We start from the raw sequence: 72,089 nt of genomic DNA on the forward strand, positions 1-72,089 counted from the left end.
GTGCCCAGGATGCCCTCCTTGTGGGCGGGCTTTCTGCCAGCGGCAGGGGGAACAGTAGATAAGCAAGTGTCCAATATTCAAATTCCACACGTGTGCCCTACACGGTAGATGAGTCAGCTGTGATCCAAGCCCTTTGAAGGGGACAGCGGGACCCCGACAGCCCTTCTCAGGACCTGTTACAACTACCGACCGGGCGAGGCTGGCAAAGCAACTGGGAAGGACAGAGAATCAAAACACACACTGCCTCTCGGTAAGGCGCCTGGAAGTCTGTGCCCTCTTATTTGTGGCTTGTTCTCAGGTGTTTGTGTTCTTCCAGGGAAACAATAAGCTCATTAGAGCACAAGTGAAGAAGTTACTTAATAGGTTCGTAAGTCACCCCGTTCTTACAAGACAACAGCCACGCAGGGCTGCAGATGAGTGAGAATCACTGATGAAGCTTTAAATTGATACACTCACTGAAGCGTGAGCTATCAATACTGACCTTGTTTGCGGCTTCTCAATCAGGCAAGTGGAGTTCTCTGGAACCTTTGAGTAGTGAGCCGTGCATTTAAGCTCATTTCAAAGAACTGCATTTAACTTAACCAAATAGCTTCATTTAATTGTTTCTGGGTTTCTAAGGATTAAACTCTTATTATAATAGTGGCTTTTAACTTTTATTTTCGTCATCTAGCTTTTTTAAAGATCCAGCTCTGGCGAAAGAGTCTAAGCCTGAGTCTTCTAAATGTATCTTTCTAGAATGAAAATGTATTCGGAAGGTTTGAGGAGATGGCCGCTGGAGCAAACCCAAAGCTCTCTGGTGATAATAGCCAATGCTAATCTACTCCTTGCTGCTTACGAAGCCCCAGGATATGTACCCTCACATGTGTCGTGCCATTAATCCTCACCGTGACCTTGGGAGGAACAGCCAAGGAAATTAAGGCTTAAAGAGGTAAAATGAGCTACCCAAGATCTCAGAGCTAATTAAGAATTTACAGTGAAATGTGGAGCCTGAGCTCTCAGCCACTACCCTAGATTGGCTCCAATGTGAGTGCACACATCTATAATCCAGGACTTTTTCTTAATTAAGAATATGTCCCAAGAAATCAAAGCTGACCATCAGCATTATCTCTCCTGCTGCCTGTCACACAAATGGCACTTTGTCTGCACAGGTACACAGCTTTCTCTACCTTCCCAAATCCAAAATCCAACCTCTCCAACACCCCTCTTAGCCCATCCCTCCTCGAGCACTGTTGTACGTTGGCTCTCCTTCTCCTTTCCAACCCAGTTTCCACACTGTGGCCCGAGTTCTTAAGCTAAAACACAAAGCATCTCTCCACTTCTTAACACCAGCCGTAGCCTCCTATTGTCCACTGTCCTTCAAGCCCAGATTCCCCAGCACGGCACCTGAAGCCTGTCATGGTGCAGCCCCAGCCTCCTTTGTACGTTCATGTTTTGCCTCTTATCCTTATGTGTCTACTTCAGTGATCACATCACTCTTTATTTGCCAAGCTCAGGTCAGTAAAGTTAAGTAGCTTACCTATCAGCATTATCTAGAAACCCCGCTCACAGATGAGCAGAATTGGGTATATCTTCTGGGAGAGGCAGACATCACAGTTTGGGGAGGGGAAGACGACTTCGTGATGATCTGTTGTGCATTTTCCCTGTTGTCCAGTGATATTTGACAGTCCAAAGTCAGTGAGTACCCTGCCTAAGATCAAATAGTCACTTAGGGTGTCTTAGCCCACGCGTACAAAGCTTCTCCAAAACCCCAAATTTCTGTCCTGTGATCTCTAAATTTAGTGAATAGAGGCATCCTTGTGCCTTTGATTTTAAGCCTCAAAATTTCTCATTGAATTGCATCACGAGCTTGCACCTTGAAGGGGTAAAGTAATTGCCACACTTCGAAGGCTTTCACACGGTAAACAAACAAACCAACAAAATAAAACAAAACTTAGAGGCACCTCAACCTTGCAGTTTTCTGGCCTATTATTCCTTCTCTAATTCAGCAAATATTTACTGATACTCCTACATTTCCTATATTCCACGTACCGGGCACTGTGAGACAAAGATGAGAAACTTTTCCTTCCGGGAGCTCACCATCTAGCATGTGCAAAAATGTACACAATTTTTTTTTTTAATTCAGCATAAGCCTTAAAGGAGGGAGGTACAATGTTCTACGAAAGCAGGAAGAAGTAAACAACTCAAGGCAAGTATAGCAGGAAAAATGCTGCCATTTGCACTGGCCTAATGAATGAGTGGGTGCTGGCCCAGAGAGACAGTGGGGACAGGGAGCCGGAGCAGACACATCACCCACTGCTCTGAGGGAGGCATCCTTCTCTCGTCCTCCGAACCGTGAGATTTCAAAAATAATAATGGCTGATATGCGCATAGTGCCGGCAACACGCAAAGCACTCTTCAAAGTGGTTTCGGTGTCAAAACTCGTATAATCCTTAACACGATCCCACTGTGTAGGTAAGGAAGCAGTGACACAAGAAAAATTCAGTAGTTTGACTAAGGTCACACAACTGGCAAGTCGTCGAACCGGATTTGGATCCAGGCAGCCTGGTTCCTGGGTCTATGAGTTCCACCACCCCGGGGCTCTGCCTCCAATGCACTGCAGAATATAACGTTTAAAACCTCATTTAGGCCTTGGAAGGCAATTATAATCTCATCTCAGCGAGGCTTGGTGTATATGCCTTGAGTTAGATCATCGGACCTCCTAACCCCTCTCAGCAACAGCCGGACAGAATCGATCTTGGGACCAGACAGGGGGAGGCAAACTTTATCATAAAGGGTCAGGTAGTAAATAATTTAGGCTTGGTGGCCACATGGTCTTTGATACAATTAGTCATTGCTGCTGCTCTAGGGCAAAAGCACCAACAGACAATATGTATGACTCTGTTACAGTAAAACTTCATTTACAGAGACTGACGCAAATTTCACGTAATTTTCATGTGTCACAAAACACTATTCTTCTTTTGAACGGCTTTCGACCGTTTAAAAACACAAAAGCCCGTCTTAGGTCACAGGCCATACGAAAACGGGTAGCAGTCTGATTTGGCCCACAGTTTGCCAACCCTTGGTTTAGAGTCTAGAGCATAACTTCCTTTTTCTAAGGGAACTCTATAGGAATCAGCCCAGTGCTGTGCACCCACTGGGTACTCAATAAATGTTAGCTAACACTCCGGGGTGCCTCATAGGTACGTGGTGAAGGGAAAACTGTGATCTGGAGAGAGCATGAGACGAGGGATTAGAAGACCAACCTGGAGTCCCAAATCATTACTTACTAACAGTCACCCGAAGACAGTCATTAATCTCCAACTGGGCCACGGTTTCCGGATCATTTGTCATTGCCAACAACAGGATGGTATCCTCATTATAGCCACATTGTATTATGCTCATAAGCATGGCACTTTGCATATGCTAAATTACTTAATCCTTACAACAGCCCCGTGACGTATATCCTAACAATATCCCCATTTTACAGATGAGGAATGAAGAGATTAGGTAATGTGCCCAAGGTCACTCAGTTGAGTAAATAGCAGGGGCAAAACCTGAACTCATCCTGGATTCTGAATCCGACTCTTAACCTTTAGGTTATAATACATTCTCTCTCTCTCTTTTTTTAAATTTTTTTTTTAACGTTTATTTATTTTTGAGACAGAGAGAGACAGAGCATGAACGGGGGAGGGTCACAGAGAGAGGGAGACACAGGATCTGAAGCAGGCTCCAGGCTCTGAGCTGTCAGCACAGAGCCCGATGCGGGGCTCGAACCCACAGACCGTGAGATCATGACCTGAGCCGAAGTCGGACACTTAACCGACTGAGCCACCCAGGCGCCCCTCTCTCTCTTTTTTTCAATGTTTATTTATTTATTTTTGAGAGTGAGAACACATGCATGTGCACACAAGTGGGGGAGGTGCAGAGAGAGAGAGAGGAGAGAGAGAGAGAATCCCAAGCAGGCTCCGTCCTGTCAAGCGCAGAGCCTGACCTGAGTCTCGATCCCACAAACTGTGGGATCATGACCTGAGCCAAAATCAAGAGTTGGACACTTAACCGACCGAGCTATCCAGGCGCCCCATATAATACCTTCTCTTAAACAAATGAGAAAGATCCCTTCTTGAACAAAGAAATGCACATACGCGCAACTCTCTTCATATCGTTGGAATGGGGCGTGAGGAATGTTAGCCATGAACTTGAGAAACGTGAGCTCAAAATGATGTCAATGATTCCATTATTCCTACCTGGCACTTATTGGGCACTTACTATATATCTGGTCGGGTATTTTACTCTCTGTCTTATCCCATTTAATCCTTCTAACACAATTTTGTGAAGTAAGTACTGTCGGCAGCCCCTTTCACAGATGAGAAAATGGAGGCTTAGGTAGCTTGTGGAGGGCCCCAGGATGGCAAGTAGCAGGGTTGATAGTTGGATTAAGCCACCTGATCTCAGAGCCCAACTGTGACCTTTCGTGCAGTGCACTTTTTCAGCCATATCTGCATGTGTACTATTATTAATAATGCAGTCAGCTATGTTATAAGTGACACGGGGCTTTAACAGCTGGCCCGGGCACCTAACCGCCAGTTAGAAGTCAGCTTCCAGTGGGAAAATGGGTCGTGAGTTTGAAACAACTGATTTGCAAGCAGCTTTTGGAAAACAGCTAGTTGGTGAATTAATTGGTGTCTGCATACGTGTCTCGACACAGTCAGAATGAGGTTCGTGCTTTTTGGTTTGTTTGCTTCCATGCAACTCTGTCTTTCCTGTAGCTGAGTGTTAGGCGCTGTGGCCTTTGGGTACGGACTTCTGTCGCTCCGCTTGGCTCCCTGAAGGGCCCGCTATTTTGCTTTGCCCACAGTGGGCAGCCAGTGATCCGCTGGTTAACTCCTGAGCCCTGGAGCACAGGGCTGGACAATGACGGCTCTCATCAGCCTCCCCAAATTTTGCCTCCAAATGTACCGGAGGACGCAAAATAATCTACGCTCGTGTCTACAGGCACTTGCAGCACTGTTATTGAGTTACACTGAATTGAAAGGCTACAGATCAAGGTCCACGTGAGCGCCAAAGAGAAGTATAAAGAGACCAAGGAGTGGTCCTTGTAATCTCGGAAACGTGGCTCCTTGACAAGGACCTCCGTATGAACCGTGCGGATGCCGGGTAGCTTGCCCGGTGGTAACAACAGTCCTGATTAAGCTTGTCTTGTTCATTTGCTTTTAAGGCATGTGCCATGTTTATTAGCAATGCTTATGAAGGAGTCTCCTTAATGTTGGATTAGCAACACCTCTCCCTGGAGTATTTTCTGTGTCTGAGGCTGTGGAGAGGGGTGAGAAGGAGTTCAAGGCAGAGCTCCGGGACCAGCTTGCAGTGTGACCTTGTACGAGTCACTTCGTCACCGCCCTTCCATTTCCACCTCTGTAAAAATAACATGCTAATGCCTGCCCTCTTTCCAACTCTCAAAGATAAATCAATGTCTGAAAAGTGCTTTGAGCTTGTCGATGTAAAGGCAGGCACTCCTTACCATCATTAATTAACATGTATTAATAGAACGAATAGCACAGAAAACCCAAAGGTGAGCCAAAATCGTGATGAACAAACCTGTCATATTATATTAGCAACTGTCACAGAGCCAGCAGTGGAAATGAACAGCCTCTCTCCCTAATACTGCAGAGTTTTTCTTCCTACAAACTGATTCATGTGAAATTCAATTTAGGGAAAAAAAAAAAACTTGTATGCCAAGTTTCATTCGCTTGGAAATTTCTTAGCAAGTAACGTAGTTTTCTGAAAAGGGGTGTGGGAGGAAAATCTCACCTCTCTCTTCCTGATTTAATGACATGACCCTATAATAGGGCAGGGAACATCCACTGGCCACCGTTACAACCGGGGTTTAAATATGAGGGCAAGAGAGTGGGTTTTTTCAATGTATTACCTCTTTTCTCCTTCATCAGGCTATTTTGGCTAAAATAATTTGACAGGAAAGTAACCTTTGGTCTTGTCTGAGAGGTTTTGCTGGCTCTGTCTATGCACCTGTGTCTGTCTGTGCAGTAAACCTGACTGTAGGACTCTCGTCACAAATGAACTGTCAGATCATTACCACAGTTGATACGGTATAATCTGTCTTGAAATTAGAATCAGTCTGGCCAGGCTAGGCACTCACTTGCCACGGAGGCTAATTCACTTCTTGAATATGCATTCATGGAGATGTGCCTCGATTTGGAATCCGCGGGGAGTACACGTTAAGAGCAGATTTTCTGAATTAGCATGGCGCGAGGGAAGGGTCCTTCATTTAGATGGCTGCAGATGCCGCTCCCTCTTGTTCATTACAATTGCATTTCATCAGCTTTATGATGTCCACATGTCAATTGAGCGTGAGGATTTTTCACACAAAAGAGCCTCAGGGAAAACGACTCCACTAGCTAATCAGCTGATTATCATACCTCAAATGGGCTGCAGTGCTTGCTGCTCCCAACCTGTACGGGCAAGAGCAGAATCGAAGATTAAGACTGAAAGAAAGAGGGCTCTTCAGCCAGTTTAGGAAAATTAAAGAGGAATTTGTCAGCGAGAGGAAGAAAGAACTGCAGGAGCTGGAGGGAAAGCCTTTAAAGTAGATGGGCGTTGGAAATAAAATGACGAATGCTTTTCTTTAAAAGGGGGTTGGTGGGAGAGGGTGAAAGGTTAATTAACTATATTATCTGCCCGTTTATACCCAGCTGTGTAAAGCTCTGTCCGCCCCTACCCTGGATTTTAAAACCTAGATTCAAGAACCCAGCCCGATCTCAAGAAGAGTGACTTGGAGTAATTGAATTAGTTTCTGACAAGTTGACTATTCACAACTGCCCCTGGGCACCTCCTTACAGATTTCCTTGGATTGGTTGGGAATTAATTGATTAGTAACAAGAAAAGGACCATAAGAGAAGAAATGCGCATCCAACCCAACTCCATAAAGATTGCTAGCTTGGGGAACCATTTATGACAGTCATTAATTGGGATTTTACCATCAGAGGTGCATTTTTAATATCGTTTGAAGAGAAGAGATTAATAGGTGGTCCTTTTTCCATTTTTGTCTGAAATTTACCAAAGTTTTCTCCCAGCTCCCTGGGGTCTTCCTCAAGTCTATCTAAAATGCAGTTAGAGCAGAGGCTGTCTTTTGCTTCACGGCGCGTCTGCCTTATGCTTTCATCAGAGGAGTCTAACTCACACAGATGCACTATTTAACAATGCCATCCCCTGCTTTCATCAGAAGGGGGAAGGTTGCAGAGCCGAGCCCTGCAGAATAAGGGGGGCAGGTCCCCTGTGATCGGCGAAAGCTGAACATCGGTGCCAGTTTCCATCTGTCATGATAGCCTATCTCCGAACCTTCAATCTGTCAAAAGCTCGCTGCCTGGCTGAAGGCTCCAGGAGATTTGGTGCACTAAACACATTTGACAACAGCATTATCACTGCAAGGAGCCAGCAAAATGCCATCAATGTGTTAATTGTAACTGGCTATGTAAAGTGTCACTTCCCATATCATTTAACACCAGCTTCGCCTCTTTTGCAGTTCCTAATTTTCTACACTTTATAAACATATGGATTGCTCGTGTAACAACAATGTGATCTTCTTAGCAGAGGTTTAATTTTGCTTGGATACACTGCACCCAAGCTTCTCCCTGGGCAACAGCGACATGGAGGGGGCTTGGGAGGAGAAGTGAGGAAGAGAAAACAGAGGGCAGCTTGGGGGAGCAGAGCCGGGGGGGGGGGGGGAGATGGGAAAGGCCAGGAGGAATCAAAGCGCTTCTCACGCAGGCTGCTGTGGTATTTTTTAGATGAGGGGAATGGTGGTGCTTTTTTCAGGGTGTGTTCTTGCTAATGGGGAAATAATTCTGTTCTCCTACAGAGGATGAAAAATGCATATCCAGAATTTTTGTAGGCACTGAGATTTTTTTGCCATCATAATATGAACAGTTTTATAATGGTAAACATGAGAGCAGCACATAAATAAATGAAAAATCCCCCTTGAAGATCTGAATGGGTTTTTAGCACCCAAGTACCTAATATTCAATTTCTACTACAACCAGGGCCAGGTGTTAAATTTCTCTAGTTACTGTCACTAATGCAAATTAGATTCTTTTTCTGCTCATAAAAAATCAAATCCACATTAGAAATTAGCTATAAAATGTAATGACTTAAATGCTATAGTGTTTTACAAATCTCCCTGCATTTCTATGGTAGATAATGCTGTAAAACTGAGAGAAGATAATAAAATATGGTAGGAAGTTGAGTTATTTAAAGGTCTTTTGTGACTGCTTACTTAGAAATGTGATGTATTCTTTTGCTTTTCTCTTTCCCTGTCCCCCTTCATTGTGGGAAATGAGCACATTTATGATTCCGGTTTTTTACAAGCTCAGAAGTAATCAAAATTCATTTTTAAATGATGTTACAAGAGCTGGAGAGATCATTTGCATTATTGAAAAGAATACCCCCCAGAGAAGTTTACAATACCTTTGCATCTTTGAATCATTGGGATGGTAACCATTCTGAGGAAAGTTTGGAGTGCTTAAATAAAGAGCTTAATTAGCATTTTTTTAAAACTCTTCATTAACAGTATCACCAAATTTACCTACGGGATTGCCTCACAGCCTACACCCAGAGCCCTGCCCCATTCCCCTGTAGCAAAAGAGAAACTTTCCTTTAAAATGGAGCGTTTAAAATAAATCCTACAATACACAACAGAGCAAAATTGAACTGGGAAGCACATAGAAAGCTATGCATTTATCAAAATTTAAACCCTAGCAGCATTCCATTCAGTCAGGTGTAGAACGCGTGCATGTTTCACTCCACCTCTGCCAGGAACTCAATTTAGGTCCTGGCATTAAAATCCTAATGAAACTTCAGGCCCCAGATGACTAGGGGGTTCTTACAAAGCAAATGAAGTTATGATTAAGATTAACATTTCTGAACTCAGCTAAGGAAACTTAGATCACAGAACGGGTTCATCTGAAGAAGGAATTCAATGATCAGGGAAAGCAGGACAACAATTTTTGAGCTTATCCTGTGCGCCCAGAATGGTGGGTGCTACATGAATATTTCACTTAGTTGTTTTAGTGAAAACTCAGGGCGAGTAACTTACCCAAGGCCACACAGCTAGTCCAACTCCTCCCCATGTTCTTTTTGTGACCCCCTGGAGAGACTGTCCGAGAACCACCAGCCAAGTTTGGGGCAACCAAGCCATTTTGGGGCAACCAAAACCCAAGTTGCCCCTCGCAGCCTCCCCTGGGGGCCAGGCGAGCCCTCTTTCCTCCCACCTGGCCCCCGGGGCCATGGCACTGGCCCAGGTACACTCACTATGTAGACATTCTTCATGCTGACTGGCAGAGCTTCAGAGAAGGATTATTTCACATTCCCTTTTTGCCTTCCCAAGTAAGTACAGGTCTGCTAGGGACGCAGACCCTCCGATGGGTGCCAGGCATGAGTGGAAAGAAATAGGAAAACACGTAACACGTGGTATCTTTTCTCGGGAAACGCACGCATTTTGTGAAGACTCCTATCATCCTGCCTTAGGTCCTGAATTCTAGGGTACTCATTCCAAGTGGCTTCCTTGCTTTTTCTGTAACATTTCAGAGTCTTCCCTCTATCCCCCCTCCTGGAAAGTGATTAGCCTTGGTGCCTCTAATCAGATGCCTCTGCCAGTGACCAACAGAAAGCTCTCTTCTTTCAGCTGCCTTTTGTTCGGAGGCTATTGTCTCTTTCCTCTTTGCATGGATCCACTCAGACTTTCTGTATCTGGGAGCTCTGCCCCTCTTCTGCTTGTCCAGTGGCATTTCCCTACTTCCTTACCTTAGTCTCTGGGCTTTTTTTTTTTTTTTTTTTTTTCTTTCTCTGTCACCCAGATTGGCTCTCAGAGAGATTTATTTGCGGTTAGATATCAGTTAGCCGATAGAGTCTGCCATGTGTCACTTTCATGGGTGTTTGAAATTAAAAATCAAGCCTACGGGCTCCTGGGAGGCTCAGTCGGGTAAGTGCCTGACTCTTCGTTTCAGCTCAGGTCATGATCCCAGGGTCGTGGGATTGAGCCCCATGTCGAGCTCTGGGCTGGGTGTGGAGCCTTCTTGAGATTCTCTCTCTCTCTCTCTCTCTCTCTCTCTCTCTCATAATAAATGAATAAACATAAAAAAAAAATCAAACCTATGCCGAAAGGGGTTTGGGGCTGTTGTTTGTTGGGGGTGGGTGAGGCCATTCCCAGCCTTGACCAGGTATGCTTAGTCCTGCCTCTTCTTATGTTTAGCCCTGCAAACATCAACATATTTTACATTTATAAACCATACTGGGTTGAATTATTCCCTCTCCTCCAAATTCACTCACCTGGAACCTGTGAATGTGACTTTATTTGGAAATAGGGTCTTTGCAGATGTGAGCAAGTTATACTTGTGACCGCACAGTATGTGAGGTCATACTGGATTCAAGGTTGGCCCTGAACCCAATATGACTGGTGTGCTTCTAAAAAGAGGGAAATTCAGACACGGACACACACACAGAGGGAATACAGCCAGGGGCAGAGGTTGGAATTATGGCGCCATAAGCCACATTGTATGGCATTCTTTGGTTTGTGGAAGAGGCAAAGGAGAAGGTATGGAAGGTTCCTTCCCTAAAGTTTTTGGAGAGCGCATGGCCCTGCCAGACCCTTGATTTCAAGATTTCTAAGCCTCCAGAACCAGGGGAGGATACATTTCTGATGTTTTAAACCACCCAGACCGCGGTACTTTGTTACAGAAGTCCCAGGACACGAATATAGTATCTGTCTACCAAAAGCCCAAAGGGCCGTCTAGCATTACGTCCTCTGTCCCCTCTACGACTACTTGTAGAGGAGAACTGAATCCATGCAGCACATATGAATTGAGCTCCTACCACTTGTCAGACACTATGCTCCAGGAGAGGGATTCGATTCTTGGAACAAGATATGGGGGGGGGCGGGGCGGGTAATCTCATTGAGGGTATATTCCAGGGGGCTGGCTTTCTTTGAGACTTTCTAAGTAGTGACCGCTCACCCTTTCTTTTGGAGACCCAGCGTCCCAGCAGATGTTAGAGCAATGAGCTGAAAATCTATCACAGTTATTTGGGGGAAAACATAAAAGTGAAGATGCATGGTTTAATAGAAAGTGTTGGGCTTTGACAGATCTAAATTCCGTATCTGCATCATCCCTCGCTTATTATGCAACTTCCGGCAAATTGAGCTCTTTGTGCCTCGGTTTCATTATCTCGAAAACGGAGACAATATATACACCTACCTCGTAGGGTTTTTGTGAGGATTAAACTATTTATTATGCGTAATGTGCTTAGAACATTGCTGACATATAAACTCTCAATAATTTTCAGCTATTTTTTAATGAAAAATGTTCTATAATTAAGGGCTTGATAAAAATCATCATTATTATTATTGCTAATGATTAAGTACCATATTATTGCTGAGGTAACATGGCCAGTGGATTCCAACTGACGTCTGTGTCTATAATTTATAACCTTACCAACTACTGTGCGCCCTTGGCCAAGTTACTTAACCTCTTGGAACCTCATCTCTTTAATAAAAGATAAAACAGAATCTCCATAGGGTGGTTGCAAAGATTACATGAGCTAAAGTCCTGGCAAATAGCGAGCACTCAGTAAACACTCACCCTCTTCTACCCTAACTCTGCAACAACATGCTACATTTTGTGTGGTTCTTGCTTTGCTAAATTACTATGTCAAGATTCAGCACAAAAACAAAAATTCCAGAGCAGCATTTTAGAAAGTAACAAATGTTTACTTTCAACGAGTTTTCCTAAAAATGCTAAGAAAGGCTTAAGGGCCTCAAACAAAGGCAGGCTTTCACATCTAATGGGTATGTTTTCTCTACATTAAAACGATACACTGCATAGTCCCCATATTTGCTTGGCTTTATTCTTTAGCCTTCAGGGGCTAGAAATTTTAACTGGATTTTTTAAATATAATAAGGACATTGTGATCCAATGCCAGAACACTAGGTCCTTTTATTTTCTCTGTGTAAGATTTTAGCGGCAGGCGGCTTGACTCTCACTACCACCCACTCTCTTCTTCCTCTTCTTTCCACACTGTCAGATCGGCTGGCTGCTCACATTCTGGTGTTAATGAGCCCTGGAGAGGGGCTATTGGGAGAACAGCATTGAACTCTGTCCCTTTCGCTCGCATTCCCTATCTCTATCAGCTGCTCTCCCACGTTGAATGCCTTCTGCAGTTTCGAAGCTAACAGTAATCGTGCATAGGTGGAGTGGGGAGGGGGAGGGAGAATTGAGATCCAGATTTTCCAGTCTAGTCTTGTGGAAACAGCGCCACAACCCTGAAAAATGGTGTATCGGTTAGTTGTTGCTACATAACAAACCACCCCAAAACTTTGTAGCTTAAAACAACAGTTATTTATTAACTCACAATTCTGTGGTCCAGCAACAGAGGCGGGGCTTGCCTGGGTTTACTCATACAAACTGCAGTCGGACAGCAGGTCGCCTGGAGACTGGTTAGTCTAATGGCCTCACTGACCTGTCTACAGGCTACTGGCTGCAGTAATGAAGATAATTGGCCTACATATCCTCAGTAGCCCAGCCTATTTACATGATGGCGGTCACAGGGTTTCCAAGAACAGCGAGCGAGAATATTTCCAAGTGCCTAAGTCTCTGCTTGCATCGTATTTGAGTTGTCACATTGGCCAAAACAAGCCACATAGCCAAGTCTCGTGTGAGGGGACCATCTAAGAGCATGGATACAGAGAGGGAAATAATTTGTGGCTCTTTTTACAATTTACCGCAATTAGTATTTTTCTTCCTTCCTGTCATCTGGACAAAGCAGAGCATGTGTTCTAAAAGGACATTTTAAGGAAACCTCCATGATGTATACATATCAGAAAAAGAGAAACGGGAACTCCAGAAAGATTAAGGAGTCTCCAGCTGAACAGAGGAGATTCAGAAGAACTCTCAGAAATATGTAACAAGTCCACCTGACAGTAGATAAAATAGAGTTTTCATTTAGGCTCTGCAGAGGAGATTCTGAATGACAAGAATAATCTTTGGGCACCTATGTAAATTTTTACATGACTCATTGAAATGTCTCTCTTTCTGCAAACCAGAAATACAACCGGACGTTGAAGCAGGTGCTGAGAGTAAAGACGTCGTTCCCTGTCCTCACGATGCCTAGAGTCTAGGAGGGAATACCAACAATAAAAATTACATATTCGTATATGTCATAGTGCAGCAGAGGAGAGGTCCAGGGGTAATGACACAAGGCCCCAGCCCAGCTAAAGACATGACGAAAGTTTCCTCAGAGCCCTGAAGAATGAGCTGGGGCTGGGGCACCTGGGTGGCTCGGTCGGGTAAGCATCCGGCTTTGGCTCAGGTCATGATCTCACGGCTCGTGAGTTCAAGCCCCACACCTGTGCTGAAAGCTCAGAGCCTGGATCCTGCTTCAGATTCTTTCTGTCTCTCTCTCTCTCTCTCTCTCTGCCCCTCCCCTGCTCGCCCACTGTCTCTCTCTCCCTCCTCCCCCCCTCAAATATAAATAAACATTGTTAAACATTTTTTTAAAAAGAATGAGTTGGGTCTCCTAGATGACGAAGATCGGGAAGGAGAGCCTAGGCAAAGACCACTGTGACAGGAGGAACCTATAAAGTGGGCAGTGTAGAAAGACCTTCATCTCTGTGACCGTGTGAATTAGATGGCATAAGATGCGACAAGTGCTACTAACTGAATTAAAGTATCTGCATGTAAGCACCCTGTTGCAATCAACCATGTAGGACTTAATATCAAACAGCGTCTGTTCTCTGTGGTTCTCACTATCTATTGAATAATAATAATAATCCACTGGATACAATAAGCGTCTCCCAACCCAGCTCTCTCCCCTGAACTTGGCTAGCTCGTGCAGACTAGGAGCTTGTGGGGCCACAGGGGCTCATAACCTCGAAACATTTGGATTTTCAGGTTTTCCTGAAAAGGTAAGAGATCCGGCAAAATTAGGCTTACGTTCCCACATGGCGATACTTGGTGGAAATACTCTCATTAGTTTGGGCACACTCGTTTGTCACACCTCCACCAGCCAGCCCATTACGTTCCTGCCTGGCGCCTGGCCCCTGTAAGTATCTGAGTTTGCATCTCCTCCTAGATGTTTCCGTGACACGGGTTTTTATTTGTAACATAACTGATTAATAATCGCACCCAGGAAATGCTTTCAGATCTTCAATGGCAAATTCTTAAGTCAACACACAGAGCTGCCTTTTTCTTCTCTCTCTCTCTTTTATTTTCTTTCTTTTATGACGGTTTTTCTCCCCCTCTAGCGTTTTGGTCTCTCACTGTCACTGAGTGAGTTAGTGAGTACAACATGTGTGCCTTCCATCCACAATAATTAGTTCTAGGCTGACCATTATAAATATACATTTTTACAGTTTTATTCATAAGACAGTACTTTTATTTCATAACAATGCATCAGTATGTTTTTTTCTGCCTTTTTCTGGTTTCGCTTTTGAGTTTTCCATCTTTCAGAGAAGTCATTACAACCGAAGGCATTTTAAGAGATTATCCTTTTAACTTTAAGTTGTGTATCACATCTGTAAGGAGAGACGGAAACAGAAACAGGTGACTACATGACATGTTTTTAATATAGTTATGAAATAATTCAAAGCCCAACGTAACAGAGAAGTTCTATTATCTGCTTATAATGAGATAGGCCTCTCTCCAAGCTTTGGCTACCTGCTTTATTTTCAGACCCTCCTTTCATTTCTTCCCTAAATCCTATTCATATAAGCAGGGGTTTTAGAAGCCTGAAACCATTATTTCCTTTTGAGAAGTAACTTCCACACAAGCTCCACACTATACTAGAATTTGCCATTCTAGCTACATTTGTCATGCCTTGTCTTAGGACGGATGGCACCTTCATATGAAAGACAAGCCAGGTTTTGTAGCCTTGAAATCTTCCCTTTCTTAGACTCTTTTAAAAAGTACAGAGAAGAAATAAGAACGATTTACTTTTTTAGTAAGCTTTACTTACTAAAGATTGACAAAATAATCATTCTGATACTTTGTAGCATACTTTTGGGTCAATGTCCAGCTTCTCCAAGTAAAGTTCTAATGATTATAGGTCAAATGTGATCAGGAAATTGTGTTTAATAATTTTAGTGAATATAGGGGCACCTGGGGGGCTCAGTTGGTTAAGCGTCCGACTTCGGCTCAGGTCGTGATCTCGCGGTTTGTGAGTTCAAGCCCCGCTTGGGACCCTGTGCTGACAGCTCAGAGCCTGGAACCTGCTTCGGATTCTGTGTCTCCCTCTCTCTCTGCCCCCCCTCATTCACGCTGTGTCTCTATCAAAAAAATGAATAAACGTTAAAAATTTTTTTAAAAATAATAACTTTAGTGAATATAAAAGACAGAGAACTATTCCCTGGGGATGAGCGTAGAACCAAAGATTTATGTTTCACTTCCCTCTCTTTTTCTATAATGTGTCATCATTGTATCATTCCCCAATCCTAATGAAAAAAGAAACATAAATACATCATTTGGATGTTTTCAAAATGCAGCAAGCTTCTTTTTAAGTACAAAACACTTCAACTAACCAGCCTACAATGCGCTAAATTGTCTCACTCTAAGTTCTTTTCAAGGAGGAAGATGTGATGAGTGCCAACAGGGTACAGAATTGTTAGGCTGTGTCTAAACAATCACCACCCAGGATGTTCATCAGCCCAGAGCTCAGGGCACATACAGCGCAAACTTCTGCACCTTCCTCACCTAAACCACCCCTGTGGTCCTTGGTGAGAATGATTGAGGTGTCTCCGAAACACGGAAGACTAGCCCAAGAAATACCCAGAAGGGTGCCATGACGTTTACGTACTGCCTTCAGCAACGGGTTGAAACGAGAAGGGCTTTCTTCTTTATCTTCAGTTAAAAGGACAGTTTGGTTGAGTTAGAATTTCAGTAACCAAGGCTTCGCGTTCAGGTGGATTACGTCTTAGGTGTTATGGGTACCTGGCATGAGGTTGACAGGGAGGGGAGAAGTGGGACGCTTCATCTCACCCAAAGGGCACGTGGAGTAGAAGCACTACGGTCCCAGACTTGGTCCCAGACTTCGGCACAAGCTGACACATCCAGCTGTGCCCACCTATGCACTCCAAAACCCGAGAGCGAGAGTTCAGTCCTCCGTGAAGAGTACTGTTCCCTACCCCCCGGTGGCCCCACTGTTCCCACTGCCTCGGAAGGCTCCTGCCTCGCCTACTCTCTTAGTAATGATCCATGAGCAATGCTTCCCGACCACTGTCTTGCATTGCAGGGACCGTGGCAGAGATTCCAGAATAACAGAATAGCTTTGTTAGTCTGGTAATTAAGACAGGAGTGACATTCAAACACAGCCTGGACAGGACGTGGCAAATTACTGTATTCTTTGTGTGAAAAGCTGTTCCCAGTCTGCTTTGTCTGCCCTCCTGGGATCTCATCATCTCCACTAAAAGTCAAAATGGGATTTTGCACCCTCTATTCCCTTATCTTTTTTCCCCCTAATATATATCTGCTTTGTGGGAGCTATGTTTGTCAAAATGTGCTAATTTATGGCATTATGGGGAAAAAAATGAAACCTCAGCTTTCAATTCTTGTTCCTTCGGGCAGCTTTGCTAAGGATCCCCTCCTTTCTCCCTCCCTCTTCTCTATTTCTGGGGAGGTTATTTGCTAAACAGAACATGTTCTTTTTTCCCCCTGCAACATATGAGGTAGGCAAATGGCCACTCGTCATTCCTTTTTCAAGTATGTTATACATACAATTCTCTCACAGCTAATAGCTCCTTCTATTGTCCATAATTTATCACTGTCAAGGTTCTTTACATTGTATTTCCTCCTTATGTGTTTCCTGAGAAATCTATGCTTTCACTATTGTGGCCCTGGATTTCATTAGCATAAACTGCATGATAGCAAATAAATATATATTCTGTGTCCCGCCAGAGTCCGCGTGCTTTGCAAAGAACAGGATGTTATTTTCTCGGTGTGTTTTTTCTCATTTTCCTACAGTCTTTTTCTTCTTCCACGAAACCATTAGGAAGTGAGTACCAAAGGTATCTTGGGTAATTAGCCATTACAGTACTGTCACAGAGGGTTCCACAGTCAATACAAAGATAATTTGGGCAATGGTGAATGACAGTGCTGTCCAGACTTTTGGGATAATCAAGGACACATCCAGCTGTACCAGACATCTGTCAGACCCATGAATCATTTCAACTGGCTCGACAATAGCCAGGCAGCCCCAGCGAAGGTAAACACTGCAGCAGGCAGCACGCTCTCACAGACATCAATACTTGCTCCGGCATAAAACCTGTTTCTGCTGCGAAAGCAGAGCCTGGTGCAGAATAGGAACAGTTGTGACATTCTCGTGTTAGTTTAAAAAAAAAAAAAAAAGAGGAAAAAAGAAAATGCAGATTAGATGCTTAGGAGAAATAGTATGCATATCATGAGGACACTTGGGGTTTGTTCTTAGCTAAAAATAAAACGAACGTTCAAGAAAGCCTGACATATATTGGTCGCCATTGGTGTTCCGTAATTAACTCTACTTTCAAACCAGTCCATCCTTTTTTATGCACCGTTCCATGCTGTTAAGTAGTTCTTTATTTTGTAAGTTAACGTCGCTTTCGTGTCTTTCGCGTTAGAGGCTCCTCAGCAAAGGTGGCTGGCTATTTGTGGAGCACAGTGGGTTGGCCTTCTCTGAAGGCCAACAGACTTGGCTACAAGGCAATGGAATGGTATGGTATGGAAAACTCTCCGAAATGAGAACACAGCATTCCCATTTGGATCGGATGCAGTGTCAGTGCTTACGATGTATTTTTTAAAAAGACTGCCACTAGGAGAATGTCTGACATTCACACATGGTAGGCGGGGCACGCGGGGCAACTAGAACTTTCTTCGCAAGTCTGTAACAGTTGACCACCTGATCGTGAATTTACCATAAAAGGGTGTAAACATGACCTAGTTTGGGTTAAGTTGACATGATACTTCCTGGCTTTCCTTAGGCTACCCCCAAAAGGGCCAAGACCTTCCCAGCTGAGACCAGGAGGGAGAAACTTATCAGTTCGCCACTCCCCACCTTCCGGTTACAGGAGAAGCTATTCTTATACAAATCACTTTTATGAGTCACTTAATGGGCTGTTCATTCACAGATCCTTATAAAATTCTTTAAATGTCAGACATGTAAGTGCAGAGGGAGCAGGAATGGAGCAGCACAGGTAGGAGCTACAGGAGGGCATGGGGACCAGGGTCCCCTGTGATGTTGCACAGCTGGGATCCAGGAAAACCCCGACGCCTATCATGAAAATCAGGATAAGAGATGCATTTCTTTTCAGTCTTTCCTTATTCTACCAACTTTGTTATCACTTTTTTAAAGCAGCTATAACTGAGACACAGAAAACTGCACCATTTAAAGTATACAGTTTGAGTTTGACTTATGTACGCACCTGTGAAGCCATCTTAATCATCGAGGCCATATCTATGGCCCCCAAATTTCCTAATGCCCTTGTGTAAGCCTTTCCTCCCAACCTCCCTGCTCCTCCTTCCCAGGAAACCACTGCAATGTTTTCTGTCGCCATAGATTGGTTTCCATTTTCTAGAGTTTTATATGAATAGGTGCATTCATTGTGTATTCTTTTTTTGTGTATCTGGCTTCTTTCACAAAGTATGATGTTGAGATTCATCCATGTTTTTGCGTTTATCGGTAACTCGCTCTCTTTTATTATCAAGGAACATTCCATGGTAGGTATATACCATGGTTTATTTATCCAAGTCACCTGCTGATGGTCATTTGGCCTGTTTTCAGGTTTTGGCAAGTACAGATGAAACTGCTACAAACATTCACACATGACTTGGTATGGACATATCCGTTCTTTCTACTGGATAAACACCTAGGAATACGATGACTGGAGTACACGCCAAAGTGTTTTCCAAAGCTGTCCTATCTGTTTACACTCCTGCCAACAGTGTACGAACGTTCCAGTCCCTCCACATCCTGACCAACACCTGATATGGTCAGTGGTTTTCATTTTAGCCATTTTAATAGATGTATAGCAATATCTCTCTGGGGTTTTAATTTTCATTCCCCTAATGACTAGTGATGATATTGAGCATCTTTTCATGTGCTTATTTGCCATCCATATATCTTCTTCAGTGAGGTGTTTGTTCAAGTATTCTGCCCAGTTGTCAAAAATCTGTTCTCTATATACCGCTAGGTCTATTTCGGACTCTCTGTCCTGTTCCATTGATCCATTTGTCTACTTTACGTCAATACCACCCTGTCTGATTCCTGTAACCCTATAACTGTAGGTCTTGATAACTGACACCAATAGCCCTCCAACTCTGTTCCTTTTTCAAATGTACTTTGCCTATTCTAGGTCATTTCTAGCCCCATACAAATGTTACTCTTTTTGCCACTATCTATAAGAAAGCAAGCTGATATTTTTATTGGGGTTCTGTTGAATATATGGACCAATTTGGAAAGAAGTAACATTATAACAATATTGAGCCTTCCAACCCACGAGCAAGGTAACTTCCTTCAGTTATTTAGATCTTCTTTGTTTTCTCTCAGTAATATTTTGTAGTTTTCAGTGTACAGATCTTGCATCTTTTCATATTTATCCCTAAATATACCAGTTATAAATTGTATCCATTTAAAATGTTACTGATTTTTAAAATGTTTTCTGAAAAAGTTTATTTACTTATTTTGAGAGAGAGAGCACGCACAGAGGAGGGGCAGAGAGAGGGAGAGAGACTCTCAGGCAGGCTCCTCACTGTCAGCACAGAGCCCGATGTGGGGCTTGAACTCACAAACCGTGAGATCATGACCTGAGCTAAAACCAAGAGTTGGTTGCTCAACCAACTGAGGCACAGGCACCCAAAAACTTTACTGATTTTTAACATCAATGAATTAAATTATTGTTATTGATTTATATTTAGATTTCTGAATCTTTGTTGTTAGTATATAAAATACTACTAATTTTTATATGTTGATCTTATATCTTGCAATATTGCCAAGTTCAGTTATTAGTTCTAACAGCTTTTTGTAGATTCTACTAGATTTTCTTTGTAAACAATTACATGGCTTGTAAATGAGGGTAATTTTATTTCTTATTTTTTCAGTTGGGATGCCTTTTATCTCTTTGCCTTGACTGACTGCACTAAAACTTTGACTACAATATTGAATACAAGTGGCAAACAAAGATATTCCAGTCTTGTTTTTGACCTTAAGGGGAGAGGATTAAGTCTTTACCAGTAAATATATGTTTGCTGTAGGTTTTTTGTACATGCCTTTTATCAGGTTAAGGAAGTTCCCTTCCCTTACTAGTTTGCTTAAAGTTCTTGTGTGAAATGAAAGTTGGATTTTGTCAGATGATTTTTTTTATGTCTATTAAGATGGTCATGTGAGTTTTGTTTTTGTTTTGTTTTTGTTTCTTATATGGTGATTGGTTTTCTAATGTTAAACCAACCCTGCATTCCTGGGATAAACCCAATCATGATGTATTATCCTTTTGTATATTATTGAATTGATTTGCTAACATTTTGTTCAGAATTTTTTCATCTATGCTTGTGAGAGATAATGACCTCATGGGGTTTTCATTTCTTACATAGAATTGCTATTATTTCTTAAATATTTTTGAAACAGCTTCATCGAGATATAATTCACATACTATACACGTCACTCATTTGAAGTGCACAGCTCAATGGCTTTTAGTGTATTCATAGAGTTGTATACCCATCACCATACTCAAATTAAGACCATTTTTATTATCCCTAAGAGAAGCCTATACCCCTTAGCCATTATCCGATCCCTGCATCCCTGCCGACCCTAGGCAACCACTAATCTCCTTTCTGTCTCTGTAGATTTGCCTATTCTGGACAACTCATGAGAGTAGAATCATACACTACAGTAAAGTTTTCAAGATTCACCCTCCCAATCTTTATGCCGTTTTTGCCATGTGTTTTATTTATGCATTTGTTATAAACTGCACAGTGTATTATATTATCTCTTTCTTAAACGGTCAATTGTCTTTGAAAGAGATTTAACTAATAAGGAAAGCATCTTACCTATTTATCCGTGTAGACATCCTTTCTGGCACTCTCCATTGCTTCATCTAGGTCGATAATTCCACCTGGCATCGTTTTCTCTCTGCCTAAAGGAGTCTCTTTAACATTTCTTAATTGGTCTGCTGGTGATGAAATAGTTCAGCTTTGGTATGTCTAAAAGTTCCTCATTTTACTTTCATTTTTTAAAAGATTTTTCACTGGGTTTAGTTTTTGCTGACGTGTGTGTGTGTGTGTGTGTGTGTGTGCGTGCACATGTGTGTGAGTGTGTGTGTGTTTCAGAAATTTAAAAACACTGCACTGCTGTCTTCCTGTTTGCATTATTTCTGACAAGAAAGCTACTCTAAGTCTTGTATTTATTCCTCTATCCATAAAGTGTTTTTAAGACTTTCTGGCTGGGGCGCCTGGGTGGCTCAGTCGGTTAAGCGGCCGACTTCGGCTCAGGTCATGATCTCGCGGTCTGTGAGTTCGAGCCCCGCGTCAGGCTCTGTGCTGACAGCGCAGAGCCTGGAGCCTGTTTCGGATTCTGTGTCTCCCTCTCTCTGACCCTCCCCTGTTCATGCTCTGTCTCTCCCTGTCTCAAAAATAAATAAAACGTTAAAAAATTAAAAAAAAAAAAAAAAAAAGACTTTCTGGCTGCTTTGAAGATTTTCTCTTTATCACTAATTTCGAGCAATTTTATTGTGGTGTGACTTGGTGTGGTTTTCTTCATGTTTCTTGTGCTTGTTGTTCTTTGAGCTTCCTAGGTGTGTGAGTCTTTTTTCATCAAATCTGGAAATTTTCTAGCCATGTTTTCTTCAAATATTTTTCTTTTTCTTTCTCTCCTCCTTTCTTCTCTCCCTTGGGCACTCCACTTTTAGTAGCTTGAAGTCGTCCCACAGCTCACCGTTGCTCTTTTAATTTTTCTGGATTCTCTTTGTTCTGCAAGTTTCACTCGGGCTAGTTTTTATAGCTATGCCTTCAAGTTCGCTCCTCTTTTCTTCAACAATCTCTAATCTGCTGTTAATTGCTTCCAACATATTTTCCATTTCAGACATTTCCTCTCTAGAAGTTCAGTTTGCATCCTTTTTGTATCTACCCTGCCTCTACTTACTTTTTAAATGTCTGAAAGGCAGTTATGACTGTTTTAATGTTTTATTATGCGAATTCTAACATCTAGGTCAATTCTGGGTCCGTTTCAATGGGTTGATAATTCTTCTATTTATGTCATCCTGCTCCCTTACATTCCTGGTAATCATTGATCAGACATTACATATTGGGTTGAGATCTCCACAAGAAAGCCCTAGTCCGTGCTCTTATGTGCTCAAGGAGTGGATGTCTAGTGTGGAGTGGGGACTGGGGGGCGGGGGCGGGGGGGGGGCACGGCAGGCATGAGTGAAGTGGGCCAGGATGAAGCAGGCTTGTGCACATGTGTTGGTTCAGGGGCAACTGGGGTTCACACTGACATCAGGAGAAAATAGCACACAGTGGTTAACTGTGGCCCCTCCTTAGCTCCAAATAACTCACTTTCACCTAAACACCTGATTTAAACTGGTAAACTAGTGGTCCCCAATCCTGAATGCCCGCTGTGGGAGGCTTAGGCATAGGAAGCTATAGCAGGTCTTAAGGGAGCATCTGAATAAGATACTGCCTGTGTTACCCTGAGGAAGATAAACCATGAGGTTCTGCTAATATGTTCATTTCCTGTCAGTCATCCTGCCATACTTCACCAGGGTTTTTTGCTGCTGGGACCCAAAGTGAACCATAGTGGCACAGACTAAGCTCACACATCTCGGAACATTTTAAACACGTCCTTTATGTTCAGCTTCCATAGTTCACCCAGCACAGGTTATTTACAGATTACAGGCTTCAGAGAAAATGAACCTCCCAGGGAGAAAAGGGAAGGAGCAGAGCTGGGCCTGGGCTGGAAGGAATAAGCATTCGGTAGCCTGGGAAGTGTAAGCGTGAGGCCACCTGGTGAGAGCAGAGGAACTAGGTGGAGGCCAAGTGGACCGATAAGCCACCCATGTCCTTTTAGAAGGATGAACTTGGGTTGAACCCCCCCCCCCCCGGCATTGGCTTTATTTTGATATTCATGTGTCCTTGGGAACCTGGGAACAAAGCTACGGTTATTTGTAGATCAGTTCCACATTCTCGCTTCACCTTCTTTCAATGCCAGCAGCAATTGTGAAAACTAAAACAACTCCATCTAGGAAAGGAATTGGGGTCATGCAGACCATGCCGCTTCTGAAAGCCAAGGCTGCAGCGGCTCTGAGGAGGGCCTCTCTCACTAACCTCAGAGGATGGCATCCCAAGAGCAAGGGTGCAAGATAGCTTTTCAGCCTCCCCAAAGTCCACAGCCAACAGGTTATCCCAAGAGCTTTTGCGGGGGAAGCCCGGAAGCAGCCTCTAAAAGGATATCAAATCTAAAGTAACCAACTTGAAGCTTCCTAGTATTTATAAGACCGTAGTGGGTTCTACTGAAATAGCTTAATCATTTTGTGCACCATTAGCTACAAATCATAGGTGCTGACATTACATTATTTTCATGCACACTGAGAAGTACACTAAAAGGGTCCTCGGGGTTCAGGAGCAATGGCCGAGGCTAAATGAATGAGGAAGGCAAACCATTTGGAAAGCAGGGGGTCACTAGGGGTAGATATTAGAAGCCTCACTTGGGTCAGACTGAGATGAGTGTGCAGAGTGGTTAAATAGAGAGGCTGTAAGAAAAGAGAAAACCCGAGTTCTTATCCCAGATTTTTCATCTTGGGTCAAGGTGTAGGTTGAGGGCTGGGGATTTTCCCATCCTTAATACAGCACCTGAGTCCAGGTTCCTCAATCCTGACTGCACATTGGCATCAGCTTTAAGAAGCTTCCACTTGGTTTTTCTCTTGTCTTTTAATGCCCATGCTTGGACCTTAAACCCTGCCCCATATTTAACTGGTCTGGTGTGGGGCTAGAGCGCCGGTCATTTTTTTAAATGCTTTTGGTTTCTCACTTGTTTCTGACATACAGAGTTGAGAACCATTGGTTTAGATAATGCAGGTCCAGATCTTGAACTCTGGGCCAGGGCACAGAAGAGTTCAAGAGGGAAAGGAAGGAATCGAGAATGACTACTGGGTTCTTGACCCGAATAACTGGAAGGTCGGATCAGCCATTTCCTGAAATGGAAATGACCATGGGAGGACGGACTCAGCAGTGAGTGCATGAAGCCCTGGGCTTACAGACTTGTGTTTGAGGCCACCCCTGTCTTTCTGAAAGCCACTTAGAGGTGGGTAGAGCAGATCTCTACCAGGTAGAGAGATGTGCCAGGTACAGAGATCATGGCAGTGCAGAGAGATAAAGGCTCTAGGAGCCAGGGAAGCACAGAGGAGACACGGAAGACTAACTCTGCTTGGGCAGACTTTGCAGAAAGGTCATGTGCTCAGCAGTGTATGGGATAAACTGAGAAGACAGAAAATCGGGAGCAGAGGAGAGAATGGGCTGGAGGCCACAGGCTGGCAAGCAGTGCTGGAGAAGAGGAGTGTCGGTAGGCTGAGTGGGGCCACGTGAACCGAAATCCATCGGTGCCGTGGGTGAACCCTGCTTGCTATCTCGCTGTTTAGTGAGGCTTTCCCTTCTTCCAGAATCTCCCCTCAAAGCACCATTGCTTTGCCCGTGGCCACAGCTATGTGTAGACACTCTGCCTCTCCTGGAAGCGGCAGTCATTCTGCCCTTCACTTGCGTGGCCTTCGGAGTCCCTACTGCTGCCTGGCAAAATGGCTACGTGAAATTTGGTGGACCTTTCACCTTTTTGACCCCTGCAGTCTTCTCCAGCCGCTCAGCCCCTCTCGATGAGCAATGTCTGCCCCTTTGCTCTCCAAACCCCGATAGCCCAGAGACTGATTCACTTTTTATTTCCTTCCCCCTTGACTGCCTTCACTGAAAGACTGGCTTTCCTGCAGATATGGAAGTTACATAGCGTCAGGAAATCGGGATTTGCATGATCTTTGGGGAAAATTCCTTACACTGTGCCAAGATACTAGGACTGTAATGCGTTTTTATTATGCTGCTTAAACCCTGTTGCAGGCATTGGCCCAGATAAGTAATTCATTTTTTGCCTAGTTGTTTAGTGTTTTTGGTTTTTAGCCTCCTTGAGACTTTCTGTGAGGTTGGGAATTCGCTTTGAGTTCTAGCTCCAGAGTTAGCCACGAGCCCAACAAAAAGTATCACATTAGGGGTGGACAAGAAAGGGCTTACCAACAGCCCAGAAAACAGTACAAAGTTCCCCTTGTGATGCTGATTTCTGGAATGTGTATACACGTTGTAATTGTGCAACTGCACAATCCTCATATACCAGAAATACACACACACATAGACACGTACGTATACATATATGCACGTATATGTGTGTATATAATTTATGATGACGAGGAAGTATTAGCTGTGCTTCCGAGCCTTAACCCAATCTACAGCTTTATTTTATTCTCTCTGACAAGCCTTGAACCCTCTCCGTGGAGGAAATTTCCATGTGCAAGCATGGAGCTCAGTTTCAATCAAGCCCAAAGATTTAACTATCCAGTATTGCCTTTTCATAATCTGCTTTAATTATTATTGATTTCTATGTTTGGAAAGTGCCCGGAGATGATAAAGGGCTCCCATCTGTTTTGCTGTTGACCATTTGCTGGTTGATCTCGAGCTCACCCTTGGCTCTTCCAATTGGTCTCTCTCCAGCACTTCTGCGGGTGGTTATACCCCCTGCCCCACAGAGGTCCCTACTCCTGTAGCCAATCAAATTATCAATAAAAAACAAACTGGCAAATAACAGGCCATTAAATAAAATCAATTATTCCAAAGCAGATTTCATTTGGGAACACAATCGGAGCCGTATTCAGTAGGGAAGAGAAGTAAAAAACATATATACTTAAAGTATCAAATATTAAATATGTGAATATAATATTCTAGTACAGATAATTACTGACATACTAATATGTAATATTCAAATATATAATGTATAATGTTAATATCCTAAAATACATTATATATTAATATACTAATACACACTCTATAGAATCAAAACAGGACACTCAAGGAGAACTTTCTGCCCAGTGCTTGATTGACCAAGGTGCTGTGGAATACCCCTTCTACGCTGATCTGTGACAAGTCCTATCTCCTCCATGTTGTCTAGGCACCGGCTCTCAAATTTTCAGTAGGGGTCTAAGAATTTTTAGTTATCGTTTTGTCTCTGAGTGACTGACAGCGGCAGCAGCAAACAAGCCAATCGTAGTCCTGCTGTGGGGAAAAGGCTGATATTTTGGTGATGGATAAAGTTAAAACTTTACAGAACATTTTAAATCTACCAACGAGTTTATAATTATCATCGATAACTTTCCCTCATAGCATCAACATTTATATTTACCTATGTGGAAAAGACAGTTTCAGACTCATTTATACCCGTTCTTAGGTTGAAAATGAAAGGCCTAGTACAAGTCCTTCCCTCTACAATAGGAAGAGAATGACTCAGCTGCGGTGTGAAATGGAGAAAAATTAGAACTTGAGTTTTGTAGATCACTATGAGGTTGTAAACATAGAGAATAGCAGGACTTAAGAATATGTGACAAAATCTCTCTTTTTCAGTCAATTGTGTAGAAACCATTCCGTATCTGTGTTCTAAATCTATTCCAGTTCATTTAAATATAATTTAAAAGGTAGATTCAAGTGGGAGGGAAGGAGGGAGTAATTTCTCCTTTCAGAAATAAAGCCTCTGGGGATATGTTTACATGGTAAAATAAAAATGCTAAGAAAATTAATGAAAATTAACTTTCTATGGCTTAAGCTTTAAGGTCAGCGGGAGATCAGTGTTAGAGTCTGTGTGCCAAGGAAACCTTCCGTTGTGGAAAGGGAGATCTTGGAGCCAGGGGATGTGCGGACCTTTAGAAACATGGGATCGTCCAAATAAATGCAATTTGTTACACTGCATGTAGCAAAGAGCTTACTTCAAGGCAAAGATGATTCATTGGGGGGGAAAAAGTGGGAGGTTAGAGGTGCAAGAAGAAGTGAGCCGTTTAGGATTAAACTCAAGTTGCCCCACAACGAATACAGCAAGCACAATAAAAAAAACAAACAAGTAAGCAAATGCATGCCTTCTTTCTTCTGAGTGATAAGGGAGGGTGGTCTGCTCTGAATCCCTGCAGAACTAAAATCACGTCTGGTTCTGCCCCAGAAATGCTTTGATTCCAAAGGAAGTTCCACTATGATCTTCCATGTAAGTAGGAGAGAAACTTGCAGTTTTTAACATTTTCTCTAGATCATACGTGTATTTGGGGTTTTTATATGCAAATTCCTTTACGCTGCTCTGTCTTGAAAAAGGGAAATATCTTAATTTTTTTCCTTGATATTTAACAGTCATAGGGCACATAGGGTTTCTTTGTGTATTTACTTATAGAACCCAGGGATTTGAGATATGGGGCTCAAAGTTATTAGAAATTGCTACATTATGACTCAGCTACATTGTGATGGCCTGGGGAAACAAAACTAACAGACAAACACCAAACCAAAAAAAAAAAAAAAAAAAAAAAGCAGCTTAAGTAACTCTATGCACTACTTCTTGCTTTGGGCTCTGGGATTTGTCCGCTTTACCCTACTGGTTCTTAAAATTGAAAGGATAAACTGTAGATCCAATATAAGGACCTAAATTGACCTTTTCTTATTCTCTTTTTCTTTTATCTCCAGTCTATTTATAAATATGTAACCATGCTTGGAAACATTGGACAAGAATATCACTATTCCCTATTGCTATGCCTGGGCAGACATCACTAATTGATCACGGCACTCTCCCCAGTGAGTTTGGACAGAGTCACACAATTTTATGCAATGTTCCAAGCAGCCACTACCACTGGTTGGAATTACATGTGAAGTCAATCCTATCTGATGTCCTAGAGCCAGTATCTCAGCGGTTGAAAATTTTAAGTGCCTAAAGGAGGGTGAGGATCGTGCCAAAGTGGTATTTTCTTTCACCACTTACATATACCAGCAACTAGAAAGAAACAATAAAGGAAGTAGCAACATTCACAATCTGTTATCTATTTTGTTGCTGTTCACTGAATGGATTTGTTCAGTATTGGTTGCTATTTAAGTGCAACATAATTACATATTATGGAGTGTGTGTATATACTACTTTAATAGAGCTTATTATTTAGGCTTTGCCATAACTATTTTCGTTTCATTAGAATACATAAATACTTTAGGGAGGGAGGCTTTTTTGAGATGAAAAGATGGGTTTTAATTATTATGGCTTGCTTTGCTTGGAGCTGATTTTCATAATTAACACATATTAGAGTCAAATGCAACCATGTATTTTATGCTCACTGGAGTATACAAAATTTAACTTCTCTCAGTGGGCTGTTTGTGCAGTGGAATTTTCACAGTGGCCTCTGGTAATGGCAATACTATGTTATTGTGCCAATCTTTACCACCTATGCCATCACTGGTATTAGATCAAATGTTTGCAGAGTTTATACAGTATCACATTTGCTTGACTAAAATGTCCATAGGAAAATTCCATTTTAGCAATTCAAGACTCAGATCAGGTGAACTGATCGGGTACATCCTGGAGGGCTGGGGTCAGAACAAAAGAAGCGCGGATCTATGTTAATGACTGTTAAAACAACACAAATTGCAAGCCTGACGTTTTTGTTCTAAACTTAATTTTGCTACCGATGTTTATCGGAGGTGGACTAGCTCTTCACCAGACCCATGTTCTCTTCTTCCTGGGCACACAGCTGGAGCACATCTTCTGATTTTATGTGTACTTCAGTACAGCCATGTGGCTCAGATCCAGCCCGTGGAATATGAGTACAAGCGGTGCAAGCCATTTCCACACCTGGCTTGGAAAAAGTTCTCAGATGCATTCTGCATGCTCTTCCCCCTTTTACTTGGTGCACACAAGCCCAGTGACCTTGGAAGTCAAGACTGAGATGGTGAAGCCACAAGCTGGAGGAGCCTAAATCTCTAAATAACCACCAGCTAGGAACACCCATTTGGGCTTTACAGGGACAAAAACCCAAGCGTGTGTAATATTTGAGCCACTATGCATTATTGGATGTGTTGATTATAGCAGTGAGAATTACAATGAATGTACAGTTTTTCTAAGCAATTCTTTGGATCAGTAGTCCTCTCTCCAGGTAGAGGGTAGAGGGAAGAAAGTAGATGGGTGGACAGTGTTACAGAAAGAAAAATATGCTGGGGACGCCTGGTTGGCTCAGTAGGTTAAGTGTCTGACTCTTGATTTCAGCTCAGATCATGATCTCGCAGTTCGTGGGTATGAGCCCCATGTCTGGCTCTGTGTTGAAGATGGCGTGGAGCCTGCTTGGCATTCTCTCTCCCTCTTTCTCTATCCCTCCCCTGCTCGTGTGCTCATGCTCGCTCTCTCTCTCTCTCTCTCTCTCTCTCTCTCTCTCAAAATAAATAAACGTTTAAAATTTTTAAAAAAATTTAAAAGCAGGAAAAATATGCTGAGACAAGGACAGTTTAAGTAATTTGTTCAAAGTCACACATCTAGCAACTGGCAAAGCCAGGAATCAGACATGGATGGCCTAACTCCAGAGGCCGTATTTGTAACCATCACGTGAGCCTGTTTCCTGACTACTGCTTGTCATGGTCAGAGAACTTGGTTTTTGCTGGATTTTTTAACGTAGCGATCTGGATTGTCTATCGGTACACTGTCCACTGGGTAGTTTATCTGGAATAATATTTTCATAGCGATTTGCTATGTCACATTCAACCAACAAGTTTACAACTATTTCCCCTTAATACAAGTGAATGTTCTTGTCAGGGACGGATTTAGAAGGCAGCATGTACTGGAGAGAATAGCCCCAGCACTCCAAAGCAGTATCCACGACTTGTGAGCTATCTTGCTGTTGCTTTCTTAATTTACCTGGTTAGTTGAGAGTTAACTATACATGAAAGGGAAATGGCTTATTTTAGCACTGGAGGCATGTTGCTACAAGCGTAGGAATAGCCCGTTGGCGTGCTTTGCAGAACAATTGGACCACTGGGACTACTTGTACACCTTTAATGGGTTCTGATAGAGCACAATGGTTAAATGATGTAGGCTTTGAGCCACACTACCCAGGTTCAAATCTGAGTTCCTCCACTGACCAGCTTTTTCTGCAAACAAGTTATTTAACTTGCGTTAAGCCTTGGTTCCCTTGATTGTAAATGGGATGACGATGGTGATGATGATGATGTTGATGATGATATTCATTTCATAGAGTTGTTGGAGGCTTAATAAGATAACACACACATATATAGGAAATTTTCTAGAAATATTAGCTATTGCTATTATTTTAAAGACTATAGAGCTAACAGCTAAACAATAAAGCCCCTCCCCAAACCAGTACCAATCTGGAGGGCCCTTGGGCATGTATTATTAAGTATGATAATACTTAATTAAATGTCAAAGACAAATTGGGCAAAGCAGCATAATAAGGGAACTCAAAATTGGCAAAACGGGGTGCAACCCCCTTCTGAGATTAGCTATCTGGTCTCGAGCAAATTATACAATCTCCATGAACCTCAGTTTCTTCAAATATAAAAGGAATTAATAAATGCAGAGGTTTGCCTTACGTATATTGGCTTATGCATATTTTCTTCTGTTTGTTGCTCATTTGTATGGAACGTACTTTTCTATGCCATTGTGAAGCTAAGTTTAGCTTTTAGTAAGTTTAGCAACTTCAGTAGCTAGGAAAGAAGAAAAGAGAGTTGGTGTGGAAATTACTGAATTTTTTTTTTCTTTCTTGGAATCCTCAAAAGATAAAGAGGTAACAAGACATTCAGACTTTCAACTTTTCACCCTCCATCCACACCAAAGCTCCCCACTGCCCGGCTGACTCCATCTGGAGGCAGGTATTTATGGCTTTTGCCATCATTTCCCATAATTCCTCCAACAAATACACCATGTTTAGGTAAGAAAAACTGCTTAGTTCTATTATTCTTTATTGTTTATTTATTTTAAAAATATTATATATGCTCAGGTCTTGCTTACTAAGTAACATTTTCCACTAAAGCAAATTAGATCGCCTTGGGAAAATGGAATAAAGAAAATACAAGACATATAAGTCTAGAATAATTTGGGGGTGATTGAAATATAATGCAGACATGTCACAAAACATACGGGAGCCAATTTGAAGGGGTTCCAAATGGCCAAATCTAGGGCAATTTGAGCATCAAAATAAATAATGAATAATAAATAATGGCATGTATGAGAGTCTAGAGTTCATATTGATTTGAATAAATGAATGAATAAAAAGTAAATGAGGCAGAAGGAAAAGCTCATCTTTACAGTAGAATGCAAAATTATAAATGTAGAAAAATTGAGTTAAAAATCACCATTTGTAACCCTCATAGTAATAATAGGTTTGAGCAAGAATTATCAATAAATGCTAAGAGTAATGAGTAAAATTATGACGAAGTGCAAGACATTTAAAGAGTCTCAAAGTAACTCTCTGCAAACCGTGTAGGAATTACAAAGGGAAAATTAGCCGTTTCACAAGGGGAAACCTGGTAGGCGCCACCTGAACAAAAGAACTGAAGTTTACATCACTGATACTGGGAGAAAGTGGCATCTTGTGATTCTTGGTATGATTCACTGGGAAGGGCCCGCCATGACTCCTGTGGTACACCTGCCCAAAATGCATCACCTGGATCTCATCACGAGGGCACATCAGATAGATCCAAATTCCGGGACATTGTGCAAAGCAGCTGGCCCGTACATTTCAACAATTCAAGGCTGTGAAAGACAAAGAAGACTGAGGCACTGCTGGCAGATGAAAAAAAAAAAAAAAAAAAAAAACAAAACAAAAGAAAACAAAACAAGGTTAGAAGTGGCAACTAAAGGCAATTGGTGATCCTAGATTGGAACCCAGGGTAGGGCAAGAGATAAATGGCAAAACTTCTGTAAGACTGTAAGTTAGAGTATTGTATTTCATGTCAAATTTGCTGATATTGGTAATTGTTATGTAAAGAATGTCCTTGTGCTTAGAAAAACATGCCACATCCTGGGGATGGCACCCTTCCATACGCCCTCATGCTCCAAACCTCTACGGACCCCATCGCTGAGCTCTGTCTCCCACAGATAACTCCTAGAGACTTCAGCCAGCCATCATCTGAGTCCAGTTGAATACTGCTGATTTTCATATTCATTTAAGCCAGAGTTCACCTCTGGTCGGAAAATGCTGGGGTTGGGAAGAGGCTCACACGCAGAGTGGCCAAAGGAGATGCCTCATGACTCTGTGTTGATCAGGGCGATGCTTCAGCAGGTTGTTGGCTTACCTCTGGCCAGTGGCCGCCGTATGTGTTGACGGTAGTTAGTGACAAGGGAAAGAGTGAGGACAGTCCTGCAATACTACAAGGTAGACTGAGATTCTCCTGTCAGATGAGAACATATGCCGTTGCTGTCTGTCGCTCTGGGAACTACCACAAAGTGGAGTCCGGCCAAGGGAGCCTTGATCTCTTGAATGGGCAGACAAATGGCATCGCGGTTCCTCTTTGGTGAGCTGGTGAGAGGGAGACAATGCTTCCAATCTTGAAATAGTATCTGTGTTAACGGGTGAATTTATTTGTGCCATGTGGTTTCTCGAGTCCCACGTATTCCTAAGATGGCTCTGAGGGGAGTAACCCCTTCTTATTTTGCTGGCAGGCAGATCTTGGTGACCCCACCTCCCCGCTTAACTCTCCCAGCTTTCCCCAGGAAAGCTAAAAATTCCCATCACTGGTTTGGCATGGAGCTGAATACTCCAACCTTAATGGAGAAAGAAATGGCAAGAACACTGGTGGACCAGCTGTAGACTGACACCCAAACAAGCCTAGGTTTCTGAGCCTCTTCTCGTGCTTTCTCACAGCTAAACATGCTCCTATTCCTGTCAGAGAGGGAGTGCGTATTGTAAATCCACCCAAAGCTGATCTGTGTCTGTATTATCATACTCCCTTTCGACACCATGTCCAGAACTTGCCTCAAGGTTGGATAGATCCCAGAGACCTCTTCCAGAAAAGAACACAAGCACTTCTCATTTTTAATAGATGGAAACTTTAAAGGCAGTAAAGGGAAGCATAGCATCTTTAATTTGTAAAGTCTTTTGCTTTTGTCAGTGTAAATTAAGCTCATGATATCTGAGCACAATTTCCTATATTTAATAATACATAAAGCAAGATAATTAAAAGGTAAGTACACATGCTGGGAGAGAAACACTGTTGAGTAAAACACTGACTTTAATCTCCGCCTCTGTTGGTGAAATGTAGGGAAACCAAGCAACTAAAAGCAAAGAAACGCAAAGGACACCGCAAGGACTAGGCTTCATACTGGCTCTTTCTCCTGAACCTCAGGCTTTCACAGCCAACTCTTTCCTGGACGTTTCCATCTGGAAGTCCTTCAAGTAGACTTCACAATCAACAGCCGAAACAAACTCGTCGCTCACCTCCCGCCACCCCATCCCAGAGCACCTCAGCCACGCCATGTAGATGCTGCGATAACATCCTAACTGCACTCTCTTTCCAATTCATTTTCTGGGCAAATCTAAAGTGCTATCTTTTTTGATTTTTTGACTTTGTTTTTCATTTTATTTATTTCAGAGACAGATAAAGCACACACGTGAGCAGGGGAGAGGGCAGAGGGAGAAAAGAGAATCTCAAGCAGGCGCCATGCTCAGCATGGAGCCCAGACATAGGGCTCGATCCCAGGACCCTGGGATCATGACCCAAGTTGAAATCAAGAGTCAGGTGCTCCACCGACTGAGCCACCCAGGTGCCTCTTAAGTGATATTTTTAAAGCTTGACCATGCCATTCCCTATGTTAAAACATCAGTGGTTTCCCTTAGGAAACACTTGAGATAAATCCTAAATTCTTAAATTCATTCCTATTATTTACAAGCCTTACTTCTCCAGTATCAGGGTCATTGCTCCCATTTCCTTGCCTTCTATAAAGGAGTCATTTCGAACTTCGTTGAACTCCTGCAACACACCGTGCTGGAATATCCCCCTCCCCGCCCCCCGTGCCAAAACTCCCACTGTCCAGTGGTAGTTTTTCTTCTTCAATCCCGGTCAGTCTGCCGCTTCATGTCTGTGAGTGCTTCTTTCGTGCTCTCATCGCATGCCCCATGTATTTCTACCCGAAAGTGACAGTGCCTGTCCACTTATCTATATTCCCCACCAGATGGCAAGTTCTGCGCAGAATCACTTATATCATGTTCATTTTCAAATCCCCAGAAGTTGACACACACCCATAGCAAACCTGGAACAAATCTGGAAGGAAGGAAGGAAGGAAGGAAGGAAGGAAGGAAGGAAGGAAGGAAGGAAGGAATGTATAGCCGCGAATGTGTCTTAATTAGTCCTTAGGAGACGGTGTCTTACCTATGAACTCAGGGACACGGATCCCTTTGGTCCTGATGAAACCACACTCACAGGTGGTAGGCCAAGTCCTCTGAGGGGTTCCACAGTCACAGGATCAGAGGCAGATTGTCCAGATCCACCCAAAGAGCTCCCATTCTGCCCCTTGGGACCAGAGGCTTACACTGATAAGATGATTGTTTCGTAAGCTGTTAGGTTCTTCAAAGGCAAGAGCCGTTTCTGATTCATCTTTGTGTTCCCACAACACCCGGGACAATGTTTTCTACAAAGAAGGCGTTTGATACACGTTTGTTGAACGAGAAGCCAGAATCAGGAGCCCTACAGATGGATCCGCAAAGACCCGCAGCCTAGGCTTCCTTGACGTAGCGTTGCTAATGAATAGGACTGCCCGCAAAGCCCATGTGTGTGGCGGTCACCTGGGTTCTTGCCATCCTGGCACATGGCCGATCCCAATTATTGGCAGCCACAGGGTGGACAGCAGACTTTCTGGGCAATAAAGGAAGTCAGGTCAGCAGATACCAGAAGCTTCGACCTCTAAATTCTCAAAGGATTCCTCCCTCGCGCAGAACAGGCAAAATGCACAAATACCCTTTCCCTGTTTGGCAGAGTTCCCCGGGGCGACTGAGACGGCGGGGTGGAAAAATATTTGGGGCACATTGTGGCAGGCAGCTGGAGTCTATATGTTTAACTTAGCATTGCAGAACATTTTATTTTAAGCCAGTGTATAATTAGAGAGGTTTTGTTTATTTATTATGAAAATGAGCCGTTTTGTTTATTTATTATGTAAGTATGCCTTTTATTAAAACGACTTTGTGAAACTCTAATTGCCACTACAGTAATATAGCATAGCGGTCCCTTACATAAATACATGATTATTATGTACAGTCACTTATCTGTGAACGAGTTGTGCTACTACTTTCCTTAATTAAGGATACAAAAGGGCTCCTTCATCTTTGCATATTCCCTTGCTAGGACATTGATACTCATTATTTCCTAAGTCCAAACACTGAAACTGTGTCAAGAATGCATCCATCACTGCATGGGTACTTCTAGTCAGCGGAATTTTCGGCCCCGTCAGCAATTTCTGCAATTTGCAATTTCTGTATGTCTGACATGTGTTTTTATTGGCGAAGATCACTTTCAAATACCGAGATCATGAGAATGATTCTTTGGGTAGTCTCTGCCGCAGCCTAATGTAATGACAGTAATTAACAGCCTGTGATTAGCAGCAACTCCAGAAAGTGTTTGAATGTTAATTTGCTTCAACTAATATGCAGCACTTCTGTGTAATGAGATCTAAGCTATAGGTTCATAGGGAAAGCAAATTATTTTCCAGCATTTAATCATACAAATGATTCTTAGTTAATCACTTGAACAGTAAACCTCAATGTTCTAATAAGTGACATTTGTTTTTCTGTCATTCGGTTTATTATGGGATAGGCCAGGGCGAAGCCAGTATTTTTCTTAATGGTCGAATTCCCACCTGCCAGCAACACCACTTTGAAATAAGGCTTCATAATGTAGAGGAGTGGAGTGGGGTTGTGGGTGAGCACAACATTCAGAGAGAACCTACACCATTCCAGATTTTACCTTTCTGACTGAACCTGGGGTCGCCCTTACCTCAGTGTACGTATCTGTAGAATGGAATGAATGACCCTTTGCTCCTTAACACACATATCCTGACACTGAACGTCTGACAAGAAATTGAGAACAGGGTGTCGCTTGTTAACCAAGCATTAATTGCCTGAATCCCTACCGTGGTAAGGTTGAGTAGGAAAGCAAAAGTCACCAGAACATGAACATATTCGCTAATGAATTGACTTCGTCAAAACTAAGTGCCCTGTCACCACGAGCCTGGAACCACTCACATCACAAAGCAAGGCCACTGACAAGGGAGGACTTGGCCAAGTTGGACCAGCTAAGAATTGACAACGCAACAGGCAGTCAAAAGACGACTTAAGTATCCAAGAATGAAAAAAGGCCTGTGGAAAATTGGAGGATACCCTAGACTATTTTTTGTAAATGCACTGACTCCACATTTACACTGAAAAGGTCAAACATGCCATAAAAGACACTGAGTCATGTTGTCACTGTGTCATCAGAAGAATTATACCAAAAATCAACTCTCGATTGGTCCTTTGTTTTTAGAATGGGCACGTAGTTGCAAGTACGATCTGAAGGCGGTCAGACATTAGAGAAAACACATTTGCTTTGATAATTTTTGGTTTCTTTTTTAAGCCAGAGTTTCCTATATTTGGCAACAAATACTATGAAATTTGATTCTTCATTTTATGTAAATTTACTTCAAGTAGCCTTTTCCTATTAACAGCTCTCCTTGGTTGACTTTAAAGCTCAATTTCAGACGCCATGATTATTAACAAGAATAATTCTCCTGTAAGCTCTTAGTAACCAGAATTAAGTGAGATCCCTTTACTGTATGAGTGGAGTATAGGTCTTATGACCTACACATGGAGATAGTCATTAAGGCTAAACACTAAACAGATCCATAATCTCATATACAAGGCATGGCCTCCTGGCTAGGAGTGAACGTCTGCCTGTGAGGTATGATTCCAAGACATTCAGAAGGGGTTTTTGTTAACCTCTCTAGTGGACGTTCCAACCCCATACTTGGATGTTCATTCTTCTGATTTACCAAAACAGAGGTTTTATCCCTAAGGTAATTGTAAGTAATGGCATCTCAGTCATTTAGATCTGAACATAAATGGACTTTCCTAGAATAAGTTTCATAATTTTATAACTTAAAATCCACTGCTTTGGAAAAGGAGAAAGTGGGTGTTTGAAGAAAGGAAAGAGAACATAGAAGGAGTCTGAAAGCAATGGGAGAAAAAATCTTTACCTCCCACTTTACTATTTTGCCTCGAATTATCTCTGGCCTAGGTGGCACTTTTGGAGGGGAGGGGAGAGAACACCAGAAAATCCTGACATTTCCCAAATATCTCTCCCACCATTTGTCACTGTGCTTGAAGTTTGCCATTTACAGTTCATCCCACCCTTGTACTCAGTAAGTCTACTTTTATATAAATTATTTTGAGAAAAGAATCATGGATGCGGCAAAGATTTAGCCAAAAAGAAAAATGCTCATGACAGCAGAGTCTATGGCAAAATACTGAAAAAAAAACTTGAACGCCCAGCAACCATGTTTTGTCTCTACAATGGAACACTCTATATCACTGCAGAAGAATGTTTAGTATTCGAAAATGTGCCTCTGATATTTTGTTAATTGAAAACATCCCGTTACATTACAGTTACTACCTCTGATCCCATTTTGTACAGAAGTCGAAATAGAGATTCTGTAAAAGAAGAAAAATAAACATCACCGAATGATTAGCAAGATGAAAGCAACTGACAACTCACAAAAGCCAAATGTAAGTTGATGGCAAATCAAGAATGGAAGGAAGGAGCGCTGGCTCCTCTCTTGAGAGCCATAGAAGCGGGCAAAGTGGTTCCCCTTCTGCCGTTACCAATCAATTCTGAGACTAAATATTTGCTTCGCAAAACAATAGAGCATCTGTTTCCTAAAAGGCACATACTACCTCTGTGTAAGAGGTGACTGGCTTTACGATGCTGTTAACAGGTAACCAAGTGCTCGGGAATGACTTTTCTAGAACATTATGTCATTTCATTTATCCATTGATTAACCCATTCTAGTGGCTAATAAGTGCTAGGATACAAGAAATGTTTACCAGGCCCTCCTATCCACCTACTTTCCACACCTCCACTAGTGCCATATTTTCCTTCCTTCCTTCCATCCTTCCGTCCTTCCGTCCTTCCTTCCTTCCTTCCTTCCTCCCTTCCTCCCTTCCTTCCTTCTGTCTTTCCTTCCTATTTGAGTCATTTACCCAGAAGAGCCCATGACAACACATTGGCAGTGTTTAAAGTCTTTCTGTGGCCTGGGAAAATGAAATGGTATGGATTCCAATGTAATTAGTGATGCATTAGAGTACATCTTTTCGGTTAATGTTGCCTGTCAGTGAGCTAAAAAAATTCTTATCACTGCATATAGAGAAAATGACATCAATGAACAAAGATTCAAAATCTAGTGCTAAGAATGTACTTATATATCCCAAAGCACAGAGAGAAGGAACTTAAATCAGTATTAAAAAAAAATGAACAGAATAAAAATCTTTGGAAAGATTTATTGATTTATTGATTTATTGATTTTTGAGAGACAGACATGGTACAAATGGGGGAGGGGCAGAGAGAATGAGACACAGAATCAGAGGCAGGCTCCAGGCTCTGAGCCGTCAGCACAGAGCCCGGTGTGGGGCTCAAACTCAGAAACCATGAGATCATGACCTGAGCTGAAGTCGGACGCTCAACCGACTGAGCCACCCAGGCACCCCTAAATTTAAAAAGATTTTTAAGCCCAGGGGGAAAAACACGTTATTCCTTAGGGCACTTTGCTATCCAGTGGTGCCTCATTGCTGACCATGTTGATTTCAACCTGACCTGAAGTTGGCCAGAATTTCTAGAAAGCCAAATGGGAAGCATTTCTTGTTAACACCCTTGGGCCATTCTTTTCTGTGACCCACTACGTGTTTTGATCTTCCTCATTAATTTTATGTCCTAATCAGAGTTCAGCTCCCTCATCTGTTTTCTAAATTGTCCTTAACTTAAAAAAATAATAATAATAATCTGCTTTTTAAAAAAAACACCGAGGGACTGCTAAATTATTCTCAAAGTTAAACCACAAAATAAGTTACCAGATACGTATTAGATCTGATTATCCAAGCCCACAAAACTATCATCTCCAAGTAAATCTCACTAAAGCCCTTTTTAGGAGTTGCTTTTTAACTTCCAGACTGCTGTCTGGTTCCCTCACCCTCCTTTCCACAATGTTTTATAGACCCGCAGTCCCCTCCACTTGTAGAAGCTCTGACACTATCATGAGAATCACCAGTGATAGTCTGAAAATGCCAGCCAAAATCTATCTGCAAGAACATCTGCTCAACAGTGCAAAACTGATGTAATTACCAACCATCATCTTTTCTCCTCCTGCTGGGGTAACTGCTCCAAAGCATGACTTTTTGCCCTGAGCTAACAAGATCCAGAAACTCCCTGTTATGTACAAAACCTGCTGCTGAAAACCCATGTAGCTTCAACACAAATTATAACCCAGTCTCGCAACTACAAGAGCCACTAACGCCCTGTGCCACAGGGTCTCAGAGAATCTTGCTCAAAACCTTATAGTCTAAGACCTTCATCTTCCACCCCCTACCTGTTTTTGTCTAATACAAACGGTCTTCAAAACAATAGCAGAGGGGAAGAAGGGCTATAGCTACAGTTCCAAAAACAATGTTTTAAATGTACAACTACTGAAAAGAATAGATGCCAAATGTCTGAACTGGAACTGAGGCAGAAAGAGGAGTAAAACAAATCTTTATTGAGCACCTATTATTTGCCAAATGTTGTCCTGGATGCTTTGCACACGATCTCATTGAACTGAGGTTTTAAAAATTCTGGGAATCAAGAAATTCCCAGGTTGAATCCACTAAGTTTGGGAGAGCCACTTCGGTTTCACCTCTGCTTCCTAAGGATGTGGAAACATTTAACCAATAATGATGACAAATAATAAATTCTAGTATTTATTTCCAATTATGTTAAGGGACTGAGGGTGAAGAGATCCTGTAGTTCAGACTGTGACACCAACGAGCTTTGGGGCATCCGATAGTTTTCTTAAAGTGATCTTCAGTTCCCCCATTTACGAAATGAGGGAGTTGGATTAGCCGACTGCTGGGGTCACCAGCAGTTCTAGAACATCAAGATTCATTGATCCTACAGGTTTCTGAATGACACACATATTCCACTCATTTTCAATTTCTCTTAAATTCATCGTGAGGCTGAGAACAGATGAGACCTCGTGTCAGAAGGACTAAGAATTGATGAGATTCTAATAAATTATCTTGGTGGATCGTTTGATGTTTTTGTTTTTTAAGAAAAAGATTGGCCAGGTGAACTTCCAAAATAAATGAACCCAATCAGACCCAACTGAGCTAGGAAAGAATACTCCTACTCCCGAGTGGAATTCTGGCCATTGTGCGTATAAAGTATTTGTAGATGGTATACAAAACCGCTGAGAACACAGCCTCTACCTGGCCTTTTTAGAGGAAATTTTATTTTTACTTTGCTACATGAAAATAACATTGGGGCGCGCGTGCGTGTTAGGTATATAAAAGTATGTCATACCAATGGATGGAAAATGTTGCCTTTTGATCATAAGTCATCATGAAATCTCTGTCACTCTGGCTTGGATGTATGAGGCCACTGTTTAGCTCTTAAGCCATGAAAGCCTCTAAAAATCAGTGAATAATTCATGAAATATTTGCCACGTTTACCTTTTGTGTCCCAGCACTGTGTCAGGCACTTGAGTGACTGGCGAGACATCCCAAAGTCCTACAAATCGCTTGATCCATTAAGACACAGATACAGCAGACAGTGGAGACGCAGAGCGAAACTCACTGCAGAGGGGAAGGAGACGCATAAGGTCAAGGGCATAACCAACACCACAGCAGCAGGACATTTGCAATATTTCCACCATAATGCACATCCACCAATTAATCAGAACCCCTAAAGCCATCAGGCATGAGCCACTTTCTGCCACATTTGCAAATGTTGTCTGACACGTGAAATGAGGTGTGTGGTTTATTTAGCAAATTCCAGCTTCCTGCTATATGAATAGCTTAAAAAAATCTCACTGGCCTTCATGAAGTTGTGCTTTTCTAAAATAATAACATGCTTGCGATTTAAATTATTTATTAAATTCTAACATTTCCAATCGCAGATGGTCTCTATACTGAAAAACCAAATCGTCCTCTACCAGTGGTTCTAAATCATCCTCTCTCCTAGTGGATTATCGGTATGAAAGGGAGAACATGTACCCACCAAGGAACTTTCCCAGGGTTCAAAGAGAAAGCTGGGTGGAAGATCCATAGCTGAGGACTGTGGGCTTTTTCAGAGCCCCGGCCCTTAGTTAAGTTCCCGTTCTGACATTACCTTGCATATCCTATTAATAGGTTTAAAGTCTGCGGTGACTATGTTCCCTAAACAAAGGTAACTTGCTGGCCTGGAGACGATCCTCTCAAACAGAATGGGTGATTGATTAAAGGGCCCTCTTCTCGGTCACCCTGGGGATGACCACACAGATAGAGGGACACTAGAAGGAATTCATAGTGTCTTACTAAGATATCTACCCAGTTGAAGGACAAGGATCGGGAGATCATCAGCCTCCCCTAACATGTGAAGACAGAGGGAAGAAATACCCATCACCTACTCTGTGTCAGGCAGTATGCCATGCATCTGTAGCGTGCCAAGGTTAGAACGTGAGGTTTTTTTCTCAGAGCATCCAGGTCTGAGATTCACTGATGGAGAACAAGGAAAGAAAATTCATTTGACTCCATGCCAAATCCTACCAATTGGTTGTAGTCTCTGGGAACAGGTATTGCGAAGGATTCCAAGACTATACCAGGACTCAGTAGGAAAAAGCGTTGGAATAAACTAAGAGGGTGTCTGCCACGGAGCCCAGGAGAGGGCTGCCGTATTCCTGCCATACATCTGCCACTCCTAAGGTAGGGCAAGTTCACATACAGCCGCATCCAAAGCTATGTCCTCAGAAGTGAGTGATTTGCAGACCGAAAAATACCAAACAGTTGTAGCTAGAGTTCAGGATTTCTGTCAAGCGGTGTCTCTCAAAGTAAAGTGAATCCCAGAATCCTTAGAGGTGGGGCCAAGAGTCTGCATTTTTAATTAGCTCCTCAGGTCATTTTTATGAACGTGTATGTTCAGAACCAGCATCGGCGGGGGGGGGGGGGGGGGGGTCCTTAAGGATTTTGTACAGAAAGATTGCTTGACTTAGAGGTATGTGATCTTCTTGAGCAAAGAGTTTGTCTTGAGGTTAGAATTTTTAGTTTCAGGTTCTTAAATGCAATTTTCTTATTTAATCTAAGGTTGATGAGTCTACACGTGCTCCATTCATGCTAGTGCTAACCTTAACCCTCACACTAACCCTTTGAGTGCAAGTGGCCCGTGCACAATGTAGGTGTTTCCCCTGCCCCGGGGTCAACAGCCGTGTAGCTCCAACCAAAAAAATCAATAAATTGGTTCCCAGTTCATAATGAGTCTCTTATGACTTTGTTAGTCATAAAGTCACGTGGCATACTCAGGATGAAAGCAAAGGGAACTGAATGTCCTTGAGGGCTATTTCTACCCTGTGGTAAAACATTACCCTATCCTAGGCTCTAGATGAGAATGTGTCAGACCAAGCACATGTACCAGCCATATATAATCAGAGCATCTGGGACAGAGTCACTTACCACCTTCTCATTCAATGCCTGTCTTCCAAGTTACCAATCTGTCACTGTGTTTTTTCATGTTATACTATACGCTTGTACCTTATTTTATCTTTATTCTATTTTAGATTGGGGTATTTGGGGGAGATACTCCAGTCTCATCAGTAATATACTTGCAATTCTCCTTGCAAGGTGAGTTGCTTCAGGATGATTTCCAAAGGCCGCTAAACACATTTTGTTACGTGACTTCTTCGTTCTGTTTATCAGGATTCCTCATGATCTTACCTCCCCATTCCAGAAGTGCATCTTATTTGGGGCCCGAAGAACATCTGTGTTGACTAGAAATACTACCTATTAATTAATTTTGAAGATGGTGAAATAGTAAATACTTAATTTACCAAAGACACAAAGAAGAGCTATCTTAGAAAATTCTGTATTAAAAATGATGTTTAAGGTTGAGGTTGGGGTGAGCAGAGATGATCTACGGACCAGAAGAAGTTAACACGGACCAACCCGATTACCACTGTAATTTCTAGGCGGGATAATTAGGATGGGGAAAGTGAACAGACAGGGCCAAATCAAAGACATGGGAGTTTCAGTAGGAACTAGAGATGAAACTAAAATTAGGGGCTAAAGAAAACAGAGTTGCAAATGACTCAAAACTTGCTCTCAGAGAATATGGGCTTTGCTGATGTCAGCAGAGAATTTGGAAAGCAGAGGCCTTCTATACGCCTAGGAAGACACTTTTTCAACAAGTCTCTTATAAACTTTCTTTGAATTTTCCACAACTTATTTTTACTGAGGACTTAAAATTGAGTTTAATACTTCTACAAGATCCTGTCCAGTACCAAAGTAAGAAAGAGAGGGAGGGAGGGAGGGAGGAAAGGAAGGAAGGAAGGAAGGAAGGAAGGAAGGAAGGAAGGAAGGAAGGAGGGAGGGAAGCAAGGGAGGGAAGGAGGAGGGAAGAAAGAAGATTCACAAATAATAAATGCATATGAGTATTTTCCTCCCTCTCCCACCTCCTATCACAATGAGATTATATACAATTAAGAGTAAATCACTGCCTGGCCATACACATTCATTCAGTAATTCCTCCTGACCTCCAGCTTCAATTCCGTCACCTCTATTTGCTCGACTGTCGGTGTCATTCTCTGGGGCAGCATTGCCCGTATTCGTGCTTTGGAAGAAAGACAGTTCAAGAAAGAACAAAGCTGGGCTCTGTTGGGGAGATCCTACCATAAAATATACGTCTGGAAGGGAAATTTCAAACCCCAGTGCTTCATAGACATAATAGCAATAGGGCCTGCTTAGCATTCGGGCTAATTTGGCTCACTCTCGGATTCCTGGAGTCAATTCTTCCGATGCTGTGCTGCTGTGCCAGCATTCATTAGGTGTAATTTGCTAGCTAACATCTTTGTGGTGCCTGGAAGACGTATTTAAGGGCTTCAGGGTGAACACGCACGAAGGAGGACTTTCCAAAAGGAAAACTTCCTTCCTGGAACTCTTAGCGGTTTAGCCTAAAAGCCTTTTCAAAAAGACAGCACCTTCACCTTGCATTCTTCCTCACTGTTCATCGTTCTCGTTGCAGAAAGCCATTTTCACAAATCCGCTTTCAGTTAGTACAGTGAGTCGCATGGAGGAGGCCCAATATTTACCACCAGGTTTGGGGTTTTGGACTCCTGGGCAGAGGTGGAGCAGGCTAAGGAAAGAGTTGAAGAGACGCTTGGCCAAAACTGAAAGAACATCCCTTTGGAAGACACTTTTCCTGCTGAGACTCCTGACCTTTAATTAACGGTTACAGACTCTCTGTTTATTACATGATCTTTTCCCCTCGCGATTTCAGCTTGTGCTTTAAGTTTTCTTCCCTTCCCTTCCCTTCCCTTCCCTTCCCTTCCCTTCCCTTCCCTTCCCTTCCTTTCCTCTTCTTTCCTTTCTTTTTCTAACTGGAGCCTAAGGCATGATCGCATCGGGCACACAGTCAGGGTTCTTCATTAACACCAGTACAGGTCTTGATATCAATTCCCGATCGCCATTATCTAATCCATTCGCCGGTTGCTGCATGACCTATGGGGGCAGAGTGACTCAAGGGAATTGGGTAGTGCTAACAAAGTCATTTCCAACTGACATAATAGTTCTTCAGGTGTTTTCCAGAGCACAGTAAGTTGTTCCTCTAGAACATAATATCTGATTCTCTTGCAACTCTCCACCACCTGACTGTTTGTCAATCAGAGAAGTTTGGTAAACAGTGGAAGCAAAGAAAATGAAATATCTCAGAAATAGCAATTAAATGGCACTGGCCATGGCAGGAGAACATCAGTCCAAGGACTTTGGATTCTCAGAACTTTTGGGCAAGGCCATTTCTGTTGTGAGTTTATGCATCAAGGTATGTTAATCTGACATAATTGAACTTTTAACTCTTTGAACTTTCTTTGGTTTGATTCAACATTTACCAAGTCACCCTCTGACTACAATGTGATTGCCTAGAGGGAAAAACTAAGTCTTTTTTCCAGACTTGGAATAGATTCATCCCAAGAACAAATACATTTCCACCATCAATTAGATGGAAAATTAGAAGTTGTGGTTTTATACATCAGTCTCATGAGCTTGGTTACCATGAGCTTAGTCCTGAGAGATTAAATCCATTCTTGGTGTGCCAGTAAAAATCAAGTTTTTATACTTGTGAAACTGAGAATCAGCCTCTGGGCCACGTAAATCCAGCAAGGTAATGAATGCCATTCTATGTCATTGTGGATGCCAATCCATCAACCATCTCCTAGACGACCATGTACTCCCTCTATACAAGGCTCTTTGCCCCTTATAGTTGCCTTTCTGAAACTCAGCTACCCAGACAGGAATTTGACAACATTTGATATTCACAACTTGGCTGAGTAAAATCTTCTTTCCCAAATTTATAAATCAATTTCCAGGTGAGTGTTCCTTAACTGTTATCAACGCAGCTTGGCTGTATTAAGTATGTTTCACAACCCTAGACCAGTGACAACAGCTTTCCACTCCCCATTTGTTCTGTGACTCTCATAAATGAATGACTTCTGTCATATCACCTCGTCCTCCAGTAAGCCACCATTAAATTCCTGATGCCACTCCTTCAGTTCATTGACTAGGGTAGGAGTTGTCCATTTTTCAAAATAAATGATGCTGTGCATCTCTCAATACTGTGTATTTTTTGACATGATGGAGAAAAAAGCCTATAAAATTATACCTACGTACTGCTACTGACACCTGATCAACCATTTGACCAGTGACCCAACGTATCACGTCTCGTGTGGCAACATTACCTCTGGCTATCTCGAAGTCACTCATGAAGCTGTAAGAATCCCTTCTACCAGAAAACATATTACTCAAGTTACTCGAAGGTGGTCGTAGTCAATTCTATCCGCTTCACATAAGTATCCCTTTCCTTCAAGGAACTCAAGACAACAGTAAACATTTAACTTCCTGTCTTTTCATTTCTGGATTCCTAGGTCCTAACAATGTCTGACGTGTAGCCCAATAGAAATGTGCTGATTGAATTCATTGAAGGATAAATTACTCTGAATTTTAGTTTTCTGTTCCCAGCACTGTTTTTCTCTCCTATATTCCTGTTGCTTTTTCTTTTTTCATCTTGAAAATGCGCCTCATGTCACGTCGGAATTTTAGGCCTTTGTCTTTCTCAGGGATAGATGATAGAAGTCGTAATAATTAGAAATCCATAAACCATGAAAACAAATAAGAAGATTGAAAAGGTTCCGTGGAGCACTGAAGGATCAGTCTAAGTTAGATCCTAAGTGACATGTGAGTGGAACATGCCTCATACACAGCACATCAGCTACGAAATATTTTCTCTTTCTTATTTTAAACTGTAATAGTGATATAAATAATCACATATTTGTATAATGCTTTATTGTTTCTGAGCACTTCCATAAGCATTCTCTAATATGATGCCTTCAGGAACTATATGGCTATATCTATATGAGCTGAACGTGTTTTTTTGTAAAGATTCTGGTGTTCTACAGCCTCTTGTTTTATTCTTTAACCTCTTCTGTTTGTCATTCCATTGTCTCCGCTTCAAATAGCAAATCACAATTTCATCATTGCTTCTTCAGCAATGTTGAAGAGGTGTTACCCCCTTTCATTTCTTGGCTTTGAGGTCTCCGTCTCCATAAAGCCTCTATATTTATGATTGTGTCATTGGTTTATATTTCTAGAATAAAGAACAAATGGCTTAGCAAAGAGTGAAAATAGAAGTCATCGTGGTTTCATGTTATGAATAAATTTCAGAAGATATGTATGTCAATGCTTCATTACACTTATGTATTTGCTTAAATATTAAATATGTTTTCTGACCCAACACTACACTAAGATAGAGCTCTGCTATATCCAAAGGTTGTAAAATTCAGGGAAAATCCCAGCATGCTGTAAATGTATTTGTTCTTATTGGTACTCTGGGTGACCTTATGAATTCACATATACGAAAAACATCTTCATTCCAAAGTCATTGTCTCCGGCGGGGAACAGAAAATGTTCCTGACATGGAATCCAGGGTTCCTTGGATAAGTGAGCAAAGCCAGTGTCATCTTGAAAACCAGTTGCGTTAATGTTCTTTTCTTTTCCATCTTGGGTTTTAAAACTTTGCTCATCACTGAGACCTGCCCGGATTCTATAGGTTAACTCCTCACATGGCATGTAACTGTACATATCAGGCTACAAATTCTCTTCTGTGATGAGAACTGGAATTGGAATGTTGGGAATGTTGGAAGGTAAGACGTTTATACCATTGAAACAAGGTTACAACCACAAGGCAAGTTCAGTGGACATGTCTCCTTCTAGCCAGGCTCTGTGGCTGCACCAAGCACACCATACTGGACTGGGGTGGCTGGACTAGGTTAGCATGAGTGCCACCATTTTGCTTACACCAAGGGTGAGATCTGAGGAAGGGCATATCTGTGCTCCATGTGAATCTTCATCTAGGTGTTTTTTTACAGTGCAAGATGTTTTAGTTAACTACACTTATACTACCTGACAGTGACAAGGAATAGGAGAAAATTTAACACCTAAATGCTTTAATACTGTCTTAAATGCTGCAATTCTACCTCTCTAAATGTTTCTTTATCCCTCGCCTAAGGCCTACTGGCTTACTTTTCGTTCTCTGATTCTGAGTTACTTGGCCTATTTCTAAATCTTCCCTGCCAAACTTAATCATAGATGAGTGGGAGGAGACAGAGACTTGTCACAATAGCCTGGGTAGCTTCTTGGCCGTGGGGACAAGCTATCTGAGGCTCTCTGGCCCAGAGTCCCCATCTGTGACCATGACTTTGACAAGGACCATAACTGCTTCCTGTGTCACTTTTTTGCTAGGAAACTTTTTATGGATTCTCAGACTGCTGCATCCCAAATTACCATGAGTGGCAAGCCACTGTCTTAACAAATGTGTTCGAGCTTCTGATCCATTGTGATTTCCCAGCAACATCCTATGCTCCCCCCATGTTGAACTGTTCCAACATCCCCTTCTCTATGTTTTTGTATATGCTGCCTCTTCTTCCTAGAAGGCCTTTTCCTTCTCTGCCTGATCTCTACCCACTTCCTTCCCTTTAAGAGGAACATTTTAGCATTTTGGGGGAGGAGGGGGGAATCTTATAGTTGATGTCAGAAGAAAACTCCTGGCTTCTGGGCAAGTAGTTTCCTTGCAGGGGTGTGTGTGCAATCAGGCTTGCTTAGGAAGTATTTGGTTACCTGATTATCATCTCAATTAAGTGATTTACATTGATAGCATCACAAGCAGATGAACTGTATTCAAACGGGTCTTGAACTGTCCTGAAAATATCTTTTTAAGAGATGACATTGTGATGCAGTAAAAGTTATTGGGGACACAGAAGAATGCTTGTCTTGTGCTTGGCAATATGACTAGAGGGGATCAAACTCGCCAAATCTAACAGTTGCCTTTAAGAACGACCAAAACTAAGAGAGGCTGCTGTGGCCCATTCAAGTATCCTAAGGGTGTCTCAAGCACCAGATACCAATCTGTCAGGAGATTCCATCTGACTTTCAAGAAAAGCTACTTAAAACTTCTTTTAGCTAAGCAGAAAACGCTGCATGTTTAACCAAACAGGACATGCAGGTGAAAACATGGTTTTCTTCCATAGCCATCAAAAATTGTATTTTCAGTCCTAAAGGTGCTAACAAGATCAAGGTCACAAGTGTCAACTCTAGAAAGCCACGTGTCACTGTCTTGCTATATACACAAAACTAGTGATTAGCGAAAGCGATTTAAGAGGCTTTTTATCTCAATATGGAGAGAGCTAAGTTGTAAACTTAAGAGTATGAATAAGAGGGAAGTACGGAAGTGTATGCTATTTGCAGGTTTCATTTTCATGTCTGTACTTAATGTTGCTTCTTTTGTCTCCAAAGCTGCTATTCCCCCAAGGGTGCATTGTCCAACCAATAAGATCTTAGACTCAGGGAAATGTGATATTTACGTCCTAGGCGTTCTCATGCACCTCTCCTCTAGTCCTTACGGCAACACTATGAGGGAGACACCTCAACTTACAGATGGAGAATCTGTGGTTCAGGGTGTTTAGGTCACTTACCCAAGGTATATGGCTAGGACAGCAGTGAAGCGCGTGAACTTGTTTCTAGTCTAACTCCAGTGCCAAAGCCCTTGACCATCGGGCTATTGCCTCCCCACTCCTTGCTAGCACTCAAGTCACAGCGACTCTGTTGAGGACGTATTAGCTGTGTCTTCTGCATGCCTAACTGTTTGAGCTAGTTCACTTAATGATCAATACAATGGGCCCAAGTGGCCTGAGAAGACATCATTAGCTGAACAAGTCCCTATGGCACTATCAGATTCGAAAGAAGGCTGTCATCTTTTGGTCTCATTTTCCCCTGTGCTCTAAGGTCCCCCAATCAATTAGCACTCCTTTTATGCACAAAACCGTGGCTCATAGCCCTTTGTCTTACTTGTACATATTGGGCACATTATAAGCAATCAGTATATACTGATTAATGAGTTAATCATCATCCTAAAGAAACCAAATTATAGTTTGTTTCTGGAAAAAAAGAAATCTGGACTTCTCCACCTACTCTTACTATTGTTTGGTATATTGGGAGTTTGGATTCAACAGATAAGAATTCATTTTTGGGTCTGCCTAAAACTTGTTGTTGTTGTTTTTTTCCACAAAAAGGAACTTCCCCGTTGTAATTTTCGACATAGCATTTTTAAAACTCCATATATGTTTTAGATATTATGGTAACTTTTAAAGAAGAAAATGAGCATTTAGAAACTGTAGATACTGACAATGAGTTTTATGCATAGAGAACAAATATTGTCTAATTTCACAGACAATAAGGAACCAAAGGGAAAGCATGGAAGCATATAGTCTAATACTTTTACACATATGCATAAAGGGCATATTTTATTGCCACTAAATATGCATATTTAAATTAGTTTCCACATGTGCACACAGAGGTACAGTGAATGTACTACAATAGAATAAAATGTCTAGGAACAACTCGTTGGCATCTATAATGAACAATGAAATTTAGTTCTTATATTTGGTTAACCCCACAGTCTGTTCTTTTAGACAATTGACCATATACGCAAACCAATACAGCTTTTCTGTTTCAAGAACGACTGCAACTGAAAATAACCTAACTTCCCAGTTCTAAAGCAACACAGAGACCGATAAAATGTGTTCTTTTAACTTCTCTCTCTCTCTCTCTCTCTCTCTCTCTCTCTCTCTCTCTCTCTCTCTCTCTCTCTCCCAACCGTAAAAGTCATCATGATTTAAACTCAGTAATTACAATATCCTTATTTTACCCCTGGAACGTTTGTGACACACACTGATAGGACCTGGCAGCTGGGATTAGGAGCTCCAAGGAGAAGAACCATGCTTCCCTCCCCATCCACTGTCTAATCCCTCCCCTCCTGCCTATGAGCCCTCATGCCTCAGTCACCCAGTGGGTGGCTGCATTGATCTGTGGAGGAGTTCAGAACCCATTCCGGAAAGGCAGAAAGTGACACACACAGACAAAGACTATTTTCATAGACTGCACCTCCTGAGTTGAATTCAGTTTGGGAACTGAATTCCAAACTTCAACAAAATTTAACCATTTCACTTTGGTTCGTTTTCACGTTCTAAGGGGCAGTCATGACAGTTTTTGTCTTTATGTCCATGAGATTCTTCCTTCTTGGGTTGAGACTGGCAAAAAATATCTGCGAGATTTTACGTCTGTGTGGATGTTAAAAAGAATGAACACAGGAAACAACTCATTTTTGTGGCCAGAGAGCTCTGACCTTTATTGACTTCTGAAATTAAAAACTACTTAACATCCCCAAGTCTTTGTTTTTCTGTGGGTATTTATATTCAAAGTGGAAGTTGGAATAAAGCATTCCTTTAGAAATCACCCAAATTAGCCTGCCATAAAAATCCTAAAGGATCTAGAACATGTTCTAAAATTATATTTCAAAATTTGATTTATCTAAATTTTAAACACCTAGATTTAACCTTGTACGCCCTCAGTCTGAGCTTTAACCAGTATTTGGTATTTATGGAAAACAGCTCTAAGTTAATGAAAGAGAATATATACCATTAAAAATCTATATGCCGATTAGATTTATAGAGCATAATTCAATAATTTTTTATAAAGCAATAAAAACACTTGCCAACTCTCATGAAAAACAACCATATGTTTTGGTTTTAATAATGAAAATGTTTTATAAATAAGCTCCAATTATGGTACATATTATTTAAAAAGCATTGAATCTTTTCCTCTTCCAAGTATATTTTCTCTCTATTTTTTGAGGCACCCTTAATAATTTACATATAAATTTATAGCATTTCCAGATTTATTCATTTTTTTTACCCACAAAAGTAACGGTCAATTTTTTCTCTTTTAGTTTCCAGTGTGCCTTAAAAGGACATTTATCATGTTAGATAACCAATGTATCAATTAAGAAAACATTTTATTCTTATAACATCTACTTTTATTCATGGATTTCAAGGCAAATTAAATCACTAGCATAGATTCTGCTATCAAATACAGGGACACATTCATTCCATGAATTAATATACGCCCACAGATTTTATGAGAATAAAACTTTTAATGTCTTTTATATATCCCCGTATCATTTATGTGTAAGGGTAAAAACATTGTCTGATTCTTTCTGGGAAACAATTTGGCAATGTGTATTTAGAGCCTTAAAAAAATTCTTATCCTTGGACCCAAATTCTATTATGAGGACATAATCACCAAGGCTCACCACAATTTCTATATGAGAATGTTTATTACAGTGCTATTTATGATAGTAACCAATTGGAAATATCATCAGTGCCCAACAGTATAGGCCTGGTTAAACAACTTATGGTCAATCTACTTGATGGAAACTGTACAACCATTAAATGTTAAGTTTTTAAAGAATACTTAATGATATGGAGAAATGCTGATGATAAACTGCTAAGTTTAAAAAAAAAGGCAAAACTGTACATGCTAGTTTTTAACAGTATTTCCAAAGTTAGAATTATAGTCTGTATACTCCAAATGTACAAACACACAAGAATGGGAGAACACACACAAACATATTAGTCTTGATTTTCTTTGAGTGATGGGATTATGAGCAATTTAAAATGTCTTTCTAGTTTTTGTATTTTCTATAGTGAATATGTATTATTTTTATCATCAGAAAGAAACACGTTATTTAAAATATCACAAAAAAATCTAACAAAAAAGGGTAGTAGTTAAATAAATGATATGGAAGAAAATGATTTACTAGTATAGAGAGTTGTTTCCATGTAATTGGAAGAGGTACTTCGAAAACATTTTGTGTGAGATTATTGCATATGACTGCATAACATGATTACCTAAATATTAAGAATATTTGTGTTTTACTACATGAATAACAGTGTACGTTATGTAACTTATACATAAAATGAAAATATTAAGAGGATAAGATTCAAAATACAAATAGAAAATCTTATAAAACTTATAAAGCTATATAGATTTAACTATTCTCCCTGTTTGCTGCCTAGAGGAAACCACTATGTGAAAGATGTAATACAGCCCTCATAACTTTATCATTATACTAATATATATATATATATATATATATATATATATATATACACACACACACACATAAATAGAAATACCTAGTGAATTTTTCCAATTGTTATTAATAGTTTCAAAGTGTATATATATTGTACATATTCTTTGCAAATTTCTTTTTTAATCAACCATATGTTTTTGAGATGTACCCATAGATATACATGCAGAGCTATCTAATTCATTCATTTTAACCACTATGCAATGTTATTCCATTTAACGATTTTACAATTTATTTTTCTATTTCATGTATAACTGATAGACATTTATCTTGTTTCCAATTCTTTGCCACGTCATGATGTGCTGAATAGTCTTACACGTGACTCCCTGTATACACAAACAAAAGTTCTTTACTGTATTAAGTTAGACGAGGAATTGCTGGGCTACAGAATATGCTTGACTTTAACTGTTGTAGATATTGCCAGATTATCTCCAGAGGGTTGGCTGATTTACAGGGCCAGCACTTAAAATAAATGCTTATACATGTACACACACACACACACACACACACACACACACACACACACACATACACACATACACAGTCAAATCTTATATCAGTTAAATGTATTGCAAATATCTATTCCACAGCTCATTTCTAAGTTTACAGTTAATGTAGTCTAATTCATCAATCTCCTCCATCATGGTTTATACTTTTTATTTAACAAATCCTTTTCTATCCCATTTTACATAGATATTTTCCACATTTAATCCAAAAAGTTTAATTTTTTTTCCTTATCACACATCTTACATGTATTTTTGTATATAGTATGAGATAAGAAATTTACATTTCTCTTATATATCTATTTGTCCAAGCAACGTTTTTTAAATTGTCATGCCACTGAAATCTCATTCTATCTCTGCCAACTGCTAAATGCCCATATGTCTATTTTGGGGCTTTCTGTTCTGTTTCATTGGCCTATTTGTCTGTCTTTTAATCAATACCCCAATGTCTTAATTACTGTAACTCTGTAAGAAGCTTTGATGTCTTCTAGGATGAATTCTCCCTTCTAATCTTTTTCAAATGTGCCTTGACTATTTTTGATTTTTATCTTTCATGCAAACTTTAAGAAAATCAGCCTGTCAAGTTTTGTCTGCCCTCTTTTTCAGTAAACTGTTTCCACCTGCAGTTTGCTCCCGGAGAATGAGTCCACTGGTGTGCCCATGCTCCAGTGTCTTTCCGGGAGCCTCAGCACTTTGCCATACATCTAATCGGCTGAATCCTAGACAGGTGACTGGTCCTCTGTCATTTATCTCACTCAAGGTTTTCTTTATTAGAATGCCTTTTCAATCGGGCAAATATGGTTGCATAAATAATCTCAAGGGCTTGCTTTGAGGTTCTTTCTCTCTCTCCCCTCCACACAACATTCCAACATCCCCACACCCCAGGAGGTGATCATCTACTTTGTGACCAGCTTGCTGGACTGCAGGCAGAATGATCATGTATTTTCTCAACCCCAAAGCAGTAGACATGGTTTAACCCATGGTGTAACAATTAGCAAAATATTTGTCATCACAATGGACCTGGAGAAATCCAAGATGAATAGTTTGCCAAATTATATTCATGGAAATCTTAAGAAGACTAATCGTTGGGTCATACTGGAAGTCACTCTCTCACAGAAGGAAAAAAAGGAGAGAAAAAGGCCAACGTCATTTTTTGCTGATCAAATTTATGACTTTTCTCTGAAATGTTTTTCTCCTATGACACGTCCGATTTATATATGTATGCAAGTATTACGTAATTTAGTTATATATTTATAATCAATACATAATTGATTTTTAAAATCATATTGAAACTGTGTTAGCTGAGTGTAAACATACTAACATCCCCATGCACCTCACCTAACCAAAAAAAGGACAAAAAAGAAAAAAAAGTGTTTGCTATTGCTTTTATGGTCACTTTAAGGAGGTCATTTCTATCACAGATATTTGCTGTCTTCTTATACTATACGCCCTGAAAATTGCTAAGGAGTGATTTCTGGATCAAAAATACTGTGCCAAGGGATGGAGTACTAGGAGAAAGACAGTCCGGTTGTCACAGTCTCAATAAATGTTCTCTAAGTTTTCCACGTGACCAGCGCTATGCCTCACAGCTAAAGCCTTGAGCCAAAAGGCACCTGGGTGGCAGTTCAGGATGTTACTTCTGAGAACCTCTAGTCTTTCAGACATTTTGCTATCACAGCCCTTTCCTTTGTCATCGAAGTCTCTTACTTGCACCCCTCGGACAATCACTGAGAGCTGAGGGGCCTTATTCAGTGTGTGTCCCCTAACCTCTTGAACATGGCAGAGCACGTCAGGAAACTGAAATCCACGGTGGAAGGAACCCAACCAACCGAAAGATGAAGGAGAAATAAGAGGGAAATCAAGGTCCCGCTTGAGGAAGGGGGAGGCCTATTTCACAAGCTGTGGCCTGCCTAACGTCCCCTCCCTTGTCGACTGAAGCTGATGCTTTTGTTTTTCCTTCACGGGGAAAGCCTCCCCAGCGTCAGGCCAGGCCAGAGCACCATAGCTGAGGGAATCTTTCCGCTAGGTTCTGCAGCTGCAGGAGAAATAGGTTCATCAGACCTGTACCCAGAGAGTGGGAGCGCCTGTCATCGTTCCAGGCAAACGGGGGGCCCAGACGAGGCAAGTCAGGGTGGGGGCAGGGGAGAGAGGGCGGCAAGCCAAAATGGGAGACCTGTAGGTGCGTGTAAAGCTTCATGTGTTCTGTTGTTTACTCACCTGAGGGCCCCGGCCTGATGTTTCCCTGTCAACATTGGCCCCAAACGCTTGAACACAAGTTAAAGTTGGCTTTATGGAAGACGTTTAAATAAGCGCTACAACGAATCCCTAGAAATTCGACTGTCCGGGCCTAGTTAGAACCTCACTGTCTGCAAAGTATGGAAGGCATGCGGGGGACTCCTCCATCATCAAAAAAATATCCAAACAGCCCTATTTAACATTTAAATCAGTAAGAGGACCAATAAAGATTCCTCTTGCTTACAAGTACTGGCATTTTACAACTGTAAAAGGCTCCACCGTCGTCTATACGAAGCCCTGATTGTGCATGAAACGCCCAGTTAAGCTTGGGGGTTTGGCCCACACTGTAATCTTGCTACAGTACAGGCCACATATTATGGAATTCAGCTTTCAGGATTTCAGACTAATTAGAGAGGCACCCAGTAGCACTATGCGGGTTCTGTCAGCATTTCCACTATAAAACCCCTTTTCTGGGGTTTATAACTTGGCCAATAAAAGATAGCCCCAGGCTGGAATGTGCCACGCAAAAAGGTTCAACAAGGGAACGAGATTTTTTTTGTTTTAAACTAAATTTCATTAAAAATCAGTTCTTGTAAGAACAGAGCAATAAAAATATGCTGCTTTCATTATTTCTGATGTTTTGAGCTCCTTGCTTTGTTTAAAAATAAAGAGGAAAAAATAAATGCACTTTCCAGGCATCAAGTGAGTCTAGGGTGTTGTGTATTTTAATGAAAATATTTGAGTTATTGGAGCTTAGGAAAAACTGTTGCTTGCCACACATTACTTTTGTTTCACACTGTGGGTCTAGGATTTAGCTTGGCTCAAATCGATTTGGAAATAAAGAATGTACAATGCTTTCAATCATAGGGGTATTGGTGGTTTTTCACGATTAGCGCGTGTTAAGCGTGGTCGTGTTGTGAAGTAAAACTCCTACACGTTGACAGGACTTACTGCGAGAGAAGCTTTGCAACGACAACGGTGTTTTCCATTATCCATTAATGCTTCCAAATGATAATTTCGTTTTCTACACCTGGGCAAGAAGCAAATGGAGAATGCACGAACCCCATGGACTTACTGTAGCACACCCTGTACCCAAATAACATTGAACGTGATCGCCTCAGCTTTGGTCTTATTTTCCCCTCGCTAATTAGAGTTCTGTCTTGTCGGTAGACATTTTAGGTTAAAAGGTTAAAACAGCATGAGTGTCTGAATTCGGCAGAAAACCGAAAAGAAAGTAAAAGGATGGGGAAATCAATATGTCTAGAACAGCGACTCTTGTGCCCGCTCCTGCTTTCAGCGCTTTATATATGCGTGTTTCAATAAAATTTCACAGCAATCCCATGAAAATAAGGCTCCAGGAGGTTAAAGAGGTTTACCCAGAGTCACAAAGTTAAATGGCAAAGCAGATATTCAAACAGTGTGTCAGGCCTCAAAAACTATACGCTGCTTGCTGTAATTTACTATACAGTTGCCTTTCTTTCCTCTCCTTGACTCATTTTACTGTGGAACTAGGGCTTGGTAATTTCTTCGGTTCCTGCCCACAATAACTCTCAAATTAGCCTGGCTGGTCGTCAGCAGAAGCGTCGAATCCTAACAAACGCGGGGAGAGTGGGGTTTGGTTTCTAGAGCCTGAGACTCCTCGTATGCCCTCCTCTCCTGGCAAACCCGAACTGGAGAAGAGTCTGAGGGCCGCCACCAGAGAAACACTGACAGCCCTTTCCCAGGGAACTGTTAAGACAGATTTACACATCGAGAATTAAATGCAAGCTTCTGAACCGTCTTCAGAAGAGGTTCATCCAAAAGTCATGTAGGCACTTTTACGAAGATCTGAAACTGGGTCTCAGTTTACCGAGGTACACGGTAGCTGCCCTATCTGTTTAACTTCAGGGGCTCTGCCTTAAGAAAGATTAATTTTATGCTTTTTTGCAATTTACCGCTAAGCTATACCTATCTATTAAACAAGCTGTGTTTGCTTCTTTGGAGACCAGTGTCCCATGAGAAACCCTTCTGTCCATTCATATTATTTATACTAGGAAGAATGACTGGGGGCCACCAGCCCGTCAGACGACTGACTCTTGGCCCTACTGAGTGCTGCCCTGGATGGAAAGAGGCAGTGGGGAAAGGCCACGGGGCAGAGGAGGCTCCCGCCTTGCAAACAACCTTCTTTTCCATTTCAACACACACCATTCTTCCATCCAGCTGTATCTCTCCCCACGGGGATGATATTTGTGCCATCCCTACATAAATGAAAGAAATAAGGAGTGCCTCCAGTAGGAACATCCTGGCTTCTATCTATTTAAATTAGAGCCTTATGGGAAAACCACATGATTTTAATGGCCTTTAATTGGTTAAGGAGAACAGTAAGTTCCCTCCCAGAAGCTTGAGAACAGAGCTCCTCGCCTTCCGGATTTGTTTCTTGGTTAACCAGACTAGGGAACAAAAGAGTTGTAAAATATTTGTTAGGCTGCAAAGCTTAACAAAGAAATGTTAAACAACACTGATGATGATATTGATTTCCTTCTCTCCATTCCTGCTTACTCCCTGCCGCTAACTCAGAATGACTTGTCCTTGGTGTGGGGCTTGTTGGTAGCATGGGGAATATGCAAAGTCCAGGAGAAAGTGACCCTCGCTGACCACCGGCTGCAGAGTCGGTTCTGCCTAAAAAACTCCCTGACAGGGTCAATTTGCATTGTCTGCCTGTTTGGTTACTCGGACTCACTAAGAGACTTGATACACGTCTGCACACACATCTGTCCATTCAGTCCTATTCAGGAAACCCCACTGACCAAAATTCAGACTTGGAGAACAAAGTAGTTACAGGAATGTATCCACACTAAAAAGATTCTCCTCCTCTTAGAAAAAAGGCATCACAGCAGGATTCCTTTAAATCGTGCATTTCAAATGATACGCCTTACAACCAACAGTGCGGCAAAACATGTATAATATAAAATGAGGAAATGAGGTCTCTGTATATGTTACGTATATTACATCTCTTTAATTGATTACAAATCTTCTGCCGTATATGTTCCATCTTGGGTTCTTGGGGGAGAAAGATAACATTATAACGTTTGAGAGCTGAATATCTTGGACATTCTTGACAATTATTCACAGTATCTGACACAGTGTTTTCTACAGAATGAGAGCTCAGAAAGACACCATTAACTGAATGACTTCAGGCTTGCGGCATGTGGGCTCAATGTCCATTAGGGTCATAAATTACTTGAGTAATGCTAATTATTCTTTGCCTTCAGTGCTCTTGATCAATATATTTGTGTTTGATTTTGTTGGGTTGTTGTTGTTTGTTGTTGTTGTTGTTGTTTTATTTATTTGCATGTATTAGATTTCCCAACAGTGAGCAGAGACCATGCTTGTCTTATTTTACCTTGTTTCTTCTGTACCTGGCTTGGTAAGAAGTACATAGTAAACACTCAATAAATATTTGTTGGCTGAATAATTGAATAATTGAAAGGGCCTGCCTTTATTAAGGCAGGGTTAATATATCTGTGTATTTGAAACTCAGAAAAAACAGTGACTTGCAGAGGAATCACTGGGGGGGGGGGGGGGGGGCGGTTCTTCTAAGACAAATGAGTTCCTAGGACGCGATTCATTCCTGCCTGCTCCTGAGCTATTAGATCTTATCCAGTGTTTGCATTCCAGGAAGAAGACCCACATAAAAGAGTTCTTCAGCTTCAGAAAGTTTGAAAAGCATAATTACATTGAGACTCTGGTGAGTACCAATTTACCTAATTTTAAAAGACAAAATTGTATCGTAAATCGCTAGTGTACCAAACAAAAGACCAAAAACCCAGGCTAAGGGCAAGTTAAATTCGACACCTCCCTGTTCGGGTTGGCACTCTTTTGATTCGCTCATCGGATCATTTTTCAGTACCGCCACCCCACGCCGGTGACTCCCAGAAAACTCACTCTCTGTATTCTCACCTCCACTCCCCTCTGCGCCACCTTTTCACACAACTTTGAATCCTCCAATCAGGGATCGCAGACTGAATTACATAAAGTCAAATGGTCTCCATGCATGCCCTGTTGGCATGCAAGCTCCTAGTTAGGGAGAGAAATAAACAAATGTCACTGATTCCCCAGGCATGCGGTCCTGGATCCAACAGAAGACATTTACATTTTCAGACCACTCTCTCTCATTCATCCACACATCTGTGGGGCACATCTGTATTAGCTCATTTCCTCTCTGGCTGTCAGTCTTCCCTTCTCTCTCTTATGTGAAAGAGTAATAAAAAAAAAATGGAAAAATATCTGGAATTCTGCTTGAGAACACAGATAACATGGAAAGCATTATATAGTTTTGAGGGGTTTTTTTTCATTTCCCAGGTTTTCCTTCTCCATCCCGCCTCCCCTTTCTCCCTCTCCCCCTACCCTGGAAATTATTTTGAAGTTTCATTTTGCTTGCCGGTCTGCCCTGAGCTCTCACTTCCTAGCACTGATGTGACAATTACAACCCACATTCACTGCAATAAAAGCAAATAAGGCAAAGGCTTTCCTGCACCATCCCGACCTAGGAGAGAGAGAGACCATAATATATGTCTTAGCAACAACACAAAGCGGGCCCTCGTTTTTGCATACATATTTAGCCGATTTCTTCTGGAGGTCTCATGTGTTTCAATTGCTCATTTATTCTTCAACCTTGGATAAAGAGGCGAGGAGATGAGGTGGGGGGGACAGACAGACCTATAGATGACAGATCTGTAGACAATGTTGTTAGCATGCCAGATCTTATTACAGAACCGTGGGAGGTCATGTACGCCACATCCCGACTCCATGGGGACCACCACATTTAAAACAAGATGAAAAAAAATGTGATGTGGGGAAAAAAAAAAAAAAAAAACCCTCATGGGCAGCCTTCAAAGGCAGAGACAGGTTGTGACTGGATTAACATTTATTGACTGTTTAAGCCTGCTTTTTTGCTTCAGGACAGAGATACACGAGTTTAATTGCAGAGGCTGTTCTGCCAACTGATCACCAGAGTAGCAACCAAAGCTTAACTAATCGGTCCTTCATTAGTGAAAAGTCTCTATTACAAAACAAATTAAGCATGCTCTGATCCTAACCTACAGGTCCAATAGCATTACGGCAAAGTTTAAGCTGTTAGAGCACTGAAAAACTTATTAAGGGTTAGCGCTGAGATAGCACTTTGCTATTGATTTTACAATACACAGGTATTATGATTTATGGAGTGCTGGTGTCACTCTAACAAGCTGAAGGACACACAATATCATCTCCAGCATCATTAAAATTCAGAAGCCTCTAGAACTAACTCATCAACCACTGTACATTGTCACTGACTATGGGGCTGGGCTCCAGCTTCAAACCATCCTGAGCTTTGGGACAGTTGTCTCTCTGCCTGTTTGGCAATCAGAGATGGACAGCTGCCCATCAAAGGCATTCCATGCCTTCAATTAATTCTCGGAACCTATTTCCACACTGAGTTGTCAACGGTATTTTGTTATTCAATTCTGCCTCATAACATCTAGAAGTATTTTGTGCACAGCCACCGTGCGCCTGTTTAAGAAAGGACAACCGTGAGCAAGTCAGTATATAATTCCAGCAAGGCTCAAAGCTGTGCCAAAAAGAACGATTGCCTTTATTTTTTCAAATACTCAGATAAATCTCTGGCAGCACTGGCTGTGGCTAATCAGTCAGTAGATATGCAATGAGCACACAGATTATGCTCAACTAATAGTAATACAGGCTCATTGTTATTGAGCATTTGCTATGTTTCAGAATTGTTCTGACTCCTTCTGTTTTGTTAATACGTTTAATCTTCGCAAATTCCTTTGAGATGAAAATCGTTTTTTGTTTATCTCTACCTTACTGATATAAATACGGAAGCCCAGAGAAGTTAGGTCCCTTTGCTCAGAGAAGTTAAGTACACAGTTACTGAGCAGAAGAGCTAAAATTCAGTGAGTCAATCTGACGTCCAGGCATTATCCTGGACCAATTCCTACACTTAATAATCATTTCTATTAGCAAAATCAGCATTCTTTCAACTAACCTCAGTGTCTGTAATTCTGTAATCTGAGGATGTTTCAAGTTAAACCTAATCAGGTAAAGAGCTAAAACTGATCACTAGTTTTATTAAACTCCTTTCTATAGAGCGTAATTATGACATACTTTTGTTCTCCTTTCTCTAAGCTGGATAAGCACAATGGTTACAATATTCTTTCAAGGACCTATTTCCTATGCCTTTAGTCATTTTTGATCCTTCCGTTTATTTACATCTTTCTACTTTGCATAAACTGCAAGATAATCTAATGCATCGTATCTATTTCTTTCGTGGTTTATACCATTCCCCAACTTCACCCCAATTCCGGACTAAACACTGTGTTGAATTTTACAAGAGCATCTGTGATATTTACAATCAATGTTGGCTCTAACAAATTGACTTACAAACTTCTAATGGTTTTATATCCATATTTCTCCACAAGAATGGTTACCAAAGAGTAGAAATTGCTAAGTGCTGTGTCTATCTTATACCTCGAACTAAAGAATTTGGGACGGCGTAGCAAAAGAATCTTCTTTCAAAGCTCTCTTACCTTTTGGGAGACCCCAACACATGGCCCTCAGAATGTATATAGCTATACTATTGATTTATGTTCAACTTTATAACCCTAGATCATTTCCTGTCCAGTGTACACAGCGAATCATTTTCTAAATTTCATTTTTGACATTTCTTTTCCCACATCCATTACCTATATATATTCCTATTAAGGGTTATGCCAACTATGTCTGGCCATTTTTATAACCTGGAAGGTTGTAAGACTGCAAATTCTGTTTGTCATTTTGTCTCACCATCTTGGTGCCGTTCTATCCTTTAAGACCCCAAGAATTTCTACAGATTCATAGCTGGCATCTACAGAAGACCATCTGCCTAGCCAATACTACGTTAGAAAACTCTTCTCCTTATCTGTCCACCCAAGTCGGTTTCCTCTGCTTCTGAATGTAACTCATCAACCCTAAGAAGTCTCCGTGGTTCTGATTGTTTTCTGATCATGCTAGTCCTTTATTATTTTTTTTTAATTTTTTTTAACGTTTATTTATTTTTGAGACAAAGAGAGACAGAGCATGAACAGGGGAGGGGCAGACAGAGAGGGAGACACAGAATCTGAAACAGGCTCCAGGCTCTGAGCGGTCAGCACAGAGCCCCACGCGGGGCTCGAACTCACGGACCGTGAGATCATGACCTGAGCTGAAGTCGGACGCTTAACCGACCGAGCCACCCAGGCACCCCTGATCATGCTGGTCCTTTAACTCAAAGTGCCCTTCTAGCCACTTTCCACCTATAGAACCACTGTTCATTAGTCGTGGTAGGGCCCAAGGATTCTCTCTTCTGGGAAGCCCTCTGGCATCCCTCAAGTTAGAATTACTCCTGCCATCCTCAAGTGTTGCCCTATCTTAGCAACTTACTTTAGACTGAAAGGAGGTTATGTAAGAAATCAGGGGGCGCCTGGGTGGCTCAGTCGGTTAAGCGTCCGACTTCAGCTCAGGTCACGATCTCGCGGTCCGCGAGTTCGAGCCCCTCGTCAGGCTCTGGGCTGATGCCTCAGAGCCTGGAGCCTGCTTCCGATTCTGTGTCTCCCTCTCTCTCTGCCCCTCCCCCGTTCATGCTCTGTCTCTCTCTGTCTCAAAAATAAATAAACGTTAAAAAAAAAAATTAAAAAAAAAAAAAAAAAGAAATCAGTTTTGCCCAAATGCAGTCTTGCTGCATTCACTCAGATGATCTCAGGGAGCCTAGAATGTTTCATAATATTCGTCTCTAATGTCTGAGTCTTGTTTTCACATCTTGCAGTATCATTTTCTGAACTTGGGCTCTTTGGTCTTCATTTCATCATGTTATTCCTCAATGGCTTTTCTCTCGCGTGCGTGAGCAATGAGAGCATTCCTTAAGTATCCTGCGTGGCATTTCCTTTGAAAGATGCAGCTCCTCTCAACTCCTTTGTCTTGTGGGATATGCCTAACGGTGTCTTCAGACTTACTTTGAGCCACGTTTGACCTCAGCTATAACGTGATACAATCTCTCATTTTATAGATAAAAAATTAATCTGGGGAAGACCAAAGAGACTATCTCCTAACTAACTCATCCAGCTAGTTAGGATGACACAAATGGATTATAGTCATTGTCTCATTTCCAAGCCTAGATGAAGCAATTTGGCCACTCCTAAATGTGGGAAAATGAAATAGATCACAGTGGTGCTGGTCACAGGGGGTTTTACTGGATCAGCCTTCACACAGCTACGTGCTTCATTGCAATGGGGTCATTTTTGACGATCCCTCTAAGCGTCCTGGAAATTGATATTCTATATTTGCCTGGGCTCCTTTCTTCTCCATCGCAACCTTGAACTCTAAATTCAATTCACCTTCACCAAAGTTGTCTTGATCCTTTAGAGCTTCACCCATTCTCCCTTCTCAGGAAAAACAAACCAACACATCTCATAAAGTTCACTCCATTTCTGCACATAACTTGTCATTCCATGAACAGCCTCCAAGTCTTTGCACACGGAATGTTCTTCTCCCCAACACTGACCGTCACAATCCTAAATTTCACTCAAACCCATCTCGAAGGCCAGCTCATCTTTTGAGCACACGCAACTCCCTCCCTCAGAATTAATTGCTTAGTCTCTTTCCCTCTCATACTTTTGCCTCAGTGCTAGCTCCTTCCTTTGCTATTAAAAGTGTTTTTTCTTTATTATATATTAGACTGCATCCCCTGAAGAGAGACATTTTTCTTTAGGTACTCAGTGACCTCACAAAGCATGAGGGAGTAAATGTTTGTTGAAGGAATAAATGAATGATAAGAAAGGCATCTTGACTATCTGTTGCCTTAGATATCTTTGCCTTGCAAAGAGAGCTAACCCTCAAACTCCAAAACCTGTCTTAGTTTGTTAGTCAAGGGTTTAAAAAACTTATTTTTCACAGAATGGATGGCACAAAGGAATTCCATGATGCATAAAAAGAAAGTATGTTATGACACGCTTTATATATCATGAACCTGTATTGCTCTTTCTAAATATGGCCTAAACGTTCCAGTGAGAATAGAGAAATTTACTCACTCTTTTGGATGTTTCATCTAAACAAAGACACATTTAAATATTTGGAAACACCCATGTAGCTGCCTGGAGATTCCTTCCTGTACTTGAGGAACATTCAGGCTGTGTCTGCAGTTAGGTGAAAGGTGTTCTCACACCAAACCTAGACATGTCTTTGCTTCTCCTCATCACTTATAACTCGTGACGTCACCTTTTCACTCCTTGAATAAATCCAGTATCAGCCCCAGCCCATAAAAATCTGTTCTGCCCCTTTGCTTCTGTCTTCATGGACGGCATACTGTAAATAATCATAACGGAGTGGTTGTAAGTTCTGTGGTACACTGGAGACCCCTATTGGTGAGTCTCTGGCAGTGAATGTGCAGCCTGACCCCGCAACGAATAGAAACTGGGTCGGCTTCTGCTCAGCTCCTTTTGGTTCTAGTGGAGCCGAAAGTGACAACACCAACAATGTTTGCATACGATCGATCAGTTTGTGAAAGCACATGTGTGCGTTTACTGTACTTTTGGTTTGTATGACAACCTTCCTGAATAAGAAGGCAGTGCAGATGACAAGAGGAACAATACGTGATCTTCTGTAATCTTAGGGCACTGCCTTTTCGGTACATAACAGACAACAGGGATAAATGCAGCATTGCCCTTACAGAAGTATTTATTGATCAAATATGGCAAAGCAGCCACGAAGTCCCAATCTCTCTGAGACTTAGGTAATCATACACTTCCTACGTCCAACTTTAAAAACAACATTGAATGGCTTTTAAATATTTCTGTGGTAGAGTCTAATAAATAACTAGGCTTTTGCAGGACCCTTAAGAGGCAACGTGCTTAATTTAAATTAACAGGTACTAGTTTAGAACCTCTGAATGCTTAAAGTTTTTATTTCAAATCATAAAGGACAACTTTATTCATCATGACAAAATGATCACCTCTCCAACATCTTGGATGAATTTTTCAATGGGTATATTGCAATTCGTTTGACAGCTTAAAAGATGAAATAGCTAGAGTTTCTATTACAACTATAATATAAAAGCTGTTGTATGATACTAAATGTACCATAAATCTTCATTCATTTGGGATGGGGATATTATCTGAGAATGCCTGGGGTTTTTCCTCTTTACTTTCCAAACACTTTTAAACCAGATTTTTAAAAGAATCATGGCAACATGAATGTGATAACTATTTCACATATTTTCTATAAAAGTATTCAAAACTTCCACCCGATCCACACTGTTCTGAAAAAGCAAAGCTCATCACTTGCCAGATGAAAAATGTCTTTGTGCTTAGACTTGAAAGATCCATATCCCTTAACTGGCATATTAACATAATGCACAAAAATACTGATAACAGAACAAAATACTTCAAAAACTTTACAGACGCAGTACGTTCTTAACTACTTTGTTATTGGTTTTGTCAACATTTTCGTACGTGTTTTCTTCTCCATTATTTTTCTTTGCAAACTAAATTGCTATTTCTCCCGCCGTCCTCCTCTTCTTTCCCCATCAAGACACAGACATGCACACACACGCACCCGCGTCCACACACACACACACACGCACGCACGCACGCGTGCACATGCGCACACACAGCCTCCTCCTTTCCTCGCCTTCAGCCGAAGCTCCTAGCCCAGAAGAACACCTGGGTGTGGAGCAAAAAAATCTGGTACCTGTGAGCTCAATATAACATACCAATTCCTGTTCACACCTGTAATCACTGATGATCACAATGATTTCTTTGCCATGTGTAACAACCTGTCCCACATGCGTGTGTAATGTATTCGCGATGAGTCCCTAATCCTATCCGAAATGGAAGGAAATATTTTTATTCTGCGGCGCGCAACTGCCGTTAAACTGCTCAGTAAGCTCCGATTTAGCCCCTCGACTGAAGCTTGGGAGCGGGGATGTTTGAGGAAGGAGCTCTCTTTTGGGGAAACACACTTCCCTCCCGCCCCCGACAGTCCCCAAGTGAACGTGGCCTCACGGAACCAGCCCTGGAGAAGAAGGCATCCTGGCACAGACCTCCGAGCGTGGGGCCGTGGTAGGGTGGCACACGGGAACTTTTAGAAGGTCAGAAAGCTACAGGGCCCGGTAATGTCGACATCGGAGAAGGGAAACCCCTGAGTTCTAATTCCAGCACAGTTTGTCTCTGTCACCACCTTCCCTGAATGGGTTAAAAAAAAAAAAGAAAAGAAAGAAAAGGAAGTGATTTTCTTGAAAGGAACGCACTGCCTGAACTGCGAGAGTTAATACGCCATCAGTGGCTTTAATACCGAGGAGGCGAGGCTACACCCCGTGGCACCTCCGTGGGCTGCTGGGCGACGCCCCACAAAGGACAATTGTAGAATGCATGCGTGCAGTTAGATGATGATCCCACAAGGAAGAGACTTGAAGGAGCACATTTCTACCCACTCTCTGGGCTCTGGACAGCCATTTTATTCAAACTCGGAGAGATGCGGGGTGGTTGCCCTGCAGAGGCAGTACTTGTGTAAACTTTAGTGATAGAAAAGAAATATCATTATAAAGAATACGACTTCTTTATTTAGGGCAAAGAACAGAAGGCAAAAGTCATCAAGTTCGAGGAATACCATGTTCCCGGCTCTGCCATAAGCTAATTCTATAACCTCTTGTTTTGTTTTCTCCCCACCTAGCAAAGGGCTTTATTAAAGTCCCTAAGCTGCCTGTGTCGTACTTGAGAATCAAGGGGGATGATACGTGTAACAGGGCTTTGAAAAGCTGTACGTCGTATCTCCGTGGGTGGAGTTGTTATTATCCTCACCGCTGTCACACAAAAAAAATGCCAATGCTGCTCATTGCTATTAGCAAAATCCAATTCCTTTTGTTTGAGTTTTGCCTATAGAAAGCAATAAAGTGGAATAAATATCCATTAGTCAGTAGTCAACATGTATTGGAACAGCTGAAACACCAAATCTTTTTCCTCTAAAAGCAGAATGCTAAACTCGTGTTATTTCAGGAGTTGTGGGGGCAGGATGGGGAGACACTGCTGAGTCGAGATGGGGGTAGGTTGGGGAGACGCAGCTGGCACAGGGTCAGAAAACCCTCCACCGCGTCCCAAGAAAACGCCTCTACTAAATTCCACTCGATCTAATCACACCTAAGATAAAAGGCAGCTTGAATGGAGGCCCGTTATTGGCCAGCATTAAGATAATATTGATAGACAACGTAACGCAATACATTTTCCTCTGCCACACATTTCTAAATAATAGCGATTTGCCAACAAGCTAACCACCTCAGCACAAACGCTGGAACGCTCCTGCTGAGTCTCGGAAAGCCCGCTTGTCTGCAAGTGCACAATATACAAGCAAAATCACCATAAAGCTCTGTGCCACCATTCAACGCAAACAGTCCTCAGGTCCTGCTGTGACTTGGCACAACCCGCTGGACAGCTGGAGACTGGAGAAGACGGGCTGCTGCCAATAACATGTTACGAGGGATTTTCTAACAATTTTCTGGAAACCCAACAGTCCCGTGCTTTATTATTTCACGGGCAGATATTGCTGTGAGCTACATATAGCTCTATTATGGTGCAGTATACGGTCTCTTCATACCTGATACGATAGACAATAAAACACTCCAACACTTTCCAATCCCATTTGTGAGCTGGAGCAAGGAAAAATGGGGAGACAGTTTGCCACAGCCTTATGTTATGCCTAATATAATTTTGGAAATCAGCTATTGCCCCAAACGACATTTTATTGCATGCATCAAAAAGATTTAACTTGCTAAGGGTCACCTAAGTGTACTCAGAATATGCTTCAAAGCCAAGAGACGCTACAGATAGATGGTTTATTGTACGTCTCATTCCTTCTCCCCCACACCACCCCCCCCCCAAGATCGTTTGCAATGAAGTGCTACCAGAGATCATTAAAAAAAGATTGCTCGTTTTATGTAGCTTGAATATATAAAAATGGTAGTTATCCAAATTCCGGCGGCAAGAAGTTTTGGAAGACAATGCCAAGAGATAAATGCAAGTAAGTTAAATCAGGAAGACAGGCTCCGCAGCAATTAGTCTAATGTAATATCATTTTTAATGTAAAGAAGCTACATTTTCTAATTTTCCCTAAAAGCCCTAGGTGCTGAATGGGTTATAATAAATGCACGCAATAAAAACCAGGTACACTCATCTTATAAAGCAGCCTATTAACCAGACTGCTAGTGCTGCAAAATGTACTACACGGTAAACAATACTTTTTCTGTTAGAATAATGATGCATAGTTTACTCTTTTATACCATGCAGCACTTGGGGACCACATCCATTTACCAAAATAATACCAAATTAGTACTGTAAATATTGAAATCAGACCTTTCAGGCTAACCAGTGGCCTAATTTTCTCTTCAATCTGCTCTTAATCTCAATTCATCAATAACGCTACCTTATTATCGGACTTTGACAGCCAGCTAAGGCTTTTGATAAATTATACATCTCAAGCCAGATTTAAAATTTGAAGCTCAAGGGCTAATTATCTGTACAGGCCTAGTTAATAACGAGATTTCTTGTTAAGTATCTGATCACAGCATGGGCATCATTTGTCAAGATCCTCAAGTCTACCTTAGAGACCCGCTCCTCGAATCCTCCCTTGCCTACCATATGTAAAATTGGGATCTTTGTTTCTATAATAACCTTTTATTAGGAAGCTGACATAATGATTAAGTTCGCTGTAGACACACACAATGAATTAGACAATTACCCTTGCTGCTTTAAACCACTCAGACTCCTAGCAAGACAAAATAATTAATATTGAATTTTAATTTGATGTGTTCCACATTTAAACCCCAATTTGCAAAGTACACCTGGAAAGCTGCCGCTGTTTCTTTGCAGTTTGTGCTGATGAAATAAAGGCCCCCGCAGTTTGAATGTAAAAGCACAGAAGGCACGGATGCACCACGATCACTTCTCAGTGGAGCACAGAATTTTCTAGCATTAATGGGAAAGGTAATTACCTAGGTCTAACTTTATAGCCTTTCCTCTAATGAAACTATAATCTCCCAGGCCTATCCACTTTAGGCATTTGCATGATTTTAATGATTTCAGTGCCATCACTGTTGGTATACCCAGTCATTTTGAGATGAAATGTCTTAAACACAAAGACGTTAATTATATTTCTGGGCTATTCTTATTGGCACAAAGTAAGGCTGACTCAGACAGAAGCACCATTATAAAAACAACTGATGGCAGCAGTCTCACCTGGCCCCCCAGAAGGACGAGCCCCGAGTTTCTACCTGTTCTACCTGTTTCTACCTGTTCATCCTCCCCCCAGACTTCACCAGGAATGGTGATGGGGCATAAAGACTTGAGTCCTTTTTTTTTTTTTTTTTTTTTAATTTTTTTTTTTAACATTTATTTATTTTTGAGACAGAGAGAGACAGAGCATGAACAGGGGAGGGGCAGAAAGAGAGGGAGACACAGAATCTGAAGCAGGCTCCAGGCTCTGAGCCGTCAGCACAGAGCCCAACGCGGGGCTCGAACTCACAGACCGCGAGATCGTGACCTGAGCTGAAGTCGGACGCTTAACCAACTGAGCCACCCAGGCGCCCCAGGACTCGAGTCCTTTTGACTTTGATCCCATACCTAATATTTCCAGGAAGGGTGTAGAATGGGTGGTGCGACACGGTAAGACCATGAAATAGTTTGACTCCCTAATCAAATTTCCTCTTAGAAAATGATTAACCTTCCCAGCTGGGGGCATTTCAGCCTCACGGGAGGCACAGGGACTTCGTGCAGTTTTTCTTTCACAAAAATGTTGGCTCTCGGGAGAGGAAAGGTGACTTTCTCTTCTCCGGCATCACACGGTCCCAAGACTGAGATGCCAAACTGAACTGAATTATCTGTTTTAAGACATATTAAGGCAACTTACATAATTACAGAAAGGAATAAAGATTCACAATCCATTTATTACGAACTCTAAAAGCCCTTATTCATCCAACTAGAGCTGCGTAGGTGCTCCTGAGACGGGTGGCCAAATCCAGAGACAAGGACTTCCCTGCTCTCCTTGGGTTTTCTTTTTACCTGCCTTCTTCTGCATGGATTCGTTGCACCCGAGGTCCCTCCCCCAGTTGAGTGGGCAGCGAGAGGAGGGTCTGATCCTGCTGAATACAGAGGGGTGCCACGGAGAAGTTTGTTAAATACAGCAACTCTTTGGCTTGCCGGGTCTACCAGGGGCAGGAAAAGATTCCTACATTCTCTTGCCCAGTGGCACAATGTATCTAAGACCCTCATACATTGTCATTCTTCCATCAGTACCATACAGAAGGCACTTCCTTCTGGGCACATCCCTCCCACCAGTTCCCTGAAATACCCAGATGACCACGAAGTCGTGGGGAATGGTTCCTCAGCTCAAGCTTGACTCTTTGTTAAGTTAGAGACAAAGAGGTTGGCCTGGGTGGCTCCGTGGGTTAAGCGTTTGACTTCAACATGAAACAGTCACTGACACACCAGCTGAGGAAGTCCAGAGCCACCTCCCTAAACTATAAATGAGGTCTTTGTAAAGAGAATGACATGATAATCACTGTCTGACCTAAATATTCGGGGAAAAGAGGCAAATGTCCAAGGCTCTCAAATCTCTCGATGACATTAGCAACACTCCATGTCTTCTTAGCAGTTTCTTCTTTTGATTATTCCCATTAAGCTATTAAGCCAAAGTATTTATTAATACTTTGTCCCTAGATCATCTCTTCCATTAAAACTGAGTACCAGTAAATCTAGCCTCTGCAAGTTACAAACTACGCAACTTTGGGCAAGTTAGGTAACCATTCTGAGCCGAAGTTTTATCAGGAGTGAAATTAGCATAACAAGGGCCAATTTCCGTGAGTTGTTATGGAAATCAACTGAGATCATATATATTCCGCTCTTAGGACAGCTGTCGACACTAGTAAGTGCTTAATAAATATTGACTGCTGCTAATAGTGTAGTTAGGTGTTATTTAGCAAGATGTTGCAGACTATTATTACTTAGTAGCCCTTAAATGGGTCATCTGCTTTTGGGGTCTGGCTACCATACAATTTAAGGAAGATCACAAGAACCTCATTTCTAGGAATAATCAACAATCAAGAAAATCTGTCTTGGGCAGCAACATGCAGAAGAATGAAACTAGACCGCTTTCTTACACCATACGCAAAAATAAACTCCAAATGGTTGAAAGACCTAAATGTGAGACAGGAAACCATCAAAACCCTAGAGGAGAGAGTAGGCAACAACCTCTTTGACCTCAGGTGCAGCAATTTCTTGCTCAACACATCTCCAAAGACAAGGGAATTAAAAGCAAAGATGAACTATTAGCCCCTCATCAAGATAAAAAGCTTCTGCACTGCAAAGGAAAGAATCAACAAAACTAAAAGGCAACCGATGGAATGGGAAAAGATATTTGCAAATGACATATTGGATAAAGGGTTAGTATCTAAAATCTATGAATAACTTACCAAACTCAACACCTGAAAAATAAATAATCCAGTGAAGAAATGGGC

The 72,089-nt window shown here is 41.7% G+C and overlaps 1 long non-coding RNA gene across 1 annotated transcript; it reads left to right on the top strand.

Moving 5' to 3' along the window:
- The first annotated feature begins 10,470 nt into the window (after nucleotides 1-10,470).
- Nucleotides 10,471-28,066, top strand: LOC132671243 (uncharacterized). Its single transcript, XR_009607013.1, has 2 exons — nucleotides 10,471-10,579; nucleotides 27,732-28,066. It is a non-coding gene; the product is annotated as an uncharacterized LOC132671243 (long non-coding RNA).
- The last annotated feature ends 44,023 nt before the right edge of the window (nucleotides 28,067-72,089 follow it).

The sequence above is a fragment of the Panthera onca genome, chromosome C1 (assembly GCF_046562875.1).
Source record: "Panthera onca isolate mPanOnc1 chromosome C1, mPanOnc1 haplotype 2, whole genome shotgun sequence".
In the NCBI taxonomy this organism is placed as follows: Eukaryota; Metazoa; Chordata; class Mammalia; order Carnivora; family Felidae; genus Panthera; species Panthera onca.